The 72,089-nt window shown below is 43.5% G+C and overlaps 1 protein-coding gene across 4 annotated transcripts; it reads left to right on the top strand.

Moving 5' to 3' along the window:
- Positions 1–20,877: 20,877 nt before the first annotated feature.
- On the top strand, positions 20,878–67,848 carry LOC121538382 (beta-synuclein-like). 4 transcript variants are annotated; one of them, XM_041846340.2, is made up of 6 exons: positions 20,878–21,020; positions 22,568–22,709; positions 48,064–48,093; positions 50,793–50,878; positions 59,593–59,676; positions 66,934–67,848. In XM_041846340.2, exons 2-6 carry the CDS (start codon positions 22,589–22,591, stop codon positions 66,961–66,963), a joined length of 351 nt encoding a protein of 116 aa, XP_041702274.1. In that variant the 5' UTR covers positions 20,878–21,020; positions 22,568–22,588; the 3' UTR covers positions 66,964–67,848. The 4 variants fall into 4 exon arrangements, with proteins under 4 accessions (XP_041702274.1, XP_041702257.1, XP_041702283.1 ...); XM_041846323.2 differs by having other exon boundaries at positions 66,931–67,848; XM_041846349.2 differs by having other exon boundaries at positions 20,880–21,020; positions 66,937–67,848.
- The last annotated feature ends 4,241 nt before the right edge of the window (positions 67,849–72,089 follow it).

Raw genomic sequence — 72,089 nt, 5'->3', positions numbered from 1 at the left:
GTGGCTTCTGGTAGTACACCCCCAGCGCAGGACTATTAGTATGCCTGTAACGCCCTCCTCTCTCCTCCCCATCCTGCAGCAGGTCTGTCCTGGGCTGCTGTTTGAATAGCTTTAACACACATCCTCCCTTCCTGTCTCCCTTCCTCCCTGCCTGTGAGTCAGCACTGATCTAACACCAAAGGATAGGTGTGAGGAAAACGTTCTATCACCTTGCTTTCACCTATCCAGTCATGTCTGATAAATTGGGATCAGTGATCACTTAACGGAGAGAGGAAGGATTCATATTAGAAGCTTGTCTCTTCCAAGATAGGTAGGCTGCTGTCTCGGCATACTAAGTAGTGTGAAAGGAAGGCTTCTCTCTCTCTATCCCTCCCCCCTCCTTCTCCCTCTCTGACTGTCTCTCTCTCTCTCTGTCTCTCTCTCTCTCTGTCTCTCTCTCTCTCTGTCTCTCTCTCTCTCTCTGTCTCTCTCTCTCTCTGTCTCTCCTCTTCTCTCCATACAGCCCTTTTACAGCCCATAGGGAGGGATGTGTCACAGGGAAATTACTTGTGGCCCAAACGGCTGTAAATCCTCCTGCAGTGAGCAGCCTCAGCCCGTGTCAAGACATCCTCAGCCCGTGTCAAGACAACCTCAGCCCGTGTCAAGACATCCTCAGCCCGTGTCAAGACATCCTCAGCCCGTGTCAAGACATCCTCAGCCCGTGTCAAGACAGCCTCAGCCCGTGTCAAGACATCCTCAGCCCGTGTCAAGACATGTGGTCCTCTGTAGCTCAGCTGGTAGAGCACGGCGCTTGTAACGCCAAGGTAGTGGGTTCGATCCCCGGGACCACCCATACACAAAAAAAATGTATGCACGCATGACTGTAAGTCGCTTTGGATAAAAGCGTCTGCTAAATGGCATATTATTATTATTATTATTATTAAGACATCCTCAGCCCATGTCAAGACATCCTCAGCCCGTGTCAAGACATCCTCAGCCCGTGTCAAGACATTTACATTTACGTCATTTAGCAGACGCTCTTATCCAGAGCGACTTACAAATTGGTGCATTCACCCTATAAACAGTGGGATAACCACTTTACTATTTTGTATTTTATTTTATTTTTTAGGGGGGGTAGAAGGATTACTTTATCCTATCCCAGGTATTCCTTAAAGAGGTGGGGTTTCAAATGTCTCCGGAAGGTGGTGAGTGACTCCGCTGTCCTGGCGTCGTGAGGGAGCTTGTTCCACCATTGGGGTGCCAGAGCAGCGAACAGTTTTGACTGGGCTGAGCGGGAACTATGCTTCCGCAGAGGATGGGGAGCCAGCAGGCCAGAGGTGGATGAACGCAATGCCCTCGTTTGGGTGTAGGGACTGATCAGAGCCTGAAGGTACGGAGGTGCCGTTCCCCTCACAGCTCCATAGGCAAGCACCATGGTCTTGTAACAGATGCGAGCTTCAACTGGAAGCCAGTGGAGTGTGCGGAGGAGCGGGGTGACGTGAGAGAACTTGGGAAGGTTGAACACCAGACGGGCTGCTGCATTCTGGATGAGTTGTAGGGGTTTAATGGCACAGGCAGGGAGCCCAGCCAACAGCGAGTTGCAGTAATCCAGACGGGAGATGACAAGTGCCTGGATTAGGACCTGTGCCGCTTCCTGTATAAGGCAGGGTCGTACTCTCCGAATGTTGTAGAGCATGAACCTGCAGGATCGGGTCACCGCCTTGATGTTAGCGGAGAACGACAGGGTATTGTCCAGGGTCACGCCAAGGCTCTTCGCACTCTGGGAGGAGGACACAACGGAGTTGTCAACCGTGATGGCGAGATCATGGAACGGGCAGTCCTTCCCCGGGAGGAAGAGCAGCTCCGTCTTGCCAAGGTTCAGCTTGAGGTGGTGATCCGTCATCCATACTGATATGTCTGCCAGACATGCAGAGATGCGATTCGCCACCTGGTTATCAGAAGGGGGAAAGGAGAAGATTAGTTGTGTATCGTCAGCGTAGCAATGATAGGAGAGGACATGTGAGGATATGACAGAGCCAAGTGACTTGGTGTATAGCGAGAATAGGAGAGGGCCTAGAACTGAGCCCTGGGGGACACCAGTGGTGAGAGCACGTGGTGCGGAGACAGCTTCTCGCCACACCACTTGGTAGGAGCGACCGGTCAGGTAGGACGCAATCCAAGAGTGAGCCGCGCCGGAGATGCCCAGCTCGGAGAGGGTGGAGAGGAGGATCTGATGGTTCACAGTATCAAAGGCAGCAGACAGGTCTAGAAGGACAAGAGCAGAGGAGAGAGAGTTAGCTTTAGCTGTGCGGAGAGCCTCCGTGACACAGAGAAGAGCAGTCTCAGTTGAATGACCAGTCCTGAAACCTGACTGGTTAGGATCAAGAAGGTCATTCTGAGAGAGATAGCAAGAGAGTTGGCTAAAGACGGCACGCTCAATAGTTTTGGAAAGAAAAGAAAGAAGGGATACTGGTCTGTAGTTGTTGACATCAGAGGGATCGAGTGTTGGTTTTTTGAGAAGGGGTGCAACTCTCGCTCTCTTGAAGACAGAAGGGACATAGCCAGCGGTCAAGGATGAGTTGATCAGCGAGGTGAGGTAGGGGAGAAGGTCACCGGAGATGGTCTGGAGAAGAGAGGAGGGGATGGGGTCAAGCGGGCAGGTTGTTGGGCGGCCTGCAGTCACAAGTCGCAAGATTTTATCTGGAGAGAGAGGGAGAAAGAAGTCAAAGCATAGGGTAGGGCAGTGTGAGCAGGACCAGCAGTGTCATTAGACTTAACAAACGAGGATCGAATGTCGTCAACCTTCTTTTCAAAGTGGTTGACGAAGTCATCCACAGAGAGGGAGGAGGGGGGGAGGAGGATTCAGCAGGGAGGAGAATGTGGCAAAGAGCTTCCTAGGGTTAGAGGCAGATGCTTGGAATTTAGAGTGGTAGAAAGTGGCCTTAGCAGCAGAAACAGATGAAGAAAATGTAGAGAGGAGGGAGTGAAAAGATGCCAGGTCCGCAGGGAGTCTAGTTTTCTTCCATTTCCGCTCAGCTGCCCGGAGCTCTGTTCTGTGAGCTCGCAATGAGTCATCAAGCCACGGAGCTGGAGGGGAGGACTGAGCCGGCCGGGAGGATAGGGGACACAGAGAGTCAAAGGATGCAGAAAGGGAGGAGAGGAGGGTTGAGGAGGCAGAATCAGGAGATTGGAGGGAGAAGGATTGAGCAGAGGGAAGAGATGATAGGATGGAAGAGGAGAGAGTAGTGGGAGAGAGAGAGCGAAGGTTGCGGCGGCGCATTACCATCTGTGTAGGGGCAGAGTGAGTAGTGTAGGAGGAGAGCGAGAGAGAAAAGGATACAAAGTAGTGGTCGGAGACATGGAGGGGAGTTGCAGTGAGATTAGTAGAAGAGCAGCATCTAGTAAAGATGAGGTCAAGCGTATTGCCTGCATTGTGAGTAGGGGGGGACGGTGAGAGGGTGAGGTCAAAAGAGGAGAGGAGTGGAAAGAAGGAGGCAGAGAGAAATGAGTCAAATGTAGATGTAGGGAGGTTGAAATCCCCCAAAACTGTGAGGGGTGAGCCATCGTCAGGAAAGGAACTTATCAAGGCGTCAAGCTCATTGATGAACTCTCCAAGGGAACCTGGAGGGCGATAGATGACAAGGATATTAAGCTTAAATGGGCTAGTGACTGTGACAGCATGGAATTCAAATGAGGAGATAGACAGATGGGTTAGGGGAAAAATTGAGAATGTCCACTTGGGAGAGATGAGGATTCCTGTGCCACCACCCCTCTGACCAGATGCTCTCGGGGTATGCGAGAACACATGGTCAGACGAGGAGAGAGCAGTAGGAGTAGCAGTGTTTTCAGTGGTAATCCATGTTTCCGTCAGTGCCAGGAAGTCGAGGGACTGGAGGGTAGCATAGGCTGGGATGAAGTCAGCCTTGTTGGCAGCAGAACGGCAGTTCCAGAGGCTGCCTGAGACCTGGAACTCCAGGTGTGTGGTGCGTGCAGGGACCACCAGGTTAGAGAGGCAGCAGCCACGCGGTGTGAGGCGTTTGTGTAGCCTGTGCGGAGAGGAGAGAACAGGGATAGGCAGAGGCATAGTTGACAGGCTGTAGCAGATGGCTACAATAATGCAGAGGAGATCGGAATGAAATGAACTAAACATCTGGGAAAGGAGAGCGCAGGGCCTCCCTCACCAAAACCCCCAAATATAACTCTCCCAACTTCCACCTCAGAAACTATAATTGTTTCACTGAACCACCCGAATAAAACTCTCCCAACTTCCACTTTAGAAATTAGAATTGTTGTAAACTACAGCGGTTCAATGTTTCAAGGAATAGACTCAACTTACATTATTCAGCTAGCTAACTATGACGCCATAGCTAACTAGCATGCTAGCATCCAATAACACACAGTTTAGCACCAATACTTGGTTACAACAAACTACCAATAGTGTGTTAACACACTAAACAGATAATTCGTGTCCGTGTCTAGTTCCTTTCATAACGCAGCAATAATTAAACGTTGGCTAGCTAGCACAAATATATTGTATTTAGCTGCTACAGTACAGCTAGCTGGTAGTGTTGGCTAGCTAGCAATGGCTGCTGTGTTGACTTTGTTTGAAAAACGGCGTCGCTGCGAACGAATGTAGCTGGCTAAAAGGATATTGTATTTAGTTGCTACCATTGCTAATAGCTACTCGCCAGCTAGTCCAGGAGGTGAGTTAGCTAGCTAGCTAGCTAGCTAGCTAGCTTCGTGCTACACCCGGCACCGCCGAATACAATACTAACCTACAGTAATTACATACAATAACTACCCACAACAACCCACGATGCCTACCTACAATACCTAACTACAATCTAAATACATAGTTTAAGCCTTACTCGACAAAGCCCAAGCTATGTATAAAGCCAAACTTACCCGACGCCAGCTGTCTGGGTGGCAGACAAGAAGACATTGGTCTTCTGCAATCAGTAGCTGTAATTAAGTACAGTAGCTACTAACTACCTAACGTTAATGCTTCAGATAATGAGGTTAGAAAAACAGCTGAATGGTAGGTAGCTAGCTGGCATAATTACAGGTACTCTTAAGCGTGAAATAACATTGGAAACAACTATCCACAGTTGCTAAAAGTTACCAGTAGCTACCCGCTAGCTAGCTAGCTTTATTGGTCCAGGTAGTGGGTTAGCTAGCCTCGTGCTTCACCGGGCTCACTCGAATACAATACTTACCTACAATAATTACATACAATAACTACCTAAATAAACTACCTACAATACCTAACTACAATACCTACCTAACATTGGAAACAACTATCCACAGTTGCTAAAAGTTGCCAGTAGCTACCCGCTAGCTAGCTAGCTTTATTGGTCCAGGTAGTGGGTTAGCTAGCCTCGTGCTTCACCGGGCTCACTCGAATACAATACTTACCTACAATAATTACATACAATAACTACCTAAATAAACTACCTACAATACCTAACTACAATACCTACCTAACATTGGAAACAACTATCCACAGTTGCTAAAAGTTGCCAGTAGCTACCCGCTAGCTAGCTAGCTTTATTGGTCCAGGTAGTGGGTTAGCTAGCCTCGTGCTTCACCGGGCTCACTCGAATACAATACTTACCTACAATAATTACCTACAATAACTACCTAAATAAACTACCTACAATACCTAACTACAATACCTACCTACAATCTAAATACATGGTTTAAGCTTTACTCAACACCATATAAGAAGCCAAGCTTACCTCCTGCTAGAGGTAAGACATCCTCAGCCCGTGTCAAGACATCCTCAGCCCGTGTCAAGACACCCTCAGCCCGTGTCAAGACATCCTCAGCCCGTGTCAAGACACCCTCAGCCCGTGTCAAGACACCCTCAGCCCGTGTCAAGACATCCTCAGCTCGTGTCAAGACAGCCTCAGGGAGAGGTGGGCAGTAAATACCCCATCACAGGATTGGGGTAGTGCTAGGTGGGTTAGGTGTTGGGGCAGAGGAAGAGGTAAGTTGTGAAGATCTCAGTGATAAGGGAAGGCCTCATTGGTTTGGTGGTGGGAGAAGAAGACCGTGTGGTGATATTTTCATCAAAATCTATGAAAAACGAACAAAGTATAATTTAACCATACTAGAAAGCATCATAACAAGCATTGTTCAATATTGCAGATACATGTGCAAAACTCTAAATACAGTTAGCAAAACAACATGCAACTTGGCAATGCACATCCTACATGTCTCAAAAGCAAATCCTTCTACCAAATGAAAGCTAACAGTCTCTCACGACGTGCACACTTAGTCATCCATAGTATCACGACCTACAAAACTCCAAAAACACCTACCACTTGAAAATGTCTCAATTTGTCTTTAATATCATATTTTTCTAGATGAACCAACGGTAATTTTTACAAAAGAAGAGTGGCAAACCTGTACTGTATAGAATGTCCTGCAAGATATGTAAAGAAATCAAGCAGAAAGGCTGCAATATGCTTCAATACAATTTACTGTATTTTTTTGCAAATTACTGTATTTTGCTTTTTGCAGAGTAATTCCAAAATACACAAAAATAAATAATTCCAGTACTGTTAAACAAACAAAAAGTGTATACACACACTATGACTATACATAGCATATTGTCCAAATGAAACAGATACATAACAATGCTAGTCAACCCTGTCTGCTGCATTGGGACACAAGTTCTCGTCCACATCACACCGTGTGGCCTCTCGCGCAACACACCTGGGAAAGAATCTCTTTGCACGCCTGATCCATCCCTGGCAATCTTCTGCAGCGATATCCCAGGCATCCTGCATTCATTGCATCCAAGAGTGACATTTGATCATGTGGATGGTGGTCATAAACTTTCCACCTCCATGTGGAAAATAATTATTCTATGGGGGTTGAGGAAGGGAGAGTAAGGGGGGGGAGTGACACCATCCTGGGATGGGCTGCAAACCACTCTGTGACTGAATGGGAGTGGTGAAATGCCACGTTGTCCCATAAAATCACCCAGGTTTCCATATTTCTTCTGACTTGCCCTCTTTCTAAACACATGGAAAAAGCCTTCCATAGAGGTCATCCATTAATGAAATGAGGCGCTCTGTGTTCTATGGCCCAATTAGTGGTTCATGTAACAGCAGATCCTTCAGAGGACATTGCGTCACACATTGTGATGTTGGGACCCCTCCGGCCCGGGACATTCACTGTTGCTCTTTTCCCAGTCACATTCCTTCCACGTCGGCGTGTTTTGGCCATGTTAAAACCATTCCTCATCCACAAAAACGAAAATGTGGGGTGTTGGCCTGGCTTCAAGCTCCATGACACTCTAAAGTATTGTAAATCCACAGGGCAACATAACAGTTATTCTACAACAGTAGTTGACATTACGGTATACTGTAACTGAAATCACTGCTGAGTGTGCAGTGCTCTGGTGGGTTTTGGTTACAGTAAAAACAGTCCTGTATTACAGGATATAGTCATCTTACCTGGACATATTGGTACCGGAGTTCCTTGACACGATCAGAGTTCCTCTCAAAGGGAACAGTGTACACCTGCTTCATGCTGATATTATGCTTTGCCAAGACTCTAGCGATGGTTGTCGTGCTTACACTTTCCAACATTTTGAAATGTATTATTGTCTGCCAATACTCTCTCTTGAATTTCAGTACAGTTAGATGCCCATGCAGAATGCATATCTTACCTGTTAGTTTCCTGGAAGGTTCTCATAATAGATGACACAGTTGAGCGTTGCAAATTTGGCTGCACTCTGAGACCAGCATCTCTCTCATTGATAGACCTTGATTGACAACATGATCAATGATTGTAGCCCTAATCTCTCATCTGACACAACACCTCTGGGTCTTCCCCTCAGTCGTCTTCCACCACGGATTCGTAATCCCCTGCCTCTCCCGGCAACTCTTCCACCTCTGTAAGCCCACTACACGATCTCTGGCTGGGTCCATGTTTATGTAAAATATATTCCAAAGATGTCCCCTTTTGTAGAGATGGTAATGACATAAAAATGGAAAACACCTGGGTAGGTCTTCAGTTCGGTAATGCAGAATGAAAATCAGCGGTGAATAATTACGAGTGATTATTCTATTTTGTTTTTACTGTAGTAATGTAAAGAATTACAGTCTAATTCAATTTTCAGTAGCTTTTTTTAACTTGAGTTTAACGGTTTTGGTAAGGGTATCTTAACATTTTGCAAAATGGTCTGTAGATACATAGAGTTTTGTTGGTAAATGTGTTTTTTGTGAGACAAGTATTTATGTAATTTGAAAGATGTTGTCACAGAATGCATTTTGTGTCAAAGCAATGACAAATGATCCACAGGTTGCCACATAGAGTGTTGTTGTGATAACTGTATTTATTTTTATTTAACTAGGCAAGTCAGTTAAGTGCGTTTGTGTGTGTGCGTGTGTGTGTGTGTGTGTGCGTGTGTGTGTGTGTGTTTATGTGTGTGTGTGTGGCGTGTGTGTGTGTGTGTGCGTGTGTGCGTGTGTGTGTGTGCATGTGTGTGTGTGCGTGTGTGTTTGTGTGCGTGTGTGTGCGTGTGCGTGCGTTTGTGTGTGTGCGTGCGTGCTTATGTTTGTGTGTGTGTGAGTGAGTGTGGAATACCTTCAGATATCTACTGAGCTCAGTATTCCAGTCCCTCAGGGATATGGACATATCCTCATAGGATGCCTGGGCCTGAAGGAGCATTACCTGTCTGAAGGATGCCTGGGGCCTCAGAAGGGTCAGCAGAGCAGGGGTGCCTTATGGGTCCTGGCCAGAAGTAGTGCATTACGTAGGGAATAGAGTGGCATTTGGAACACTCCATTTCAAATCCAGTCAATTCAGGAAGTACACTGAAATTCCAATTATTTTCGTTGTTTTTTAATGGGGAACATTTGGAATTGGAATTGGAGTTTGAGTAGATTGTAACAGAGAGAATCACACGACTATGCTCTTGGTTTTCTCACAGTTATTATTTTTGATATTTTGGTGAACGCCAGGGTTGGGGTCAATTCCATGTCAATTCAGGAAATCAACCAGTCTGGAGTAAACATTACAATGTCATGTTCCTGTATAGTTCACATGTGCTATTTGCCCTTCATGGGAAACGTGTCACAATTTCCCTCCTTTCATTTCATGGTTTGTTTGCTTTGTGGGGGGGTAGCAACTTTATGTGTAATGTTGAAGTTGTACCACCAGAGGGCAGCTGTGACTAAGGAAGTAATTTGCCCATCATCGCTACATTTACTAACTACCAATGTTCCGTCTAATTTTTTTCCGGCACTGAGCAAATTTCAGGTCTGCCGAGCACAAACTTGAATGTTGTGAAAATTCTGTGCAACTTCCAGCGCGCGTTTACTGTGAACACTGAGGCTGTACCCGCTTTAAGTTACAGTTTTAACAGCGGTCAAGAAGGCTACTGTGGCTATTTGATCATAATGTAGGACTACTAGAGTGACCTACTATCAACAACAATGGAGGAAATGCATCCCATAACATTTTAACATGGAAACAGCTGTTCTATCATTCAGCCTACAGTAGCAGCCAATGTGTGGTGTTCAATGTAGGCCTACATTCCATGAGACTTTAGAAAAAAACATGCAGGGCTTGACATTAACCTGTTTATCCACTTGTCCTTCAGACAAGGAGGTGACTGAAAATGTTGTTGTGGTGTTTGATGCAAGAAACCACTTTACAAAATAAAATGCATTATTATTCCCATACCATTATTATGAGAATCAGACCAATTATGCTACCCTCTGCCTATTGGCTACTTAGCTCATTCAAGCATGCCTCAAAATATAACACTGCCCCTTTAAGACAAAAAAATAGCTCTTTACCTGATTCACTTTTCAAAGATGTCTAGAAATGTACACGTTTTGTGCTCTTGTAGGAAGCAATCCCTCCCCTATTGCTGACTACAAATGATCTTTAACTGGGCTAATAACTCACTAACTAGCAAAGGACATGAACTAAATGTGCACACATGGCTACATGCAGCTCTCCTCTGATCTCAAAACAAGCGCATCTACTCAAGATCACAGCTGGAAACACAGTCCAGTTCAAAGTAAATGGCACAGATCCATATATGGTAATAGTCTATTTGCATAAAGGCCTACTGCAGCTCTGATTGGTTATGCCGCACCGGTCTGTGTAGAGAATGGGCTGAGTCGGTGCGCAATTGAATCCTGAAAATGTATGCACTCACTAACTGCAAGTCGCTCTGGATAAGAGTGTCTGCTAAAATAAAATAAAATATTCCTTCTGCCTGCAGCAACATCTCTTGCATAGTTAGTTCTGTATGTTGCATTGAAAGTGGCTAATATTGCATTGATTCCATCACAATTACCACAGTAAAGGGAAACGTTGACAGTGTTGACTAACAGGGAAATTTCTAGAAAGTTGAGTGAAGTGCAATCTCATGCTTCTCTCTGTGGGCTGATATTTCTTCTGCGCTCGGCACCGCAGTCCCGGGCTACTGCATGCTTAGAGGGGAACATTGCTAACTACTGCACATAAAACACTTGTAATGAGGGTAGTTTAATTATCTTGTGTTACACACTGACTCCCACAACTTCAGCCTGTTTAGCTGCAGTTCACATTACGTCTCCCTGCCCAATAGTAATCGCTATACAGGAGACTGCCCAAATAATGGAAACACAGGTGTGGTTCCTGAATTAATTAAGCAATTAATATCCCATCATACCTAGGGTTTAAAAAAAAATGCTGGGCAGGTCATTATTTTGGCTACCGTGGCTATGCCCCCCGTAGGATGACAATGCCCCCATCCACAGGGCACGAGTGGTCACTGAATGGTTTGATGAGCCTGATAACGATGTAAGTCATATGCCGTGGCCGTCTCAGTCACCAGATCCCAACCCAATTCAACACTTATGGGAGATTCTGGAGCGGCGCCTGAGACAGTCTTTTCCACCACCATCAACAAAACACCAAACGAAGAAATGTATAGTTGGGAGAACGGTGTCGCATCCCTCCAACAGAGTTCCAGACACGTGTAGAATCTACGCCAAGGTGCATTGAAGCTGTTCTGGCTCGTGGTGGCCCAACTCCCTATTAAGATGCTTTATGTTGGTGTTTCCTTTATTTTTGGCAGTTACCTTTACGAACGTCATTGTATATACGCTCACCACCCAGCAGCAGTCCCATGGACAGCGCCTGACCTCACTGTCCGTTCAGAACCACCTAGGAGTCTATTATATAACGTTCAGAACCACCTAGGAGTCTATTATATAACGTTCAGAACCACCTAGGAGTCTATTATATAATACGTTCAGAACCACCTAGGAGTCTATTATATAATACGTTCAGAACCACCTAGGAGTCTATTATATAATACGTTCAGAACCACCTAGGAGTCTATTATATAATACGTTCAGAACTACCTAGGAGTCTATTATATAACGTTCAGAACCACCTAGGAGTCTATTATATAATACGTTCAGAACCACCTAGGAGTCTATTATATAACGTTCAGAACCACCTAGGAGTCTATTATATAATACGTTCAGAACCACCTAGGAGTCTATTATATAATACATTCAGAACCACCTAGGAGTCTATTATATAATACGTTCAGAACCACCTAGGAGTCTATTATATAATACGTTCAGAACCACCTAGGAGTCTATTATATAATGTTCAGAACCACCTGGGAGTCTATTATATAATACGTTCAGAACCACCTGGGAGTCTATTAAATAATACGTTCAGAACCACCTAGGAGTCTATTATATAATACGTTCAGAACCACCTAGGAGTCTATTATATAATACGTTCCAGAACCACCTAGGAGTCTATTATATAACGTTCAGAACCACCTAGGAGTCTATTATATAATACGTTCAGAACCACCTAGGAGTCTATTATATAATACGTTCAGAACCACCTAGGAGTCTATTATATAATACGTTCAGAACCACCTAGGAGTCTATTATATAATACGTTCAGAACCACCTAGGAGTCTATTATATAATACGTTCAGAACCACCTGGGAGTCTATTATATAATACGTTCAGAACCACCTAGGAGTCTATTATATAATACGTTCAGAACCACCTAGGAGTCTATTATATAATACGTTCAGAACCACCTAGGAGTCTATTATATAACGTTCAGAACCACCTAGGAGTCTATTATATAATACGTTCAGAACCACCTAGGAGTCTATTATATAATGTTCAGAACCACCTGGGAGTCTATTATATAATACGTTCAGAACCACCTAGGAGTCTATTATATAATGTTCAGAACCACCTAGGAGTCTATTATATAATACGTTCAGAACCACCTAGGAGTCTATTATATAATCGTTCAGAACCACCTAGGAGTCTATTATATAATACGTTCAGAACCACCTGGGAGTCTATTATATAATACGTTCAGAACCACCTAGGAGTCTATTATATAATACGTTCAGAACCACCTAGGAGTCTATTATATAACGTTCAGAACCACCTAGGAGTCTATTATATAATACGTTCAGAACCACCTAGGAGTCTATTATATAATACGTTCAGAACCACCTGGGAGTCTATTATATAATACGTTCAGAACCACCTAGGAGTCTATTATATAACGTTCAGAACCACCTAGGAGTCTATTATATAATACGTTCAGAACTACCTAGGAGTCTATTATATAATACGTTCAGAACCACCTAGGAGTCTATTATATAATACGTTCAGAACCACCTAGGAGTCTATTATATAATACGTTCAGAACTACCTAGGAGTCTATTATATAATACGTTCAGAACCACCTAGGAGTCTATTATATAATACGTTCAGAACCACCTAGGAGTCTATTATATAATACGTTCAGAACTACCTAGGAGTCTATTATATAATACGTTCAGAACCACCTAGGAGTCTATTATATAATGTTCAGAACCACCTGGGAGTCTATTATATAATACGTTCAGAACCACCTGGGAGTCTATTATATAATACGTTCAGAACCACCTAGGAGTCTATTATATAATACGTTCAGAACCACCTAGGAGTCTATTATATAATACGTTCAGAACCACCTAGGAGTCTATTATATAACGTTCAGAACCACCTAGGAGTCTATTATATAATACGTTCAGAACCACCTAGGAGTCTATTATATAATACGTTCAGAACCACCTAGGAGTCTATTATATAATACGTTCAGAACCACCTAGGAGTCTATTATATAATACGTTCAGAACCACCTAGGAGTCTATTATATAATACGTTCAGAACCACCTGGGAGTCTATTATATAATACGTTCAGAACCACCTAGGAGTCTATTATATAACGTTCAGAACCACCTAGGAGTCTATTATATAATACGTTCAGAACTACCTAGGAGTCTATTATATAATACGTTCAGAACCACCTAGGAGTCTATTATATAATACGTTCAGAACCACCTAGGAGTCTATTATATAATACGTTCAGAACCACCTAGGAGTCTATTATATAACGTTCAGAACCACCTAGGAGTCTATTATATAATACGTTCAGAACCACCTAGGAGTCTATTATATAATGTTCAGAACCACCTGGGAGTCTATTATATAATACGTTCAGAACCACCTAGGAGTCTATTATATAATACGTTCAGAACCACCTAGGAGTCTATTATATAACGTTCAGAACCACCTAGGAGTCTATTATATAATACGTTCAGAACCACCTAGGAGTCTATTATATAATACGTTCAGAACCACCTGGGAGTCTATTATATAATACGTTCAGAACCACCTAGGAGTCTATTATATAACGTTCAGAACCACCTAGGAGTCTATTATATAATACGTTCAGAACTACCTAGGAGTCTATTATATAATACGTTCAGAACCACCTAGGAGTCTATTATATAATACGTTCAGAACCACCTAGGAGTCTATTATATAATACGTTCAGAACCACCTAGGAGTCTATTATATAATCGTTCAGAACCACCTAGGAGTCTATTATATAACACGTTCAGAACCACCTAGGAGTCTATTATATAACGTTCAGAACCACCTAGGAGTCTATTATATAATACGTTCAGAACCACCTAGGAGTCTATTATATAATACGTTCAGAACCACCTAGGAGTCTATTATATAATACGTTCAGAACCACCTAGGAGTCTATTATATAACGTTCAGAACCACCTAGGAGTCTATTATATAATACGTTCAGAACCACCTAGGAGTCTATTATATAATGTTCAGAACCACCTGGGAGTCTATTATATAATACGTTCAGAACCACCTAGGAGTCTATTATATAATACGTTCAGAACCACCTAGGAGTCTATTATATAACGTTCAGAACCACCTGGGAGTCTATTATATAATACGTTCAGAACCACCTAGGAGTCTATTATATAATACGTTCAGAACCACCTAGGAGTCTATTATATAATACGTTCAGAACCACCTAGGAGTCTATTATATAATACGTTCAGAACCACCTAGGAGTCTATTATATAATACGTTCAGAACCACCTAGGAGTCTATTATATAATGTTCAGAACCACCTGGGAGTCTATTATATAATACGTTCAGAACCACCTAGGAGTCTATTATATAATACGTTCAGAACCACCTAGGAGTCTATTATATAATACGTTCAGAACCACCTAGGAGTCTATTATATATCGTTCAGAACCACCTGGGAGTCTATTATATAATACGTTCAGAACCACCTAGGAGTCTATTATATAATACGTTCAGAACCACCTGGGAGTCTATTATATAATACGTTCAGAACCACCTAGGAGTCTATTATATAATACGTTCAGAACCACCTAGGAGTCTATTATATAACGTTCAGAACCAACTAGGAGTCTATTATATAATACGTTCAGAACTACCTAGGAGTCTATTATATAATACGTTCAGAACCACCTAGGAGTCTATTATATAATACGTTCAGAACCACCTAGGAGTCTATTATATAATACATTCAGAACCACCTAGGAGTCTATTATATAACGTTCAGAACCACCTAGGAGTCTATTATATAATACGTTCAGAACCACCTAGGAGTCTATTATATAATACGTTCAGAACCACCTAGGAGTCTATTATATAATACGTTCAGAACCACCTAGGAGTCTTTTATATAATACGTTCAGAACCACCTAGGAGTCTATTATATAATACGTTCAGAACCACCTAGGAGTCTATTATATAATACGTTCAGAACCACCTAGGAGTCTATTATATAATACGTTCAGAACCACCTAGGAGTCTATTATATAATACGTTCAGAACCACCTGGGAGTCTATTATATAATACGTTCAGAACCACCTAGGAGTCTATTATATAACGTTCAGAACCACCTGGGAGTCTATTATATAATACGTTCAGAACCACCTAGGAGTCCATTATATAATACGTTCAGAACCACCTAGGAGTCTATTATATAATACGTTCAGAACCACCTGGGAGTCTATTATATAATACGTTCAGAACCACCTAGGAGTCTATTATATAATACGTTCAGAACCACCTAGGAGTCTATTATATAATACGTTCAGAACCACCTAGGAGTCTATTATATAATGTTCAGAACCACCTGGGAGTCTATTATATAATACGTTCAGAACCACCTAGGAGTCTATTATATAATACGTTCAGAACCACCTAGGAGTCTATTATATAACGTTCAGAACCACCTAGGAGTCTATTATATAATACGTTCAGAACCACCTGAGAGTCTATTATATAACGTTCAGAACCACCTAGGAGTCTATTATATAACGTTCAGAACCACCTAGGAGTCTATTATATAACGTTCAGAACCACCTAGGAGTCTATTATATAACGTTCAGAACCACCTAGGAATCTATTATATAATACGTTCAGAACCACCTAGGAGTCTATTATATAACGTTCAGAACCACCTAGGAGTCTATTATATAATACGTTCAGAACCACCTAGGAGTCTATTATATAATACGTTCAGAACCACCTGGGAGTCTATTATATAATACGTTCAGAACCACCTGGGAGTCTATTATATAATACGTTCAGAACCACCTAGGAGTCTATTATATAATACGTTCAGAACCACCTAGGAGTCTATTATATAACGTTCAGAACCACCTAGGAGTCTATTATATAACGTTCAGAACCACCTGGGAGTCTATTATATAATCGTTCAGAACCACCTAGGAGTCTATTATATAATACGTTCAGAACCACCTAGGAGTCTATTATATAACGTTCAGAACCACCTGGGAGTCTATTATATAATACGTTCAGAACCACCTAGGAGTCCATTATATAATACGTTCAGAACCACCTGGGAGTCTATTATATAATACGTTCAGAACCACCTAGGAGTCTATTATATAACGTTCAGAACCACCTGGGAGTCTATTATATAATACGTTCAGAACCACCTAGGAGTCTATTATATAACGTTCAGAACCACCTAGGAGTCGGCAGGTAGCTTATTGGTTAAGAGCGTTGTGCCAGTAACCGAAAGGTCGCTGGTCCAATCCCCGAGCCGAGCCGACTAGGTGAAAAATCTGTCGATGTGCCCTTGAGCAAGGCACTTAACCCTAATTGCTCCTGTAAGTCGCTCTGGATAAGAGCGTCTGCTAAATGACTAATTATTAATTATTATATAATACGTTCAGAACCACCTAGGAGTCTATTATATAATGTTCAGAACCACCTAGGAGTCCATTATATAATGTTCAGAACCACCTAGGAGTCCATTATATAATGTTCAGAACCACCTAGGAGTCTATTATATAATACGTTCAGAACCACCTAGGAGTCTATTATATAATACGTTCAGAACCACCTAGGAGTCTATTATATAACGTTCAGAACCACCTGGGAGTCTATTATATAATACGTTCAGAACCACCTAGGAGTCCATTATATAATGTTCAGAACCACCTAGGAGTCTATTATATAACGTTCAGAACCACCTAGGAGTCTATTATATAATACGTTCAGAACCACCTAGGAGTCTATTATATATCACGTTCAGAACCACCTAGGAGTCTATTATATAATCGTTCAGAACCACCTAGGAGTCTATTATATAATGTTCAGAACCACCTGGGAGTCTATTATATAATACGTTCAGAACCACCTAGGAGTCTATTATATAATACGTTCAGAACCACCTAGGAGTCTATTATATAATACGTTCAGAACCACCTAGGAGTCTATTATATAATACGTTCAGAACCACCTAGGAGTCTATTATATAACGTTCAGAACCACCTAGGAGTCTATTATATAATACGTTCAGAACCACCTGGGAGTCTATTATATAATACGTTCAGAACCACCTAGGAGTCTATTATATAATACGTTCAGAACCACCTAGGAGTCCATTATATAATGTTCAGAACCACCTAGGAGTCCATTATATAATGTTCAGAACCACCTAGGAGTCTATTATATAATACGCTCAGAACCACCTAGGAGTCTATTATATAATACGTTCAGAACCACCTAGGAGTCTATTATATAACGTTCAGAACCACCTGGGAGTCTATTATATAATACGTTCAGAACCACCTAGGAGTCCATTATATAATGTTCAGAACCACCTAGGAGTCTATTATATAATACGTTCAGAACCACCTAGGAGTCTATTATATAATACGTTCAGAACCACCTAGGAGTCTATTATATAATGTTCAGAACCACCTGGGAGTCTATTATATAATACGTTCAGAACCACCTAGGAGTCTATTATATAATACGTTCAGAACCACCTAGGAGTCTATTATATAATACGTTCAGAACCACCTAGGAGTCTATTATATAATCGTTCCAGAACCACCTAGGAGTCTATTATATAATACGTTCAGAACCACCTAGGAGTCTATTATATAATACGTTCAGAACCACCTAGGAGTCTATTATATAATACGTTCAGAACCACCTAGGAGTCTATTATATAATACGTTCAGAACCACCTGGGAGTCTATTATATAATACGTTCAGAACCACCTAGGAGTCTATTATATAACGTTCAGAACCACCTAGGAGTCTATTATATAACGTTCAGAACCACCTAGGAGTCTATTATATAACGTTCAGAACCACCTAGGAGTCTATTATATAATACGTTCAGAACCACCTAGGAGTCTATTATATAATACGTTCAGAACCACCTAGGAGTCTATTATATAATACGTTCAGAACCACCTAGGAGTCTATTATATAATACGTTCAGAACCACCTGGGAGTCTATTATATAACGTTCAGAACCACCTAGGAGTCTATTATATAACGTTCAGAACCACCTAGGAGTCTATTATATAACGTTCAGAACCACCTAGGAGTCTATTATATAATACGTTCAGAACCACCTAGGAGTCTATTATATATCGTTCAGAACCACCTAGGAGTCTATTATATATCGTGCAGGACCACCTAGGAGTCTATTATATATCGTTCAGGACCCTTGACAGCCCCACCTAGACTTGTTGTCTGTTCAACACCACCTGACACCATAGGGCCTACAGTCTACTTTACATTTCATATACAGTTGAAGTCGGAAGTTTACATTCACCTTAGCCGAATACATTTAAACTCAGTTTTTCACAATTCCTGACATTTAATCTTAGTAAAAATTCCCTGTCGTAGGTCAGTTAGGATCACCACTTTATTTTAAGAATGTGAAATGTCAGAATAATAGTAGAGAGAATTATTTATTTAAGCTTTTATGTCTTTCATCACATTCCCAGTGGGTCAGAAGTTTACATACACTCAATTAGTATTTGGTAGCATTGCCTTTAAATTGTTTAACTTGGGTCAAACTTTTCGGGTAGCCTTCCACAAACTTCCCACAATAAATTGGGTGAATTTTGGCCCATTCCTCCTGACAGAGCGGGTGTAACTGAGTCAGGTTTGTAGGCTTCCTTGCTCGCACACGCTTTTTCAGTTCTGCCCACACATTTTCTATAGGATTGAGGTCAGGGCTTTGTGATGGCCACTCCAATACCTTGACTTTGTTGTCCTTAAGCCATTTTTCCACAACTTTGGAAGTATGCTTGGGGTCATTGTCCATTTGGAAGACCCATTTGCAACCAAGCTTTAACTTCTTTACTGATGTCTTGAGATGTTGCTTCAATATATCCACATAATTTTCCTTCCTCATGATGCCATCTATTTTGTGAAGTGCACCAGTCCCTCCTGCAGCAAAGCACCCCCACAGCATGATGCTGCCACCCCCGTGCTTCACGGTTGGGATGGTGTTCTTCGGCTTGCAAGCGACCCCCTTTTTCCTCCAAACATAACGATGGTCATTATGGCCAAACAGTTCTATTTTTGTTTCATCAGACCAGAGGACATTTCTCCAAAAAGTACGATCTTTGTCCCCATGTGCAGTTGCAAACCGTAGTCTGGCTTTTTTATGGCGGTTTTGGAGCGGTGGCTTCTTCCTTGCTGAGCGACCTTTCAGATTATGTCGATATAGGACTCGTTTTACTGTGGATATAGATACTTTTGTACCTGTTTCCTCCAGCATCTTCACAAGGTCCTTTGCTGTTGTTCTGGGATTGATTTGCACTTTTCGCACCAAAGTACGTTCATCTCTAGGAGACAGAATGCGTCTCCTTCCTGAGTGGTATGACGGCTGCGTGGTCCCATGGTGTTTATACTTGCGTACTATTGTTTGTACAGATGAACATGGTACCTTCAGGCGTTTGGAAATTGCTCCCAAGGATGAACCAGACTTGTGGAGGTCTACAATTTTTCTTCTGAGGTCTTGGCTGATATCTTTTGATTTTCCCATGATGTCAAGCAAAGAGGCACTGAGTCTGAAGGTAGGCCTTGAAATACATCCACAGGTACACCTCCAATTGACTCAAATGATGTCAATTAGCCTATCAGAAGCTTCTAAAGCCATGACATCATTTTCCTGAATATTCCAAGCTGTTTAAAGGCACAGTCAACTTAGTGTATGTAAACTTCTGACCCACTGGAATTGTGATACAGTGAATTATAAGTGAAATAATCTATCTGTAAACAACTGTTGGAAAAATTACTTGTGTCATGCACAAAGTAGATGTCCTAACCGACTTGCCAAAACTATAGTTTGTTAACAAGAAATGTGTGAAGTGGTTGAAAAACTAGTTTTAATGACTCCAACCTACGTGTATGTAAACTTCCGACTTCAACTGTACCTTTTAAGAACCAACCTGCGAGCCTAGAATAAGTAGCCTTTATCTTGCAGAACCAAGGACAGCGCAGTTCTGGCTGCGGTAGTTACGCTAGCAGATATAAAAAAAAAACAAATGGAAGGCCACATTACAATACTTCACTGGTCCAACAGTTTGACAGTCCCACCTGGGGAACTGTGAGAATCCGGGAGATTTCGCTCTCTCTCTCTCGCGCTCGTTCTCTCCGTCTTTCTCTCTATCGGCTCTCTGTTTCACGTGGTCACAGAACAGAACTGCCCATCCTTGCAGAACAAATGAAACAAACTATAGAATAGTATCATCCGTTAGTCCCCCCATATTCAGTCACAGCACATTTTCAGAACATTAATAATCATCTTGTAATAGGCAGGCCTGCTGATGCTACTACTACTAAGTGTCTGTAGGACACGTGCTCTGCGCATGACAATAAGAACAAACGACGTCAAGGGCGGCAGGTAGCTTAGTGGGTAAGAGCGTTGTGCCAGTAACCGAAAGGTCGCTGGTTCTAATCCCCTAGCCGACTAGGTGAAAAATCTGTCGATGTGCCCTTAAGCAAGGCACTTCACCCTAATTGCTCCTGTAAGTCGCTCTGGATAAGAGCGTCTGCTAAATGACGTAAATGTAATGTTTATTCTATTTTAAAGGGGTAAAGACTATGTTGTTGATGGTCACGATGATGATGATGATAGTGATGTTGATGTCGTGCTGTTGGAATGATCAATGAAAAGGGGGCTACGTGGTCGGCCGCTCCCTATTGGTCGACAGACAGAGCATCCCGAGGAAGGCCCACCTACCTAGCGATCCGTCTCTGATAGCAGCTCCAATTCAGGCGATATTTCAATCAACTAGGAAATACAACCTTAAGGAAACAAGTCATATTTGTTTAAAAAAAAGGTAAGAGGGTTTTGTATAAGTAGATTTCATGATGTTTGTTGTGATATTTGTGTCTGGCGTCGAGAGAAAGAAGAAACGGGTTGGAGGTTGAATGGAAAAAATATCGACATTATAACGATACGTTGTTATAGGGATAGGGGGAAAAATCATTGAAGGCTACAAATATTTTCGTTTATTATGTAACTGATCCGTGTAAATTATAGATAACCAACACGTTGAGTTCAATCAGTGTCAAATGGAAACCTGATGAAAGGCCGAAAGAGCAATTGTTGCATTTGATGAGAAAATTGATGAGACACATAATTTCCAGAATGGGCGTTCTCTATAAGGTATAGTAACCTAATAATTATTATAATATTAACACATCGAAATGATTGAGTAAATCGTGTACTTGATAAAAAAAGTATACATATATTTGTTGATGTCGTATTCTACCCTGTAGACATTTATTGACAAAATACATATTCTCCTTGGTGACTGTGATGAGCGTCACGTTTTTTTCCCTCTCCCCTTCCCCCACAAATAATAGTAGGGCTCGGCTACATGACAGGTAATGCGCTTGGTTAAATAGGCTTTACATACATCAGATCGGCTCTGTTTCAAATGCAACTTCCTGACTTGTCCTCGGCTTGAGAGTAATATTACAAGTGAGTAATAATGAATGAGCGCGTGCACGTTTAACCATTTCATTGAAATGTTGTTTTCCTCTCTCGCTCTCTCTTGAATATTTCATGCCATTGTAGAAAGGGAAGAGGTTACTATAATGGCTGGTCTATGGCAGAGGATCGGCTATCGCAGCCTACCGTGAAAGGCGAGGGGAGGCGTTGCTTCTATCCATTTCCGTCGTCGCTTTAAATGACAGCCTAGACACAAAGTGACAGCTATGGTATTAGAAGGAAACGACGAAAGAGAAAAGGGGAAACAGTGAAAGCTAGTTACATGCGTTACGCTATTAACATCTCCCTCATCTGTCAATCAATCAACTACAGTCCCTAACCGAGAAATACCGAATAAAACTCATTCAGAATACAGAATTAAAACGCGCTCTTCCAGCACCATGGACAGTTCTTCTTTTATTCGGTATGGCTATCCATCACCATGTCGTTTTTATAACTACGGCAGGGTTGGCTAGCCATCATCATGTAGGCTTTATAACTACGGCAGGGTATATAATAATACATAGTAGTGATCATTCGTGGTTCATCTCTCTCCAGAGCAATCAATCCGTCAAACAATCATGCATTACCATGTAACTAGTACCACATGACTGTATATAATAATACATGGTAAACTACTGACAATCAGTGCTGTAATGGATCGCATTCCCTTCTCTCCAGATCTCCAGGACCATACCGAATAAAAATTATGAATCATACATAATTAAAACGCTCTGTTTCAGGACTATGGACAGTTTATTTTTTTACACTATTTGTTTTTTTATTTTGATTGAGCTATTCGTTAGCATGTAACTAGTACTAGGCCTACCACATTACTACGGACAATAGACTAACATGGCAGGTGATTCTTGGTCCTTTGCATGTCACTAGAGCTCCAGGACCAGGGTCGAGATGGATGTGTTCATGAAGGGGTTGTCCAAAGCCAAAGACGGTATGGCTATGGCCGCGGAGAAGACTAAGGAGGGAGCCGCGCTGGCAGCGGAAAAGACTAAGGAAGGCGCCATGTTTATCGGTAAGACCGACCTTTAGAACGTTAGACCAAACTCAAACTGAATTGGATTATCCGGTCCCTGTGACGTCCATGGCTACAATGTAACGCATGCACATCACGAGCGCCTGCAGCGAGCGCGTCGTGTACAGCAGAGCCGCAGCGACCAATGAGCGTTGAGAACGCTGACACATAGAATGTCTCGTAAAGCGACGCTATAGGTCCAGAGACAATTTACTTTTCCTTGATTGGTTGGAATAGGGGTGGGTCTTTTTTTGTCATCTTTTTAATAGGATGTTATGGCTTCTCTGTGAAGCATCACCGATCCCTCACTGCCTACACAGCATTTCTCTGGGCTGTGGGTTCATTCTGTAGGCTACTATGGGTTCATTCTGTAGGTTACTATGGGTTCATTCTGTAGGTTACTATGGGTTCATTCTTTAGGCTACTATGGATTCATTCTGTAGGTTACTATGGGTTCATTCTGTAGGTTACTATGGGTTCATTCTGTAGGTTACTATGGGTTCATTCTGTAGGTTACTATGGGTTCATTCTGTAGGTTACTATGGGTTCATTCTGTAGGTTACTATGGGTTCATTCTGTAGGTTACTATGGGTTCATTCTGTAGGTTACTATGGGTTCATTCTGTAGGTTACTATGGGTTCATTCTGTAGGTTACTATGGATTCATTATGTAGGTTACTATGGATTCATTATGTAGGTTACTATGGATTCATTATGTAGGTTACTATGGATTCATTATGTAGGTTACTATGGATTCATTATGTTGGTTACTATGGGTTCTGCACTATACATGTATGGAAGGAGAAGGTTGTCAGTGGCAGTCTACATTATATGCAGGGCATTATGATATGGACATCATGTACAGGGAAAATATGCATATTGGCAAATGAACAAGATGTGCTCACAGATATATTCAATAATGAAGGTTACTGACATTATATTTGACAAGGGGATTCAGATATTATAAATGCAGATGAATGGTTTGCTGAGGTGTGTGCCTGATAACATGACTCAGTTTGTTCTCTTCTGGACACAACGCCTGATTGTAGAAGGAACATCAATTAATCAATGTATTAATCAATTGATCAATATTGTCCCAGGTGAGGAAGTCATTGTGACTATGGCCATATACAACCTTAGAAAAAATGGTGCTAAGTAGAACCATACAGGGTTCTATGGTTCTTCGGTTTGTCCCCATAGGCCAACCCTTTTTGGTGCTGGGTAGAACTCTTTGCACAGGGTTCTATCTAAAACCCTCTATGTAGGGTTCTTCAAAGAACCCTCTGTATATGGTTCTGCCTAGATCATCTATGAAGGGTTCTGCCTAGAACCATTTTATCTTTGGAGGGTTCTTCCTAGAACCCTCTATGAATGGTTCCACCAGCCTTATTAGCGTTGAAAATGTAATTATTTATGACAATACATGACATATATCATAAGGCCTTTCTCTGAGGGCCTAGTTATACCATAACACAGTGGTGTTAGGAAACTCCTGGATTACAGGCCACATCAGGCCTGCAAGTCACATTATGCTGGCTTGCAAAGTGATGTGTAATTCCTATTGTAATCCAGCCAGAGTTAGGATAACCAACATGTGGAATTGTTAATCACCCGCAACCTGCATTCAGAATTACTGCCAGGGTAGGGAAGATTGAATACTGAGACTACCTCAATTATCTAAACTGGAACAGTAACAATAAATCAAATTACTAACATATTAGTTTAGAAAACTGTATGTTATTTATCTATGTATAGCATAAAATTAATCAAACCAATCAATGTACATGCAAAAACACAGATATTACAGTAAGACAAACAATTCTGAAAATATACCTGCAATAGAGCATGCTGGGAAATATTATATACAGTGAGGGAAAAAAGTATTTGATCCCCTGCTGATTTTGTACGTTTGCCCACTGACAAAGACATGATCAGTCTATAATTTTAATGGTAGGTTTATTTGAACAGTGAGAGACAGAATAACAACAAAAAAATCCAGAAAAACACATGTCAAAAATGTTATAAAGTGATTTGCATTTTAATGAGGGAAATAAGTATTTGACCCCTCTGCAAAACATGACTTAGTACTTGGTGGCAAAACCCTTGTTGGCAATCACAGAGGTCAGATGTTTCTTGTAGTTGGCCACCAGGTTTGCACACATCTCAGGAGGGATTTTGTCCCACTCCTCTTTGCAGATCTTCTCCAAGTCATTAAGGTTTCGAGGCAACTCGAACCTTCAGCTCCCTCCACAGATTTTCTATGGGATTAAGGTCTGGAGACTGGCTAGGCCACTCCAGGACCTTAATGTGCTTGTTCTTGAGCCACTCCTTTGTTGCCTTGGCCGTGTGTTTTGGGTCATTGACATGCTGGAATACCCATCCACGACCCATTTTCAATGCCCTGGCTGAGGGAAGGTGTAACGATCCCGGCAGTCTGAGTCGGGTCCTGTCTGTGGACTAGTTTTTCTGTTCGTGATCTCCAGTTTCCCGAGGGTTCGGGAACGCTCCGGGGAGCTCTCTTGATTTCCGCACCTGCATCCCATCAGCAATCTGCACACCTGGTCCTGATCATCACCCTTCTTAGGCTCTGGCCTAACATCCATTCCCTGCCGGATCGTTAGCCATGAACAGTAGGTTTACCAGAGTATCAGTCTTAGAGCCTAGCGTTAGTTTTGTTGTTTTTGCACCTTGTTGGTTTGTTGCTTACTTACCCCCCGTTTTGTTCCATCTGCAGTCACCCGTCCGGAACCTTCATCCAACCTCTGCCTGGTGGTCGGCGGCTGCCGACCCAGGATGGGATCAACCACTGCACCCCCAACAACTAATCAACGCCGCCCTCTCTGTTCCCTGGATTATTCAGCATCACTCTTGAATTTGTAAATAAACACTCACCTTCGTTTCAACTTACCTTGTCCTGGTCTGCTTCTGGGTTCTGGCTTAGCAACTCGTGACAGAAGGAGGTTCTCACCCACGATTTGACGGTACATGGCCCCGTCCATCGTCCCTTTGATGTGGTGAAGTTGTCCTGTCCCCTTAGCAGAAAAACACCCCCAAAGCATAATGTTTCCACCTCCATGTTTGACGGTGGGGATGGTGTTCTTGGGGTCATAGGCAGCATTCCTCCTCCTCCAAACACGGCGAGTTGAGTTGATGCCAAAGAGCTCGATTTTGGTCTCATCTGACCACAACACTTTCACCCAGTTCTCCTCTGAATCATTCAGATGTTCATTGGCAAACTTCAGACGGGCCTGTATATGTGCTTTCTTGAGCAGGGGGGTCTTTGCGGGCACTGCAGGATTTCAGTTTCACGGCGTAGTGTGTTACCAATTGTTTTCTTGGTGACTATGGTCCCAGCTGCCTTGAGATCATTGACAAGATCCTCCCGTGTAGTTCTGGGCTGATTCCTCACCATTCTCATGATCATTGCTACTCCTCGAGGTGAGATCTTGCATGGAGCCCCAGGCCGAGGGAGATTGACAGTTCTTTTGTGTTTCTTCAATTTGCGAATAATCGCACCAACTGTTGTCACCTTCTCACCAAGCTGCTTGGCGATGGTCTTGTAGCCCATTCCAGCCTTGTGTAGGTCTACAATCTTGTCCCTGACATCCTTGGAGCGCTCTTTGGTTTCGGCCATGGTGGAGAGTTTGGAATCTGATTGATTGATTGCTTCTGTGGACAGGTGTCTTCTATACAGGTAACAAGATGAGATTAGCAGCACTCCCTTTAAGAGTGTGCTCCTAATCTCAGCTCGTTACCTGTATAAGACACCTGGGAGCCAGAAATCTTTCTGATTGAGAGGGGGGTCAAATACTTATTTCCCTCATTAAAATGCAAATCAATTTATAAAATTTTTGACATGCATTTGTCTGGATTTTTTTGTTGTTATTCTGTCTCTCACTGTTCAAATAAACCTACCATAAAAATTATAGACTGATCATTTCTTTGTAAGTGGGCAAACGAACAAAATCAGCAGGGGATCAAATACTTTTTTCTCTCACTTTCCAAATCTTGTCCAATCAATTGAATTTACCCCAGATGGACTCCAATAAAGTTGTAGAAACATCTCAAGGATGATCAATGGAAACAAGATGCACCTGAGCTCAATTTCGATTCTTATAGCAAAGGGTCTGAATACTTATGTAAATAAGGTATTTCTGTTTTTTATTTTTAATACATTTGCAAAAAATTCTAAAAACCTGTTTGCGCTTTGTCATTATGGGGTATTGTGTTTAGATTGCTGAGATTTTGTATTTTATTTATTTATTTAATCCATTTTAGCATAACAAAATGTGTAAAAAGTCAAGGGGTCTGAATACTTCCCAAATGCACTGTAATTCATCATCCACAGCCTAATTATTAACTTGACCACGCTTAAAGATATATTCAATGTCTGATGTGTTATTGTTACCCATCTACCAATCACTGCCCTTCTTTATGAAGCTTTTGAAAAGCTCCCTGGTCTTTGTAGTTGAATCGGTGCTTGAAATTCAATACTTGAATGAGGGCCCTTACAAATGTTGTATGTACGGGGGATAGAACAAGGGGTAATTAAAAAATCATGTCAACCCCTATTATTTCACACAGAGTGAGTCCATATAACTTATTATGTGATTTGTTAAGCCAAATTTGACTTCTGAATTAATTGAGGCTATATTTCAGTTATTTAACTTGTATTAATTTGTAAAAATGTGTAGAATTTTCTTTTCACTTTGACACTATAGAGTATTGTAGATCAATGACCAAAAATTACAATTAAATCTATTTCAATCCCACTTTGTAACGCAACAAAATGTGAAAAGAAGTTCAAGGGAGTATAGACTTCCTACAGGCCCTCTGTCTTCCTGTCTTTCTTTAGAAAATCAGGGTCGCGTTCAGTAGGGAACATTGTAGCAAACGTTTTGCAACGGAAAGTAATCATCTGTGTTTGTTTTTACTCTATTTCAAAACGTGTTCCACCTACTGAACAGGACCCTGGGCTGTAGTGGTCCGGAGGTCCTCCAATCAGACCTGCATGGGGCAGGGGAGAGGGGGGAGGAGGGAGGGAGGATGAAGAAGGAGGGGTGAGGACATGAGGGAGGAGGGGTGAGGAACTGGAGGAGAGGGGTAGAGGTAGAGGGGAGGTATTGGAGATAGGGGTTAGGGAGGAGGGGTGAGGAACTGGAGGAGAGGGGTAGAGGTAGAGGGGAGGCATTGGAGATAGGGGTTAGGGAGGAGGGGGTGAGGAACTGGAACAAGAGGTGAGGAGAGGGGGGAGGTAGAGGGGAGGGGGGAGAATGGGTGAGGACAGCAGGCCATCATGCCTTATGTCAGTGTATTGGGTGTATTGTATTGGTGACAGCTTGTGAGTCAGGGACACAGTGAGAGGCTGTCTCCAGGGGACCAGAGGGACAGTTACAGGCCTTTATGTTGCCTTCTATAGAGCTGACTAATTAGCTACTGACAGAGATGTGCATAGGTTGGTGGTGGTGGGGGTTGGGGGGGGTGGTGGGGGGTGGTGGGGGTGGTGGGGGCGGGGGGGTGGGGGGTGGTGGGGGCGGTGGGGGGGTGGTGGTGGGGGGTGGTGGGGCGGTGGTGGTGGGGGGTTGGGGGGGTGGTGCCCTAGAAAGCAGCATTTGATTTGCTTGAAGGAGGAGACCCTACTAGAGATACCCACCTCTAAAAGTACGGATCTCTCTGTACTTTGCTCCGTTCATCTTTGCTTCGATCTTGACTAGTCACCCAGTCCCTGCCGCTGAAAAATATCCCCACAGCATGATGCTGCCACCACCATGCTTCACAGTAGGGATGGTGCCAGGTTTCCTCCAGACTGGAAGCTTGGCATTCATGCCAAAGAGTTCAATCTTGGTTTCATCAGACCAGAGAATCTTGTTTCTCATGGTCTGAGAGTCTTTAGGTGCCTTTTGGCAAACTCCAAGCGGGCTGTCATGTGCCTTTTACTGAGAAGTGGCTTCTGTCTGGCCAATCTACCATAAAGGCCTGATTGGTGGAGTGCTGCAGAGATTGTTGTCCTTCTGGAAGGTTCTCCAATCTTCACAGAGGAACTCTAGAGCTCTGTCAGAGTGACCATTGGGTTCTTGGTCACCTCCCTGACCAAGGCCCTTCTCCCCCGATTGCTCAGTTTGGCTGGGCAACCAGCTCTAGGAAGAGTCTTGGTGGTTCCAAACTTCTTCCATTTAAGAATGATGGAGGCCACTGTGTTCTTCGGGACCTTCTATGCTGCAGACATGTTTTGGTACCCTTCCCCAGATCTGTGCCTCAACACAGTCCTGTCTCGGAGCTCTACAGACAATTCTTTCGACCTCATGGCTTGGTTTTTGCTCTGACATGCACTGTCAACTGTGGGACCTTAAATAGACAGGTGTGTGCCTTTCCAAATCTTGTCCAATCAATTGAATTTACCCCAGATGGACTCCAATCAAGTTGTAGAAACATCTCAAGGATGATCAATGGAAACAAGATGCAACTGAGCTCAATTTCGATTCTCATAGCAAAGGGTCTGAATACTTATGTAAACAAGGTATTTCTGTTTTTTATTTTTAATACATTTGCAAAAAATTCTAAAAACCTGTTTGCGCTTTGTCATTATGGGGCATTGTGTTTAGATTGCTGAGATTTTGTAGTTTATTTATTTATTTAATCCATTTTAGAATATGGCTGTAATGTAACAAAATGTGTAAAAAGTCAAGGGGTCTGAATACTTTCCGAATGCACTGTAATTCATCATCCACAGCCTAGTTATTAACTTGACCACGCTTAAAGATATATTCAATGTCTGATTTGTTATTGTTACCCATCTACCAATCACTGCCCTTCTTTATGAAGCTTTTGAAAAGCTCCCTGGTCTTTGTAGTTGAATCGGTGCTTGAAATTCAATACTTGAATGAGGGACCTTACAGATGTTGTATGTACGGGGGACAGAGCAACGGGTAATTAAAAAATCATGTCAACCCCTATTATTTCACACAGAGTGAGTCCATATAACTTATTATGTGATTTGTTGAGCCAAATTTGACTTCTGAATTAATTGAGGCTATATTTCAGTTATTTAACTTGTATTAATTTGTAAAAATGTGTAGAATTTTCTTTGCACTTTGACACTATAGAGTATTGTAGATCAATGACCAAAAATTACAATTAAATCTATTTCAATCCCACTTTGTAACGCAACATAATGTGAAAAGAAGTTCAAGGGAGTGTAGACTTCCTACAGGCCCTGTGTCTTCCTGTCTTTCTTTAGAAAATCAGGGTCGCGTTCAGTAGGGAACATTGTAGCAAACGTTTTGCAACGGAAAGTAATCATCTGTGTTTGTTTTTACTCTATTTCAAAACGTGTTCCACCTACTGAACAGGACCCTGGGCTGTAGTGGTCCGGAGGTCCTCCAATCAGACCTGCATGGGGCAGGGGAGAGGGGGGAGGAGGGAGGGAGGATGAAGAAGGAGGGGTGAGGACATGAGGGAGGAGGGGTGAGGAACTGGAGGAGAGGGGTAGAGGTAGAGGGGAGGTATTGGAGATAGGGGTTAGGGAGGAGGGGTGAGGAACTGGAGGAGAGGGGTAGAGGTAGAGGGGAGGTATTGGAGATAGGGGTTAGGGAGGAGGGGTGAGGAACTGGAACAAGAGGTGAGGAGAGGGGGGAGGTAGAGGGGAGGGGGGAGAATGGGTGAGGACAGCAGGCCATCATGCCTTATGTCAGTGTATTGGGTGTATTGTATTGGTGACAGCTTGTGAGTCAGGGACACAGTGAGAGGCTGTCTCCAGGGGACCAGAGGAACAGTTGCAGGCCTTTATGTTGCCTTCTATAGAGCTGAGTGATTAGCTACTGACAGAGATGTGCATAGGTTGGTGGGGGGTGGGGGTTGGGGGGGGTGGTGGTGGGGGGTGGTGGGGGGTGGTGGGGGCGGTGGGGGGTGGTGGTGGGGGTGGTGGGGGTGGTGGGGGGTGGTGGGGGGTGGTGGGGGTGGTGGGGGCGGTGGGGGGGGTGGTGGTGGGGGGTGGTGGGGGTGGTGGGGGTGGTGGGGGTGGTGGGGGCGGTGGGGGGGGTGGTGGTGGGGGGTGGTGGGGCGGTGGGGGGGTGGTGGTGGGGGGTGGTGGGGGTTGGGGGGGGTGGTAGCCCTAGAAAGCAGCATTTGATTTGCTTGAAGGAGGAGACCCTACTAGAGATACCCACCTCTAAAAGTACGGATCTCTCTGTACTTTGCTCCGTTCATCTTTGCTTCGATCTTGACTAGTCACCCAGTCCCTGCCGCTGAAAAATATCCCCACAGCATGATGCTGCCACCACCATGCTTCACAGTAGGGATGGTGCCAGGTTTCCTCCAGACTTGAAGCTTGGCATTCATGCCAAAGAGTTCAATCTTGGTTTCATCAGACCAGAGAATCTTGTTTCTCATGGTCTGAGAGTCTTTAGGTGCCTTTTGGCAAACTCCAAGCGGGCTGTCATGTGCCTTTTACTGAGAAGTGGCTTCTGTCTGGCCAATCTACCATAAAGGCCTGATTGGTGGAGTGCTGCAGAGATTGTTGTCCTTCTGGAAGGTTCTCCCATCTCCACAGAGGAACTCTGGAGCTCTATCAGAGTGACCATCGGGTTCTTGGTAACCTCCCTGACCAAGGCCCTTCTCCCCCGATTGCTCAGTTTGGCTGGGCGACCAGCTCTAGGAAGACTCTTGGTGGTTCCAAACTTCTTCCATTTAAGAATGATGGAGGCCAATGTGTTCTTCGGGACCTTCAATGCTGCAGACATGTTTTGGTACCCTTCCCCATATCTGTGGGCTGGTGCCCTAGAAAGCAGCATTTGATTTGCTTGAAGGAGGAGACCCAACTGGAGATACCCACCTCTAAAAACACAGACATTTGAACATGCTGTTCCTAGTTGCAGAAATATATAAAATGAACATGCTATTCAATGCTACTCAGTTTCATACCTTTCATGATAACTGGGCATTATTGTTTTCCCTTCCCAGCAGAAAGACAAGAGTAGAATGAGAAAACCATACACCTCATTATATCTGTCTGCTTCCAGTACTTCACTGTAGAGTACACTGACTGTTCATACAGCATAGGCTTCAATGAAAGCATCTCTCTCTCCCTCTCTCTCTCTCTCTCTCTCCCTCTCTCTCTCTCTCTCTCTCTCTCTCTCTCTCTCTCTCTCTCTCTCTCTCTCTCTCTCTCTCTCTCTCTCTCTCTCTCTCTCTCTCTCTCTCTCGCCCCTCTTCTCCTCTCTCTCTCTCTCTCTCTCTCTCTCTCTCTCTCTCTCTCTCTCTCTCTCTCTCTCTCTCTTCTCTCTCTCTCTCTCTCTCTCTCTCTCTCTCTCTCTCTCTCTCTCTCTCTCTCTCTCTCTCTCTCTCTCTCTCTCTCTCTCTCTCTCTCTCTCTCTCTCTCTCTCTCTCTCTCTCTCTCTCTCGCTCTCTCTCTCTCTCTCCCACCCACCCACCCTCTCTCTCTCTCTCTCTCTCTCTCTCTCTCTCTCTCTCTCTTTCTCCCCCCTTTCTCCCTCTCACAGGGCAGCAGATAGATAGGGGACAGTAAGGGATGTTATCACAGGGCAGCAGATAGACAGGGGACAGTAAGGGATGTTATCACAGGGCAGCAGATAGACAGGGGACAGTAAGGGATGTTATCACAGGGCAGCAGATAGACAGGGGACAGTAAGGGATGTTATCACAGGGCAGCAGATAGACAGGGGACAGTAAGGGATGTTATCACAGGGCAGCAGATAGACAGGGGACAGTAAGGGGATGTTATCACAGGGCAGCAGATAGACAGGGGACAGTAAGGGATGTTATCACAGGGCAGCAGATAGACAGGGGACCAGTGGCGGCTCCTGAAAAAATTCTCAGGAGGGGCAATTTTTCTGATGATTTAGGTGACCTACACACATTTTTAAAAAGATATGTCCAGCAACAACATGAAGACAGGGGCAGCATATAAGTCAATACCAGAATCATTTATTGACTGATCTCAGGGAGTGCTCCTAATCTCAGCTTGTTACCTGTATAAAAGACACCTGTCCACAGAAGCAATCAATCAATCAGATTCCAAACTCTCCACCATGGCCAAGACCAAAGAGCTCTCCAAGGATGTCAGGGACAAAATTGGAGACCTACACAAGGCTGGAATAATAATAATAATAATAATAATGCCATTTAGCAGACGCTTTTATCCAAAGCGACTTACAGTCATGCGTGCATAAATTTTTGTGTATGGGTGGTCCCGGGGATCGAACCCACTACCTTGGCGTTACAAGCGCCGTGCTCTACCAGCTGAGCTACAGAAAGTGGATACTCATGGATGCGCATCGCAATTGTAAAATGTCAACACAATTGGAGACACCACGTCATTTTTGGAGACATGTTATTGACAGTAAACTATTGTAGATGCGACTGCTAACTAAATAAAACATTTTAGCTGGCTAGCTAATCATCTTAGCTAAATGTGGGGCAAACAATTCAGTTATTTACCGTTAATTTGAGGGATTGGGGTGAAAGAAATCGAGTTACATAGTGATACTTTACGATATACTGTATTGACAATATCGCAATATAACCATATCCACCCTGTCCAAAGTCTCTACTTGGTCTCAGTTCTCCAGTAAACTTGTGATTATCAACACTAACCTCATCGTTGTGGCGGCGGACAGCTAGCCTGTATCCCTCATCCAGTTGAGTGGCAATGTTATTTTTTCGTTCGTACCATTTTTTGGAAAATCCTCGGGTGTAGGACTTCCCCCCTTTAGTAGAAACCTGTTGAATTATTACATTTGGTCTGGGAGGTCCTAATTGTTTCGTTGCCAATTTATCTTCATTTGTTCGCCGACAAAAAGGAAATTCTTTCAAAGACACAATCGAGTTGCACTGAAGCCTAGCCATGTTGATAGTAGTAGTGAATTGATTGACGCTGCTACCCTCTCTTTTCTTAGTTACGTTCATGTGACGAAAGCGCGTAAGTGCAAGCCCACAGACACCCATTGAGATTGTATTGAAGGCTCTGAAATTTGAAAAAAATAGATTTTACATGGGAGTCTATGACAGAAGTTCTGGGCGATTTTCAATCTGACTGAAATCGCCCCAAAAGGGGGTGGAGCCATTTGAAGCACGACTTTAGCCTGATTCGACATTTAGTGGCAGTGTGGCACTGTGGCAGATCAGACGTATAGATTACAACACTGATAACTACTGTTGCCGTGATATAATTGATTAGAAAAAAAATCCCTTCCTTTTCCCGTTTGGCAGTGCGTCGCCCATATCGCCCTATTGAACAGGCCGTCCCTGCAGGGGACAGTAAGAGATGTTATCACAGTGCAGCAGATAGACAGGGGACAGTAAGGGATGTTATCACAGGGCAGCAGATAGACAGGGGACAGTAAGGGATTTTATCACAGGGCAGCAGATAGACAGGGGACAGTAAGGGATGTTATCACAGGGCAGCAGTTAGACAGGGGACAGTAAGGGATGTTATCACAGGGCAGCAGATAGACAGGGGACAGTAAGGGATGTTATCACAGGGCAGCAGATAGACAGGGGACAGTAAGGGATGTTATCACAGGGCAGCAGAAAGACAGGGGACAGTAAGGGATGTTATCACAGGGCAGCAGATAGACAGGGGACAGTAAGGGATGTTATCACAGGGCAGCAGATAGACAGGGGACAGTAAGGGATGTTATCACAGGGCAGCAGATAGACAGGGGACAGTAAGGGATGTTATCACAGGGCAGCAGATAGACAGGGGACAGTAAGGGATGTTATCACAGGGCAGCAGATAGACAGGGGACAGTAAGGGATGTTATCACAGGGCAGCAGATAGACAGGGGACAGTAAGGGATGTTATCACAGGGCAGCAGATAGACAGGGGACAGTAAGGGATGTTATCACAGGGCAGCAGATAGACAGGGGACAGTAAGGGATGTTATCACAGGGCAGTAGATAGACAGGGTACAGTAAGGGATGTTATCACAGGGCAGCAGAAAGACAGGGGACAGTAAGGGATTTTATCACAGGGCAGCAGATAGACAGGGGACAGTAAGGGATGTTATCACAGGGCAGCAGATAGACAGGGGACAGTAAGGGATGTTATCACAGGGCAGCAGATAGACAGGGGACAGTAAGGGATGTTATCACAGGGCAGCAGATAGACAGGGGACAGTAAGGGATGTTATCACAGGGCAGCAGATAGACAGGGGACAGTAAGGGATGTTATCACAGGGCAGCAGTTAGACAGGGGACAGTAAGGGATGTTATCACAGGGCAGCAGATAGACAGGGGACAGTAAGGGATGTTATCACAGGGAGCAGATAGACAGGGGACAGTAAGGGATGTTATCACAGGGCAGCAGATAGACAGGGGGCAGTAAGGGATGTTATCACAGGGCAGCAGATAGACAGGGGACAGTAAGGGATGTTATCACAGGGCAGCAGATAGACAGGGGACAGTAAGGGATGTTATCACAGGGCAGCAGATAGACAGGGGACAGTAAGGGATGTTATCACAGGGCAGCAGAAAGACAGGGGACAGTAAGGGTGGTTATCACAGGGCAGCAGTTAGACAGGGGACAGTAAGGGATGTTATCACAGGGCAGCAGATAGACGGGACAGTAAGGGAATTTATGACAGGGCAGCAGGTACACAGGGTTTTACAGGCTTTGGTTTTTCTATGTATATTTTGAGGTTGGACGTTAGCACGTTAGCACGCTGGACGCACCAACTGGTGTCACCTCGTTAGTCGGTATGTGTTACACCTGTGCTGGCCTGTCGTCTTGTTAGCCAGGTGTTTCACCTGTGCTGGTCCAGGTGATATCTAAGAGCGGATGGCCCAGTGCTCCAGTTGTCTTGAGCGACGTGGAGAGTCAACACCTTTAGTTGTCTCTCCCTATTTGATTTTTTTTTTAAACGATCCTTTATCTGATCTTCCCTGCCTTCATTTTGCTCTGCTTTTTGGTTTGCTTCCTGTCTTTAAGTTTGATGTGATTTTTTATTTTTGTTTGCCTCTTCTTGGGCAAATTGAGTGGGCGCTCATGGTGGGTGTCTTTTAGGTGCCAGTTGTTGTTGCTAGTCAACTTTCAGTGGACACCCCCATGAGTGGACACCCCCATGAGTGGACACCCCCATGAGTGTCTTTCAGAACCCCTCCTAGAACCCCGCCTGTTTAGTTTTGGTTGTTGTTAGTGACTCTTTGTTAGTTTTCCCTTGTGTTTGAGCAACAATTTTTAAAAGTTTGTTGTTGGAGAACATAACAAAATGGGGACTCGTCCGGGATATTGTTTTCCCTGATAGTTGCTCTAATCACCTACTCTCAAGCTCTGCTGTGCCCAGACATTTGAGTGTCCAAAAGACACTTTCGTGGTAGTTTCTGTCACTGACATCCACCCAGAGGGGTAATAAGATTGGTGGAATCATTTTGAAAGCTGCATAAACACACAGGCTAAGGAAATAAAAACCATGGACTTTCAATCGGAAGCATTTGTGGAAAACCCTACATGGGAGATGCTAGATACATATGCAAAGACGAATCTGCTCGTCATTGCAAAGCATTATGACATCAAAGCTGCACAGGCAGTAGTCAGAGAGTTAGTCTATACTGTTTTGGTGGAGGAGGAAATCCTTCCGGAGAGGGAGAATTATGAAAAGGTTCCTACGGGTGGTAGAGAACACCCCATATAGATAGATATGGTACAGTACACCCCATAGATATAGATATGGTAGAGGACACCCCATAGAGATAGATATGGTAGAGGACACCCCATAGAGATAGATATGGTAGAGGACACCCCATAGAGATAGATATGGTAGAGGACACCCCATATAGATAGATATGGTAGAGGACATCCCATATAGATAGATATGGTAGAGGACACCCCATAGAGATAGATATGGTAGAGGACACCCCATAGAGATAGATATGGTAGAGGACACCCCATAGAGATAGATATGGTAGAGGACACCCCATAGAGATAGATATGGTAGAGGACACCCCATATAGATAGATATGGTAGAGGACACCCCATAGAGATAGATATGGTAAAGGACACACCATAGAGATAGATATGGTAGAGGACACCCCATGGAGATAGATATGGTAGAGGACACCCCATAGAGATAGATATGGTAGAGGACACCCCATATAGATAGATATGGTAGAGGACACCCCATAGAGATAGATATGGTAGAGGACACTCCTATAGAGATAGATATGGTAGAGGACACCCCATATAGATAGATATGGTAGAGGACACCCCATAGAGATAGATATGGTAGAGGACACCCCATATAGATAGATATGGTAGAGGACACCCATAGAGATAGATATGGTAGAGGACACCCCTATAGAGATAGATATGGTAGAGGACACCATAGAGATAGATATGGTAGAGGACACCCCATAGAGATAGATATGGTAGAGGACACACCATAGAGATAGATATGGTAGAGGACACCCCATAGAGATAGATATGGTAGAGGACACACCATAGAGATTGATATGGTAGAGGACACCCCATATAGATAGATATGGTAGAGGACACCCCATAGAGATAGATATGGTAGAGGACACACCATAGAGATAGATATGGTAGAGGACATCCCATAGAGATAGATATGGTAGAGGACACACCATAGAGATATATATGGTAGAGGACACCCCATATAGATAGATATGGTAGAGGACACCCCATATAGATAGATATGGTACAGTACACCCCATATAGATAGATATGGTAGAGGACACCCCATATAGATAGATATGGTAGAGGACACCCCATAGAGATAGATATGGTAGAGGACACCCCATATAGATAGATATGGTAGAGGACACCCCATAGAGATAGATATGGTAGAGGACACCCCATAGAGATAGATATGGTAGAGGACACACCATAGAGATAGATATGGTAGAGGACATCCCATAGAGATAGATATGGTAGAGGACACCCCATAGAGATAGATATGGTAGAGGACACCCCATATAGATAGATATGGTAGAGGACACCCCATAGAGATAGATATGGTAGAGGACACACCATAGAGATAGATATGGTAGAGGACACCCCATAGAGATAGATATGGTAGAGGACACCCCATATAGATAGATATGGTACAGTACACCCCATATAGATAGATATGGTAGAGGACACCCCATATAGATAGATATGGTAGAGGACACCCCATATAGATAGATATGGTAGAGGACACCCCATAGAGATAGATATGGTAGAGGACACACCATAGAGATAGATATGGTAGAGGACACCCCATAGAGATAGATATGGTAGAGGACACCCCATAGAGATAGATATGGTAGAGGACACCCCATATAGATAGATATGGTAGAGGACACCCCATATAGATAGATATGGTAGAGGACACCCCATAGAGATAGATATGGTAGAGGACACACCATAGAGATAGATATGGTAGAGGACACACCATAGAGATAGATATGGTAGAGGACACCCCATAGAGATAGATATGGTAGAGGACACCCCATATAGATAGATATGGTACAGTACACCCCATATAGATAGATATGGTAGAGGACACCCCATATAGATAGATATGGTAGAGGACACCCCATAGAGATAGATATGGTAGAGGACACCCCATATAGATAGATATGGTAGAGGACACCCCATATAGATAGATATGGTAGAGGACACCCCATAGAGATAGATATGGTAGAGGACACACCATAGAGATAGATATGGTAGAGGACATCCCATAGAGATATATATGGTAGAGGACACCCCATAGAGATAGATATGGTAGAGGACACCCCATATAGATAGATATGGTAGAGGACACCCCATAGAGATAGATATGGTAGAGGACACCCCATGTAGATACATATGGTAGAGGACACCCCATATAGATAGATATGGTAGAGGACACCCCATAGAGATAGATATGGTAGAGGACACACCATAGAGATAGATATGGTAGAGGACACCCCATAGAGATAGATATGGTAGAGGACACACCATAGAGATAGATATGGTAGAGGACACCCCATAGAGATAGATATGGTAGAGGACACCCCATATAGATAGATATGGTAGAGGACACCCCATAGAGATAGATATGGTAGAGGACACCCCATAGAGATAGATATGGTAGAGGACACCCCATAGAGATAGATATGGTAGAGGACATCCCATATAGATAGATATGGTAGACGACACCCCATAGAAATAGATATGGTAGAGGACACACCATAGAGATAGATATGGTAGAGGACACCCCATAGAGATAGATATGGTAGAGGACACCAAATAGAGATATATATGGTAGAGGACACCCCATAGAGATAGATATGATAGAGGACACCCCATAGAGATAGATATGGTAGAGGACACCCCATAGAGATAGATATGGTAGAGGACAGCCCATATAGATATATATGGTAGAGGACATCCCATAGAGATAGATATGGTAGAGGACACCCCATAGAGATATATATGATAGAGGACACCCCATAGAGATAGATATGGTAGAGGACACCCCATAGAGATATATATGGTAGAGGACACCCCCATAGAGATAGATATGGTAGAGGACACCCATAGAGATAGATATGGTAGAGGACATCCCATAGAGATAGATATGGTAGAGGACACCCCATAGAGATAGATATGGTAGAGGACACCCCACAGAGATAGATATGGTAGAGGACACCCCATAGAGATAGATATGGTAGAGGACACCCCATAGAGATAGATATGGTAGAGGACACCCATATCGATAGATATGGTAGAGGACACCCCATAGAGATAGATATGGTAGAGGACACCCCATAGAGATAGATATGGTAGAGGACACCCCACAGAGATAGATATGGTAGAGGACACCCCATAGAGATAGATATGGTAGAGGACACCCCATAGAGATAGATATGGTATAGGACACCCCATAGAGATAGATATGGTAGAGGACACCCTATATAGATAGATATGGTAGAGGACACCCCATAGAGATAGATATGGTAGAGGACACCCCATAGAGATAGATATGGTAGAGGACACCCCATAGAGATAGATATGGTAGAGGACACCCCATAGAGATAGATATGGTAGAGGACACCCCATATAGATAGATATGGTAGAGGACACCCCTATAGAGATAGATATGGTAGAGGACACACCATAGAGATAGATATGGTAGAGGACACCCCATAGAGATAGATATGGTAGAGGACACCCCATAGAGATAGATATGGTAGAGGACACCTATAGAGATAGATATGGTAGAGGACACCCCATAGAGATAGATATGGTAGAGGACACCCCATAGAGATAGATATGGTAGAGGACACCCCATAGAGATAGATATGGTAGAGGACACACCATAGAGATAGATATGGTAGAGGACACCCCTATAGAGATAGATATGGTAGAGGACACCCCATAGAGATAGATATGGTAGAGGACACCCCATAGAGATAGATATGGTAGAGGACACCCCATATAGATAGATATGGTAGAGGACACCCCATAGAGATAGATATGGTAGAGGACACCCCATATAGATAGATATGGTAGAGGACACCCCATATAGATAGATATGGTAGAGGACACCCATAGAGATAGATATGGTAGAGGACACACCATAGAGATAGATATGGTAGAGGACACCCCATAGAGATAGATATGGTAGAGGACACCCCATAGAGATAGATATGGTAGAGGACACCCCATAGAGATAGATATGGTAGAGGACACCCCATAGAGATAGATATGGTAGAGGACACCCATAGAGATACATATGGTAGAGGACACCCCATATAGATAGATATGGTAGAGGACACCCCATAGAGATAGATATGGTAGAGGACACCCCATAGAGATAGATATGGTAGAGGACACCCCATAGAGATAGATATGGTAGAGGACACACCATAGAGATAGATATGGTAGAGGACACCCCATAGAGATAGATATGGTAGAGGACACCCATAGAGATAGATATGGTAGAGGACACCCCATAGAGATAGATATGGTAGAGGACACCCCATAGAGATAGATATGGTAGAGGACACCCCATAGAGATAGATATGGTAGAGGACATCCCATATAGATAGATATGGTAGACGACACCCCATAGAAATAGATATGGTAGAGGACACACCATAGAGATAGATATGGTAGAGGACACCCCATAGAGATAGATATGGTAGAGGACACCAAATAGAGATATATATGGTAGAGGACACCCCATAGAGATAGATATGATAGAGGACACCCCATAGAGATAGATATGGTAGAGGACACCCCATAGAGATAGATATGGTAGAGGACAGCCCATATAGATAGATATGGTAGAGGACATCCCATAGAGATAGATATGGTAGAGGACACCCCATAGAGATATATATGATAGAGGACACCCCATAGAGATAGATATGGTAGAGGACACCCCATAGAGATATATATGGTAGAGGACACCCCATAGAGATAGATATGGTAGAGGACACCCATAGAGATAGATATGGTAGAGGACATCCCATAGAGATATATATGGTAGAGGATACCCCATAGAGATAGATATGGTAGAGGACACCCCATAGAGATAGATATGGTAGAGGACACCCCATAGAGATAGATATGGTAGAGGACACCCCATAGAGATAGATATGGTAGAGGACACCATATCGATAGATATGGTAGAGGACACCCCATAGAGATAGATATGGTAGAGGACACCCCATAGAGATAGATATGGTAGAGGACACCCCACAGAGATAGATATGGTAGAGGACACCCCATAGAGATAGATATGGTAGAGGACACCCCCATAGAGATAGATATGGAAGAGGACACCCCTATAGAGATAGATATGGTAGAGGACACCCCATATAGATAGATATGGTAGAGGACACCCCATAGAGATAGATATGGTAGAGGACACCCCATAGAGATATATATGGTAGAGGACACCCCATAGAGATAGATATGGTAGAGGACATCCCATATAGATAGATATGGTAGAGGACACCCCTATAGAGTAGATATGGTAGAGGACACCCATAGAGATAGATATGGTAGAGGACACACCATAGAGATAGATATGGTAGAGGACACCCCATAGAGATAGATATGGTAGAGGACACCCCATATAGATAGATATGGTAGAGGACACCCCATAGAGATAGATATGGTAGAGGACATCCCATATAGATAGATATGGTAGAGGACACCCCATAGAGATAGATATGGTAGAGGACACCCCATAGAGATAGATATGGTACAGTACACCCCATATAGATAGATATGGTAGAGGACACCCCATAGAGATAGATATGATAGAGGACACCCCATAGAGATAGATATGGTACAGTATACCCCATATAGATAGATATGGTAGAGGACACCCCATAGAGATAGATATGGTAGAGGACACCCCATATAGATAGATATGGTAGAGGACACCCCATAGAGATAGATATGGTAGAGGACACACCATAGAGATAGATATGGTGGAGGACACCCCATAGAGATAGATATGGTAGAGGACACCCCATAGAGATAGATATGGTAGAGGACACCCCATAGAGATAGATATGGTACAGTACATCCCATATAGATAGATATGGTACAGTACACCCCATAGAGATAGATATGGTAGAGGACACCCCATAGAGATAGATATGGTAGAGGACACCCCCATAGAGATAGATATGATAGAGGACACCCCATAGAGATAGATATGGTAGAGGACACCCCATAGAGATAGATATGGTAGAGGACACCCCCATAGAGATAGGTATGATAGAGGACACCCCATAGAGATAGATATGGTAGAGGACACCCCATATAGATAGATATGGTAGAGGACACCCCATAGAGATAGATATGGTACAGTACACCCCATATAGATAGATATGGTAGAGGACACCCCATATAGATAGATATGGTAGAGGACATCCCATAGAGATGGATATGGTAGAGGACATCCCATAGAGATAGATATGGTACAGTACACCCCATATAGATAGATATGGTAGAGGACACCCCATATAGATAGATATGGTAGAGGACACCCCATAGAGATAGATATGGTAGAGGACACCCCATAGAGATATATATGGTACAGTACACCCCATATAGATAGATATGGTAGAGGACACCCCATAGAGATAGATATGGTAGAGGACATCCCATAGAGATAGATATGGTAGAGGACATCCCATAGAGATAGATATGGTACAGTACACCCCATATAGATAGATATGGTAGAGGACACCCCATAGAGATAGATATGGTAGAGGACACCCCATAGAGATAGATATGGTAGAGGACACCCCATATAGATAGATATGGTAGAGGACACCCTATAGAGATAGATATGGTAGAGGACATCCCATATAGATAGATATGGTAGAGGACACCCCATAGAGATAGATATGGTAGAGGACACCCCATAGAGATAGATATGGTACAGTACACCCCATATAGATAGATATGGTAGAGGACACCCCATAGAGATAGATATGATAGAGGACACCCCATAGTGATAGATATGGTACAGTATACCCCATATAGATAGATATGGTAGAGGACACCCCATAGAGATAGATATGGTAGAGGACACCCCATATAGATAGATATGGTAGAGGACACCCCATAGAGATAGATATGGTAGAGGACACACCATAGAGATAGATATGGTGGAGGACACCCCATAGAGATAGATATGGTAGAGGACACCCCATAGAGATAGATATGGTAGAGGACACCCCTATAGAGATAGATATGGTACAGTACATCCAATATAGATAGATATGGTACAGTACACCCCATAGAGATAGATATGGTAGAGGACACCCCATAGAGATAGATATGGTAGAGGACACCCCTATAGAGATAGATATGATAGAGGACACCCCATAGAGATAGATATGGTAGAGGACACCCCATAGAGATAGATATGGTAGAGGACACCCCATAGAGATAGGTATGATAGAGGACACCCCATAGAGATAGATATGGTAGAGGACACCCCCATATAGATAGATATGGTAGAGGACACCCCATAGAGATAGATATGGTACAGTACACCCCATATAGATAGATATGGTAGAGGACACCCCATATAGATAGATATGGTAGAGGACATCCCATAGAGATGGATATGGTAGAGGACATCCCATAGAGATAGATATGGTACAGTACACCCCATATAGATAGATATGGTAGAGGACACCCCCATATAGATAGATATGGTAGAGGACACCCCATAGAGATAGATATGGTAGAGGACACCCCATAGAGATATATATGGTACAGTACACCCCATATAGATAGATATGGTAGAGGACACCCATAGAGATAGATATGGTAGAGGACACCCCATAGAGATAGATATGGTAGAGGACACCCCATAGAGATATATATGGTACAGTACACCCCATATAGATAGATATGGTAGAGGACACCCCATAGAGATAGATATGGTAGAGGACATCCCATAGAGATAGATATGGTAGAGGACATCCCATAGAGATAGATATGGTACAGTACACCCCATATAGATAGATATGGTAGAGGACACCCCATAGAGATAGATATGGTAGAGGACACCCCATAGAGATAGATATGGTAGAGGACACCCCATATAGATAGATATGGTAGAGGACACCCCATAGAGATAGATATGGTAGAGGACATCCCATATAGATAGATATGGTAGAGGACACCCCATAGAGATAGATATGGTAGAGGACACCCCATAGAGATAGATATGGTACAGTACACCCCATATAGATAGATATGGTAGAGGACACCCCATAGAGATAGATATGATAGAGGACACCCCATAGTGATAGATATGGTACAGTATACCCCATATAGATAGATATGGTAGAGGACACCCCATAGAGATAGATATGGTAGAGGACACCCCATATAGATAGATATGGTAGAGGACACCCCATAGAGATAGATATGGTAGAGGACACACCATAGAGATAGATATGGTGGAGGACACCCCATAGAGATAGATATGGTAGAGGACACCCCATAGAGATAGATATGGTAGAGGACACCCCATAGAGATAGATATGGTACAGTACATCCAATATAGATAGATATGGTACAGTACACCCCATAGAGATAGATATGGTAGAGGACACCCCATAGAGATAGATATGGTAGAGGACACCCCATAGAGATAGATATGATAGAGGACACCCCATAGAGATAGATATGGTAGAGGACACCCCATAGAGATAGATATGGTAGAGGACACCCCATAGAGATAGGTATGATAGAGGACACCCCATAGAGATAGATATGGTAGAGGACACCCCATATAGATAGATATGGTAGAGGACACCCCATAGAGATAGATATGGTACAGTACACCCCATATAGATAGATATGGTAGAGGACACCCCATATAGATAGATATGGTAGAGGACATCCCATAGAGATGGATATGGTAGAGGACATCCCATAGAGATAGATATGGTACAGTACACCCCATATAGATAGATATGGTAGAGGACACCCCCATATAGATAGATATGGTAGAGGACACCCCATAGAGATAGATATGGTAGAGGACACCCCATAGAGATATATATGGTACAGTACACCCCATATAGATAGATATGGTAGAGGACACCCCATAGAGATAGATATGGTAGAGGACATCCCATAGAGATAGATATGGTAGAGGACATCCCATAGAGATAGATATGGTACAGTACACCCCATATAGATAGATATGGTAGAGGACACCCCATAGAGATAGATATGGTAGAGGACATCCCATAGAGATAGATATGGTACAGTACACCCCATATAGATAGATATGGTAGAGGACACCCCATATAGATAGATATGGTAGAGGACACCCCATATAGATAGATATGGTACAGTACACCCCATATAGATAGATATGGTAGAGGACACCCCATAGAGATAGATATGGTACAGTACACCCCATATAGATAGATATGGTAGAGGACACCCCACAGACCTGCAGCTGAGAGAGGTAGAACTAAAGGCAAAATGGGAACAACATAAATTAGAGCTGGAGCGCAATGAAAGGGAACAGGAATGTCAGCAAGACATTTTGATTAAGAGCGATCGATCTAGAAGCACTCCAAATCCTGCCAGGACATCCTGCACCCTCAACAGAGTTTGATCGTGGTCGGAACAGCCGACTTGTACCGCCTTTCAACGTATATTTTACTCTGTTTGAGAGGACTGCCGCATCCCTAAACATGGTTGCGAGATATTTGGTCACTGCCCCTCAAAAGTGTTCTTGTGGGAAAGGGAGGTTTATGTGTTTTTGGACGATGTGGTGGTATTTAGTACCACCTGGCCAGAACACCTCCAGAATATTAGGAGTCTGTCCGAGCATTTCGCAGCTGCCGACTTGACAGTTAACCTGTCAAAGAGCAAAATTGCACAAGCAACAGTGAAATATCTCGGGAAGGTGGTGGGGCAAGGGAAAGTCCGACCGGTCCTGGCAAAAGTGGAGGCCATCAATAACCTTCCAGTACCGGCTTCTGCCAGGAACTGCGCCAATTCTTGGGAATCTATCTATCTATCTATCTATCTATCTATCTATCTATCTATCTATCTATCTATCTATCTATCTATCTATCTATCTATCTATCTATCTATCTATCTATCTATCTATCTATCTATCTATCTATCTATCTATCTATCTATCTATCTATCTATCTATCTATTGTGATGTCACGAGAGGCTGTGTCCTGGAGGGACGTTACATCCCCCTGAGGTGGCTGCAAACCCAGACAGCTATGGCTCCATCTGCTGGTATGGTCGGGAACTCCACCCCTCTATGGCCAATCTTCCCACGCAGCTGAAACAAATCAGGAGCTGATGAGCTGAATGTTTGGGAAGGGAAGAGACACCCTGAGGGAGTGTGTGGGGGGTGAAGAGACACAGTCTCCAACCTGGGCTCTCTGGAGGACAAGAGTGCTGCACGTCCACTTCCATGAGGAGTATACGGATTTGGAGATACTTACCTTTGGGAAATACTCACCTTTGGATATATGCACCTGTGGAAATACGTGAGAGACATTTGGAAGGACTTTTTGCTGGGTTGGCCACTAGCTGCAACGTGGACTACAGTAAGGCTGGGGAAAAGTTATCTGAGCGAGTGAGAATTATGACTTTGGATGTGGAAGAGACATCCCTGAACTGTTAACCCTTAAAGAGCCACAAGAGAACAGAATTTTGTTATATTTTCGTTAATTTCCCAAGACCTATAATAAAATCCTTGTTTTGTTTGAACCTTGTCTCCTTGCACTACTTGAGCAACCCCGCTGAAAGCTGTGTAGCCTCTCGTGACGTCACACTATCTATCTATCTATCTATCTATCTATCTATCTATCTATCTATCTATCTATCTATCTATCTATCTGTCTATCTGTCTGGTCTCTGTCTGTCCTGTCTGTCTGTCTGTCTGTCTGTCTGTCTGTCTGTCTGTCTGTCTGTCTGTCTGTCTGTCTGTCTGTCTGTCTGTCTGTCTGTCTGGTCTCTGACTGTCTGTCTGTCTGTCTGTCTGTCTGTCTGTCTGGTCTCTGTCTGTCTGTCTGTCTGTCTATCTGTCTGTCTGTCTGTCTGTCTGTCTGTCTGTCTGTCTGTCTGTCTGGTCTCTGTCTGTCTGTCTGTCTGTCTGGTCTCTGACTGGTATTAAAATGAGAAGTAATGCAAGGCAGAGTGTGTGTGTGTGTGTGTGTGTGTGTGTGTGTGTGTGTGTGTGTGTGTGTGTGTGTGTGTGTGTGTGTGTGTGTGTGTGTGTGTGTGTAGACAGACTTCAGTAAATCTCCAGAGGATGATAAAGAGGGTGCAGCCCCCAAGGTTTAGGATGAATAGGGCAGTACATCAAACCTGCTGTTTGCTGTGGCTATACACTCGCATGGGACTTATTTCACCTGTAAATGGTCTGGTTGAAGTTGAACGTTTTTTGTCCTCTAGAAATGGTCAGAAACTGCTAATATAGTACGGGAAGATGTTTGTTTATGTGAAGGCGTTAGAGGTTTGTTTATGTTTGTTTATGTGAAGGCGTTAGAGGTTTGTTTATGTTTGTTTATCTGAAGGCGTTAGAGGTTTGTTTATACGGTAATGCATCATTTACTGCATGTGTAGTAAACCGGAATATGCCGGTAACTTTATTGAGAGTTGTAATTATCATTTTGTATGACAATGTAGGATTGGAATGTAGTAACACGTGATGTATGATAATGGAGGGAAAATGTAGCATTTGAGTATAGTAACACATGATGTACTATAATGGAGGGATAATGTAGCATTTTTATGTAGTAACACATGATGTACTATAATGGAGGGATAATGTAGCATTTTAATGTAGAACACATGTATTTTTCTCTCTTTTCAGGCACCAAGGCCAAAGATGGTGTTGGTTCAGGTAAGTTTATTGTGAAGTCTTTAGTTCAGACGTTGACATCAGTGCTAAAGTAGCACAACAGTAAGATACTTTGTCTCTTCCAAGTTTCAGTCAAGTTAAGCCTGGTCAGAAAACAAGGGTGACCTGCTTCTGGTGCACAAACCAAACAGGATTAGACTGGTAAAGATATAGAATGCCTTAGAGTCACACTAGGACATCACACCAAACAGGATTAGACTGGTAAAGATATATAATGCCTTAGAGTCACACTAGGACATCACACCAAACAGGATTAGACTGGTAAAGATATATAATGCCTTAGAGTCACACTAGGACATCACACCAAACAGGATTAGACTGGTAAAGATATATAATGCCTTAGAGTCACACTAGGACATCACACCAAACAGGATTAGACTGGTAAAGATATATAATGCCTTAGAGTCACACTAGGACATCACACCAAACAGGATTAGACTGGTAAATATATATAATGCCTTAGAGTCACACTAGGACATCACACCAAACAGGAATAGACTGGTAAAGATATATAAGGCCTTAGAGTCACACTAGGACATCACACCAAACAGGATTAGACTGGTAAAGATATATAAGGCCTTAGAGTCACACTAGGACATCACACCAAACAGGATTAGACTGGTAAAGATATATAATGCCTTAGAGTCACACTAGGACATCACACCAAACATGATTAGACTGGTAAAGATATATAATGCCTTAGAGTCACACTAGGACATCACACCAAACAGGATTAGACTGGTAAAGATATATAATGCCTTAGAGTCACACTAGGACATCACACCAAACAGGATTCGACTGGTAAAGATATATAATGCCTTAGAGTCACACTAGGACATCACACCAAACAGGATTAGACTGGTAAAGATATATAATGCCTTAGAGTCACACTAGGACATCACACCAAACAGGATTAGACTGGTAAAGATATATAATGCCTTAGAGTCACACTAGGACATCACACCAAACAGGATTAGACTGGTAAATATATATAATGCCTTAGAGTCACACTAGGACATCACACCAAACAGGATTAGACTGGTAAATATATATAAGGCCTTAGAGTCACACTAGGACATCACACCAAACAGGATTAGACTGGTAAAGATATATAAGGCCTTAGAGTCACACTAGGACATCACACCAAACAGGATTAGACTGGTAAAGATATATAATGCCTTAGAGTCACACTAGGACATCACACCAAACAGGATTAGACTGGTAAAGATATATAAGGCCTTAGAGTCACACTAGGACATCACACCAAACAGGATTAGACTGGTAAAGATATAGAATGCCTTAGAGTCACACTAGGACATCACACCAAACAGGATTAGACTGGTAAAGATATAGAATGCCTTAGAGTCACACTAGGACATCACACCAAACAGGATTAGACTGGTAAAGATATATAATGCCTTAGAGTCACACTAGGACATCACACCAAACAGGATTAGACTGGTAAATATATATAATGCCTTAGAGTCACACTAGGACATCACACCAAACAGGATTAGACTGGTAAAGATATATAATGCCTTAGAGTCACACTAGGACATCACACCAAACAGGATTAGACTGGTAAAGATATATAATGCCTTAGAGTCACACTAGGACATCACACCAAACAGGATTAGACTGGTAAAGATATATAATGCCTTAGAGTCACACTAGGACATCACACCAAACAGGATTAGACTGGTAAAGATATATAATGCCTTAGAGTCACACTAGGACATCACACCAAACAGGATTAGACTGGTAAAGATATATAATGCCTTAGAGTCACACTAGGACATCACACCAAACAGGATTAGACTGGTAAATATATATAATGCCTTAGAGTCACACTAGGACATCACACCAAACAGGATTAGACTGGTAAAGATATATAAGGCCTTAGAGTCACACTAGGACATCACACCAAACAGGATTAGACTGGTAAAGATATATAATGCCTTAGAGTCACACTAGGACATCACACCAAACAGGATTAGACTGGTAAAGATATATAAGGCCTTAGAGTCACACTAGGACATCACACCAAACAGGATTAGACTGGTAAAGATATAGAATGCCTTAGAGTCACACTAGGACATCACACCAAACAGGATTAGACTGGTAAAGATATAGAATGCCTTAGAGTCACACTAGGACATCACACCAAACAGGATTAGACTGGTAAAGATATAGAATGCCTTAGAGTCACACTAAGACATCACACCAAACAGGATTAGACTGGTAAAGATATAGAATGCCTTAGAGTCACACTAGGACATCACACCAAACAGGATTAGACTGGTAAAGATATAGAATGCCTTAGAGTCACACTAGGACATCACACCAAACAGGATTAGACTGGTAAAGATATATAATGCCTTAGAGTCACACTAGGACATCACACCAAACAGGATTAGACTGGTAAAGATATATAATGCCTTAGAGTCACACTAGGACATCACACCAAACAGGATTAGACTGGTAAAGATATATAATGCCTTAGAGTCACACTAGGACATCACACCAAACAGGATTAGACTGGTAAAGATATATAAGGCCTTAGAGACAAGGGTACTAGAGAACTAGGACATCAGGGGATGTGCTGTGTGTGTCTTAATAATGTGTGTGTGCATGTGTGTTAATGTGTGTGTTAATAATGTGTGTGTGTGTGTGTGTTGCAGCGAAGGACCTTGCTGGTGGAGCCATGGGGAATATCGCTGCTGCCACCGGCCTGGGGAAGAAGGACGAGTTCCCATCTGACATGAACGTACGACTAACACACACACACACACACACACACACACACACACACACACACACACACACACACACACACACACACACACACACACACACACACACACACACACACACACTGCAAACAAACACACACCTCAAACACACACACACTGCAAACAAACACACACCTCAAACACACACACACTGCAAACAAACACACATCTCAAACACACACACACTGCAAACACACACACACCTCAAACACACACACACATTGCAAACAAACACACACCTCAAACACACACACACTGCAAACAAACACACACCTCAAACACACACACACACTGCAAACAAACACACACCTCAAACACACACACACTGCAAACAAACACACATCTCAAACACACACACACTGCAAACAAACACACACCTCAAACACACACACACTGCAAACACACACACACCTCAAACACACACACACCTCAAACACACACACACCTCAAACAAACACACACCTCAAACACACACACACTGCAAACACACACACACCTCAAACACACACACACCTCAAACACACACACACTGCAAACAAACACACACCTCAAACACACACACACTGCAAACAAACACACACCTCAAACACACACACACTGCAAACAAACACACACCTCAAACACACACACACACTGCAAACACACACACACCTCAAACACACACACACCTCAAACACACACACACCCTCAAACAAACACACACCTCAAACACACACACACTGCAAACACACACACACCTCAAACACACACACACCTCAAACACACACACACTGCAAACAAACACACACCTCAAACACACACACACTGCAAACACACACACACCTCAAACAAACACACACCTCAAACACACACACACACTGCAAACAAACACACACCTCAAACACACACACACTGCAAACAAACACACACCTCAAACACACACACACTGCAAACAAACACACACCTCAAACACACACACACTGCAAACAAACACACACACACTGCAAACAAACACACACCTCAAACACACACACACTGCAAACAAACACACACCTCAAACACACACACACTGCAAACAAACACACACCTCAAACACACACACACTGCAAACACACCCACACCTCAAACACACACACAACTCAAACACACACACACCTCAAACACACACACACCTCAAACACACACACACCTCAAACACACACACACCTCAAATACACACACACACACCTCAAACACACACACACACCTCAAACACACACACACACACACACACACATCACCAGCCCCTATATCACTAGTATATAGACTATCACCAGCCCCTAGATCCCTATAGACTATCACCAGCCCCTATATCACTATTATATAGACTATCACCAGCCCCTATATCACTAGTATATAGACTATCACCAGCCCCTATATCACTAGTATATAGACTATCACCAGCCCCTAGATCCCTATAGACTATCACCAGCCCCTATATCACTAGTATATAGACTATCACCAGCCCCTAGATCCCTATAGACTATCACCAGCCCCTATATCACTAGTATATAGACTATCACCAGCCCCTAGATCCCTATAGACTATCACCAGCCCCTAGATCCCTATAGACTATCACCAGCCCCTAGATCCCTATAGACTATCACCAGCCCCTATATCACTAGTATATAGACTATCACCAGCCCTTATATCACTAGTATATAGACTATCACCAGCCCCTATATCACTAGTATATAGACTATCACCAGCCCCTAGATCCCTATAGACTATCACCAGCCCCTATATCACTAGTATATAGACTATCACCAGCCCCTAGATCCCTATAGACTATCACCAGCCCCTAGATCCCTATAGACTATCACCAGCCCCTAGATCCCTATAGACTATCACCAGCCCCTAGATCCCTATAGACTATCACCAGCCCCTAGATCCCTATAGACTATCGGCAGCCCCTAGATCCCTATAGACTATCACCCGCCCCTATATCACTATAGACTATCACCAGCCCCTAGATCCCTATAGACTATCACCAGCCCCTATATCACTATAGACTATCACCAGCCCCTAGATCCCTATAGACTATCACCAGCCCCTATATCACTATAGACTATCACCAGCCCCTATATCACTATAGACTATCACCAGTCCCTAGATCCCTATAGACTATCACCAGCCCCTAGATCCCTATAGACTATCACCAGCCCCTATATCACTATAGACTATCACCAGCCCCTATATCACTATAGACTATCACCAGCCCCTAGATCCCTATAGACTATCACCAGCCCCTATATCCCTATAGACTATCACCAGCCCCTATATCACTATAGACTATCACCAGCCCCTAGATCCCCTATAGACTATCACCAGCCCCTAGATCCCTATAGACTATCACCAGCCCCTAGATCCCTATAGACTATCACCAGCCCCCTAGATCCCTATAGACTATCACCAGCCCCTAGATCCCTATAGACTATCACCAGCCCCTATATCACTATAGACTATCACCAGCCCCTGGATCCCTATAGACTATCACCAGCCCCTAGATCCCTATAGACTATCACCAGCCCCTATATCACTATAGACTATCACCAGCCCCTAGATCCCTATAGACTATCACCAGCCCCTAGATCCCTATAGACTATCACCAGCCCCTAGATCCCTATAGACTATCACCAGCCCCTAGATCCCTATAGACTATCACCAGCCCCTATATCACTATAGACTATCACCAGCCCCTGGATCCCTATAGACTATCACCAGCCCCTAGATCCCTATAGACTATCACCAGCCCCTATATCACTATAGACTATCACCAGCCCCTAGATCCCTATAGACTATCACCAGCCCCTAGATCCCTATAGACTATCACCAGCCCCTAGATCCCTATAGACTATCACCAGCCCCTAGATCCCTATAGACTATCACCAGCCCCTATATCACTATAGACTATCACCAGCCCCTAGATCACTATAGACTATCACCAGCCCCTAGATCACTAGTATATAGACTATCACCAGCCCCTAGATCCCTATAGACTATCACCAGCCCCTATATCCCTATAGACTATCACCAGCCCCTAGATCACTATAGACTATCACCAGCCCCTATATCACTATAGACTATCACCAGCCCCTAGATCCCTATAGACTATCACCAGCCCCTAGATCCCTATAGACTATCACCAGCCCCTATATCACTATAGACTATCACCAGCCCCTAGATCCCTATAGACTATCACCAGCCCCTATATCACTATTAAGTCAAATGGATTTGGCCACTACAGTTCAGGCAGAGACTGAATATGCATCCCAAATGCACCCTATTTTATATACAGTGCACTATTTTTGACCAGAGCCCCACAGGAATAGGATACCATTTGGGACAGTGCCAGATCACAATCAATACCCTGAGCGTTGTTTCAGATAATGGACTCTCTGGTTTAGTGTGTCTTCACTGTCCTCCACTACTGTCTACCGTACGTCTCAAATGACATTATATTCCCTATTTAGTGGACTACCTTTGAATAGATCCATGAAATTCTATTCCCACATCCCTGCCGGCCAAACCCTCCCCTACCCTGGACGACGCTGGACCAATTGTGCGCCGCCCCATGGGTCTCCCGGTCGCGGCCGACTACGACAGAGCCTGGACTCGAACCAGGATCTCTAGTGGCACAGCTAGCACTGCGATGCAGTGCCTTAGACCACTGGCGCTACCTTTGAATAGATCCATGACATTCTATTCCCCATATGGTGCACTAACCTGAGGCTATTGTCAAAAGTAGTACACTACATAGGGAATGGAGTGCCATTCTCTGGTCTAAAGTAGTACACTACATAGGGAATGGAGTGCCATTCTCTGGTCTAAAGTAGTACACTACATAGGGAATGGAGTGCCATTCTCTGGTCTAAAGTAGTACACTACATAGGGAATGGAGTGCCATTCTCTGGTCTAAAGTAGTACACTACATAGGGAATGGAGTGCCATTCTCTGGTCTAAAGTAGTACACTACATAGGGAATGGAGTGCCATTCTCTGGTCTAAAGTAGTACACTACATAGGGAATGGAGTGCCATTCTCTGGTCTAAAGTAGTACACTACATAGGGAATGGAGTGCCATTCTCTGGTCTAAAGTAGTACACTACATAGGGAATGGAGTGCCATTCTCTGGTCTAAAGTAGTACACTACATAGGGAATGGAGTGCCATTCTCTGGTCTAAAGTAGTACACTACATAGGGAATGGAGTGCCATTTGGGAAGTAATATCTGTGATACAGCACACTGTAGGATTATAGTCAATCAATCAAATGTATTTACAGAGCCCTTTTTACATCAGCAGATGTCACAAAGTGCTTATACAGAAACCCAGCCTAAAACCCCAAACAGCAAGCAATGCAGATGTAGTCTTCTCTCTTCTCTGTCACCTGATTATCTTGATTAGCATAGCAGTTAGGAGGGTTTGAAAATACATGGCTCTGACCCACTGGCTTTATTCTCAGGACCCAGAATGCCAGGAGTGTGCAAAGATGTCATCAAGGCAAAGGGTGGCTATTTGAAGAATCTCAAATATAAAATATATTTTGATTTGTTTAACACTCTTTTGGTTACTACATGATACCATATGTGTTATTTAATAGTTTTGATCTCTTCACTATTATTCTACAATGTAGACAATAGTAAAAATAAAGAATTACTATGGCTGAGGACATGAACATGTACAAGAAGTCCTGCTATAACCTCCGCAGAGCCATCAAACGAGCAAAAGGACAATACAGGAATAAGGTGGAATCATATTACACAGGCTCCGACGCCCGCGGCATGTGGCAGGGGCTACAGTCCATTACGGATTACAAAGGAAGACCCAGCCGTGATCTGCCCAACGATGCCTCTCTACCAGACGAACTCAATGCGTTTTATGCACGCTCCGACACAAACAACACTTAGCCATGCACGAGGCCCCCCGCTGACACAGGGGACTGGGTCTCCGAGGCCGACGTGAGTAAGGATTTTAATCAGGTCAACTCTCGTAAACCGCAGGGGCCGGGACAGTATTCCAGGGCGCGTTCTCAGAGCATACGCAGAACTGTTAGCAGGCATATTCACGGTCATTTTCAACCTCTCCTTGTCCCAGTCTGAAATCCCCACATCTCAAGATGACCACCATCATTCCTGTTCCTAAGAACTCTAAGGCTGCCTGACAGAATGACTACCGCCCTCTAGCACTCACATCTGACATCAGGAAGTGCTTTGAAAGGCTGGTTATGGCAAACATGAACTCCATTATCTCAGACACCCTAGACTCACTCCAATTTGCATACCGCCCCAACAGATCGATAGACGATACAATCTCAATTGCACTCCACACTGCCCTCACCTACCTAGATAAGAGGAATACCTATGTGAGAATGCTGTTCATTGACTACAGTTCAGCGTTCAACACCATAGTGTCCTCAAAGCTCATCACTAAGCTAAGGACCCTGGGACTAAACACCTCCCTCTGCAACTGGATCCTGGACTTCCTAATGGGCCGCCCCCAGGTGGTAAGGGTAGGTAACAACACATCCGCCATGCTGATCCTCAACACAGGGGCCCCTCAGGGGTGTGTGCTTAGTCCCCTCCTGTAGTCCCTGTTCACCCACGACTGCGTGGCCAAGCACGACTCCAACACCATCAAGTTTGCTGACGACACGACAGTGGTAGGCCTGATCACCAGCGACGATGAGAGGAGGTCAGTGACCTGGCGGTGTGTTGCCAGGACAACAGCCACTCCCTCAACGTCAGTAAGACCAAGGAGCTGATTGTGGACTCCATCTCAATCGACGGGGCTGCAGTGGAGCAGGTCGAGAGATTAAAGTTCCTTGGTGTCCAAATCACTAAGGACTTTAAATGGTTCACACAAACAAACAGTATTAAAGGTGTGACAGTTCCTCTTCCCCCTCAGAAGGTTGAAAAGATTTGCCATGGGCCCTCAAATCCTACAAAAGTTATACAGCTGCACCATTGAGAGCATCTTGACTGGCTGCATCACTGCTTGGTATGGAAACAGCACCGCCCTCGATCACATGGCGCTACTGAGGGGGGTGTGGACAGCCCAGTACATCACTGGGGCCGAGCTCCCTGCCATCCAGGACCTCTATATCAGGCTGTGTGAAAGGAAAGCCCGGAAAATTATTAAAGACTCCAGCCACCCAAGCCATAAGACTGTTCTCTCTGCTCCCGCACGGGAAGCGGTACCGGAGCATCAAGTCTGACACCAACAGGCACCTGAACAGCTTCTATCCCCAAGCCATAAGACTGCTGAATAGCTAACAAAACGGCTACACGGATTATCTGAGCTGACCCTTCTCTTTTATTTGTATGCACACTCACACACTCCCTCTATGCACACTCACACACTCCCTCTATGCACACTCTACACACTCACACACACATACACACACACACACACTTCATTTGCTCACACACATAACACGCACACAAATTCATACTGACTCTATACACACTCACAGACTCACATAAAATCATCATATACGCTGCTGCTACTCTGTTTCTCATCTATCCTGATGCCTAGTCATCTTACCCCTATACATATCTACCCCTACCACTCCAGTATCCCTGCACATTGTTAATATGGTATTGGCACTGACCCTGGAACTGTCCCTGTATATAGCTACTGACCCTGGAACTGTATATAGCTACTGACCCTGGAACTGTCCCTGTATATAGCTACTGACCCTGGAACTGACCCTGTATATAGCTACTGACCCTGGAACTGTCCCTGTATATAGCTACTGACCCTGGAACTGACCCTGTATATAGCTACTGACCCTGGAACTGTATATAGCTACTGACCCTGGAACTGACCCTGTATATAGCTACTGACCCTGGAACTCACCCTGTATATAGCTACTGACCCTGGAACTGACCCTGTATATAGCTACTGACCCTGGAACTGTCCCTGTATATAGCTACTGACCCTGGAACTGACCCTGTATATAGCTACTGACCCTGGAACTGACCCTGTATATAGCTACTGACCCTGGAACTGACCCTGTATATAGCTACTGACCCTGGAACTGTCCCTGTATATAGCTACTGACCCTGGAACTGTCCCTGTATATAGCTACTGACCCTGGAACTGACCCTGTATATAGCTACTGACCCTGGAACTGACCCTGTATATAGCTACTGACCCTGGAACTGTCCCTGTACACAGCTACTGACCCTGGAACTGACCCTGTATATAGCTACTGACCCTGGAACTGACCCTGTATATAGCTACTGACCCTGGAACTGTATATAGCTACTGACCCTGGAACTGTCCCTGTATATAGCTACTGACCCTGGAACTGACCCTGTATATAGCTACTGACCCTGGAACTGTCCCTGTACATAGCTACTGACCCTGGAACTGACCCTGTATATAGCTACTGACCCTGGAACTGTCCCTGTATATAGCTACTGACCCTGGAACTGTCCCTGTATATAGCTACTGACCCTGGAACTGACCCTGTATATAGCTACTGACCCTGGAACTGACCCTGTATATAGCTACTGACCCTGGAACTGTCCCTGTATATAGCTACTGACCCTGGAACTGACCCTGTATATAGCTACTGACCCTGGAACTGTTCCTGTATATAGCTACTGACCCTGGAACTGTCCCTGTATATAGCTACTGACCCTGGAACTGACCCTGTATATAGCTACTGACCCTGGAACTGTCCCTGTATATAGCTACTGACCCTGGAACTGACCCTGTATATAGCTACTGACCCTGGAACTGTATATAGCTACTGACCCTGGAACTGTCCCTGTATATAGCTACTGACCCTGGAACTGACCCTGGAACTGACCCTGTATATAGCTACTGACCCTGGAACTGACCCTGTATATAGCTACTGACCCTGGAACTGACCCTGTATATAGCTACTGACCCTGGAACTGTCCCTGTACATAGCTACTGACCCTGGAACTGACCCTGGAACTGTCCCTGTATATAGCTACTGACCCTGGAACTGACCCTGTATATAGCTACTGACCCTGGAACTGTCCCTGTATATAGCTACTGACCCTGGAACTGTATATAGCTACTGACCCTGGAACTGACCCTGTATATAGCTACTGACCCTGGAACTGACCCTGTATATAGCTACTGACCCTGGAACTGTAAATAGCTACGATAAATGTCAATAGATTGCGATAGATTTTCTGTTAATTACCAAAATTACTGAAGATTACGGTAGCTTTGGTAAACTACCGGTAGTTTTCCAACCCTAAGCGGGAGTCATTGCTTTCCTCTTGGGTACACCTCTTAGTGTAGGATACTTGGGGTCAGCTGCTATGCTACAATAGGTGTTTACACCAGACCTGCACTGTCTGTGCCAGGGGTCAATTCCGTTTAAATTCCAGTCAATTCAGAAATTGAACCAAATTCCAATTCCAAATTTTCTTCATTGAAAAGCATGAAAGACAATTGGAATCGGAATTTCAGTGTACATCCTGAATTGACCGGAATTGAAATGGAATTGGACCCCAACCCATTATCATCAAGTGGACACAGTACTTACGCTGTGTTTCTGTATCTCTCCCTAACGGTTCACCAACACTTTATTTATTTTCTTTTGTAAAATGAAAAGTAGGCATTGTGGTGAAACAGGACGTGTGTTAGTGTTGTTTTACGATGGTGAATGTGTGTGTGTCCACAGCCTGAGGAGTATGGACAGGACGCCATGGAAGGAGAGCCACAGGGAGGTCATCTGGAGGGAGAGACATATGATGAGAACCAGCAGGTAGGGGGGATAACACACACAGACACACAGAGAAACACACACACACACACACACACACAGAAACACACACACACACACACACACACACACAGAGAAACACACACACACACACACACACACACACACACACACAGAGAAACACACACACACACACACACACAGAAACACACACACACACACACACACACACAGAGAAACACACACACACACACACACACACACACACACACACAGAGAAACACACACACACACACACACACACACACACACACACACACACACACACACACACACACACACACACACACACACACACACACACACACACACACACACACACACACACACACACACACACACACACACACACACACACACAGAGAAACACACACACACACACACACACACACACACACACAGAGAAACACACACACACACACAGAGAAACACACACACACACACACACAGAGAAACACACACACACACACACAGAGAGAAAACACACACACACACAGAGAAACACACACACAGAGAAACACACACACAGAGAAACACACACACACACACACACAGAGAAACACACACACACACACACAGAGAAACACACACACACACACAGAGAAACACACACACACACACACGAGAAACACACACACACACACACAGAGAAACACACACACACACACACAGAGAAACGCACACACACACACACACACACAGAGAAACGCACACACATGCACACTAGAGACATTAATTTTAAGCCTGAGTCCTACCCAGGCGCGATTACTCCTTCCAAATTTAAAGGCCCCATCCCTGCCCAAAACCCCAAATCAGAAATAACTTCCTCTGTTAGTGAAACCATTAGCTGCTCCTCTCTGTCTGTCACTCGGTCCCTGCGCACGGCTCGCTCTGCATGCGCTCTGCTCATGACGCTCTAAGTCTGTGAGTATCCATAGCAACGGCTCCACTTAGGCTGCTCCGAAGAAGAGACATGAGAGAGCAGTGAGCTGTTAGCTCCTTTTCATCACTCTAAAATCAAGGAATATTATTATTTTCTGTGAAATAATCTCTCCTGTCCTGTATTTGTCGAGGTTGAAGCGCTTCTGACACCATGTTATGATCTTAGTCAGGTATGTCTGTACTGAGTAGCGGAGCACGAGCAAATGACTCAACTTCTAAATGTTAGTGATGGATTTAGTGATGCCCGAGCCCTAACCCGATGTATAATATCTGGGCCCTGTCGGGCTTGGGTCGGGTATCAGAGCTCTAATGTACACTCTCACACACATGCACGCATATACACACATACACAGTGTCAGGGGTAAAGCGTTACACAATAATATTACTTTTATGCGTAATGGAGTTATATAACTGTGTTTCTGTCTTCAAATATTAACTACTTTTTCTAGTAACGTGCCCGCTACTTTCAGAAAACATTTCCTTTCCGGGCGCAGTGTTTCCATGATCCAATCTCGACTTGTTTCCTCATTTAGTTATCAAGCCAGCGGAGAAAAGCTGTTCGGAGAATGTCATGACAGCTGCCGTAAAAATGGAGAGAGGGCGCACCTCTGATCTTTGCCGTTGATCACTTCTGTCATAGCAAAGGCCGTTAGTGCTTCAGTGTCCAGTGGGAAGTGTGCTAGCTAGCTATCCATCTCTATGCCAGTGGTTTAAAAAGTTTCCCACCGCGAGGATAGCCAGCAGGACTGACCGGTCAGTGTGATAATGCCATTTTGGACAGTAGAGAATCTGCGTCAAATAGCCTTGTCTAATCATAATGTTATATGGCATTATCTATTCATACAGATTATACATTATCATAACACGTTGTTACTAGATAAACCTGATAGAGAAATAGAGCCCATATAGTGGGGGAAAAAAGTATTTAGTCAGCCACCAATTGTGCAAGTTCTCCCACTTAAAAAGATGAGAGAGGCCTGTCATTTTTATCATAGGTACACGTCAACTATGACAGACAAATTGAGAAAAAATTATCCAGAAAATGACATTGTAGGATTTTTAATGAATTAATTTGTAAATTATGGTGGAAAATAAGTATTTGGTCACCTACAAACAAGCAAGATTTCTGGCTCTCACAGACCTGTAACTTCTTCTTTAAGAGGCTCCTCTGTCCTCCACTCGTTACCTGTATTAATGGCACCTGTTTGAACTTGTTGATTAAAAGACACCTGTCCACAACCTCAAACAGTCACACTCCAAACTCCACTATGGCCAATACCAAAGAGCGGTCAAAGGACACCAGAAACAAAATTGTAGACCTGCACCAGGCTGGGAAGACTGAATCTGCAATAGGTAAGCAGCTTGGTTTGAAGAAATCAACTGTGGGAGCAATTATTAGGAAATGGAAGACATACAAGACCACTGATAATCTCCCTCGATCTGGGGCTCCACGCAAGATCTCACCCTGTGGGGTCAAAATGATCACAAGAACGGTGAGCAAAAATCCCAGAACCACACGGGGGGACCTAGTGAATGACCTGCAGAGAGCTGGGACCAAAGTAACAAAGCCTACCATCAGTAACACACTACGCCGCCAGCGACTCAAATCCTGCAGTGCCAGACGTGTCCCCCTGCTTAAGCCAGTACATGTCCAGGCCCGTCTGAAGTTTGCTAGAGTGCATTTGGATGATCCAGAAGAGGATTGGGAGAATGTCATATGGTCAGATGAAACCAAAATATAACTTTTTGGTAAAAACTCAACTCGTCGTGTTTGGAGGACAGAGAATGCTGAGTTGCATCCAAAGAACACCATACCTACTGTGAAGCATGGGGGTGGAAACATCATGCTTTGGGGCTGTTTTTCTGCAAAGGGACCAGGACGACTGATCCGTGTAAAGGAAAGAATGAATGGGGCCATGTATCGTGAGATTTTGAGTGAAAACCTCCTTCCATCAGAAAGGGCATTGAAGAAGAAACGTGGCTGGGTCTTTCAGCATGACAATGATCCCAAACACACCGCCCGGGCAACGAAGGAGTGGCTTCGTAAGAAGCATTTCAAGGTCCTGGAGTGGCCTAGCCAGTCTCCAGATCTCAACCCCATAGAAAATCTTTGGAGGGAGTTGAAAGTCTGTGTTGCCCAGCGACAGCCCCAAAACATCACTGCTCTAGAGGACATCTGCATGGAGGAATGGGCCAAAATACCAGCAACAGTGTGTGAAAACCTTGTGAAGACTTACAGAAAACGTTTGACCTGTCATTGCCAACAAAGGGTATATAACAAAGTATTGAGAAACTTTTGTTATTGACCAAATACTTATTTTCCACCATAATTTGCAAATAAATTCATAAAAAATCCTACAATGTGATTTTCTGGATATTTTTTTCTCATTTTGTCTGTCATAGTTGACGTGTACCTATGATGAAAATTACAGGCCTCTCTCATCTTTTTAAGTGGGAGAACTTGCACAATTGGTGGCTGACTAAATACTTTTTTTCCCCCACTGTATATGGCATTATCTATTCATACAGATTATACATTATCATAACACGTTGTATAGAGACAGGCTTTCAATTTCATTAATCATGAGTCAGTGCACAATGGCTGCAGTGTTGTGGATGATCAATTGGGACCACTTTTGTGCTATCAAGCCAAAGGAGCAGCCAGGGAATTGTTGATTTCGATGGGTGACATTACAGAAAGGTAGGCCGGTATTTTTCTTGTCTCGTAAGTAAGTGAATGAAAACCTACAGATAGCCTACATTTCATGAGTGCATATACAGTTCTCTTGAGTCGCGGAGGGGCCACTGGGCCAGGCTACGGGTGGACTCTCGCATAGGCTAATCTTTCCCGCAAATGTAGCCTACTCCAAAATTCTGACGTTTAAAACAGTACATCAGACTACACCATTAAAAGGTAATAAAAGTTGTGACCAAGATGTTTCTGATCGGGTCGAAGATTATTTTGAATGAATTTGGTGACATATAGTAGTAATATAATAATAATTTAATATTATAATTATAATTTAGTAGTCTATTTTTGGTAATAGTGCGTGGCTCGTCTCGCTCCCTCTGACAGTCAAACAAACGGTTTTGAGTTTTTTTTTTTGTTGCTTTTGTTCCATGTAATGAGGAATATGGAATAAACTAATTTTTTCAAGCAACGACTCCAAACTACACACACACACACACACACACACACACACACACACACACACACACACACACACACACACACACACACACACACACACACACACACACACACACACACACACACACACACACACACACACACTAGGACTAGGTCAAATATGTGTAAAATACTTTAAAATACTTGCACCTGGTTTATCTTAGGGTTTTGTGCACCTGGTTTATCTTAGGGTTTTGTGCACCTGGTTTATCTTAGGGTTTTGTGCACCTGGTTTATCTTAGGGTTTTGTGCACCTGGTTTATCTTAGGGTTTTGTGCACCTGGTTTATCTTAGGGTTTTGTGCACCTGGTTTATCTTAGGGTTTTGTGCTCCTGGTTTATCTTAGGGTTTTGCACTATTGGGACTAGTCCATTTGGTTCTACTGCACCGGGGAAACTCAACAGTAGAACTCTGTACTGTGTCAGTTGGTGCTTTGTCTCTCTCAATAGGTTTAGACGTGAGATACATTTTTGACAAGTAAAATGCCAGATAGACAGGTGGGCATAAAACCTCCAATATTTGGATGGTGTGTGTGTGTGTGTGTGTGTGTGTGTGTGTGTGTGTGTGTGTGTGTGTTGGTGGGTGGTGTTTTTTGTGTTGTGTGTGTGTGTGTGTGTGTGTGTGTGTGTGTGTGTGTGTGTGTGTGTGTGTGTGTGTGTGTGTGTGTGTGTGTGTGTGTGTGTGTGTGTGGTGTGTGTGTGTGTGTGTGTGTGTGTGTGTGTGTGTGTGTGTGTGTGTGTGTGTGTGTGTGTGTGTGTGTGTGAGTGTGTGGTGTGTGTGTGTGTGTGTGTCTCAGAGGCTGACACAGAGGGTTATTTTGGGAAGGCAGCTCTCAAGGGCAAAACAAACTGTACTGAATGGATTCATTTCTCAAGGGCAAAGCACAGAGTACCCAATCGATTCATCTGAAACCTGAGAATCAGCAGGGAACCAATGACGAATCAATGAATCTCAATGGAGTAATCTTCAATGAACGGTTCAGAACCAATTCAGTGGTTTATCAACAGTGATGTCCTTCTGCTCTACATAAATAATGTATCATACAAATCAATTATAGAAAAAAAGACTACAATTGAATCTCTCTTCTGTTTAACGCAAATGACTCCTGTAATATTAAATTGGATAACCTCATAGTATGAAGAGGCAACACATCCGTATCCCTCCCTATCCTTCCTCATCTCTCTCTCTCTCTCTCTCTCTCTCTCTCTCTCTCTCTCTCTCTCTCTCTCTCTCTCTCTCTCTCTCTCTCTCTCTCTCTCTCTCTCTCTCTCTCTCTCTCTCTCTCTCTCTCTCTCTCTCTCTCTCTCTGTCTCTCTCTCTCTCTCTCTCTCTCTCTCTGTCTCTCTCTCTCTCTCTCTCTCTCTGTCTCTCTCTCTCTCTCTCTCTCTCTCTCTCTCTCTCTCTCTCTCTCTCTCTCTCTCTCTCTTTCTCTCTTTTGCTCCTCCATCTCTCTCTCTCTCTATCTCTCCCTCCCTCCCTCTCTCTCTCTCTCTCTCTCTCTCTCTCTCTCTCTCTCTCTCTCTCTCTCTCTCTCTCTCTCTCTCTCTCTCTCTCTCTCTCTCTCTCTCTCTCTCTCTCTCTCTCTCTTTCCCTCCTCCATCTCTCTTTTCTCTCCCTCCCTCTCTCTCTCTCTCTCTCTCTCTCTCTCTCTCTCTCTCTCTCTCTCTCTCTCTCTCTCTCTCTTTCCCTCTTCCATTTCTCTCTCTCTCCCTCCATCTCTCTCTCTCTCTCTCCCTCCTCCATCTCTCTCTCTCCCTCCTCTCTCTCTCCCTCCTCCATCTCTCTCTCTCCCTCCTCTCTCTCTCTCCCTCCTCCATCTCTCTCTCTCTCTCCCTCCTCCATCTCTCTTTCTCTCTCACTCTCCACCATCCCCCCATTGCTCTCGCCTCCTCCCCCTTCTCCTCTGTCTCCTCCGTCTCCACATCTCTCTCTCTCTCTCTCTCTCTCTCTCTCTCCATCATCCACCATCTTAAAGCAGCGTGCTAGCTCTAGCTGAACGGGGTGTGGTGGTGGTGGTGGTGGTGACGTCATGAGTTGCAATGCATTGTGGGTAGTGTCAGAGGACATTGCTGTAAACACGTAGCCTTTCTGTACAGCTGCTCTGTCTGACCCTCTACATAGTCATAGTTACAATGTGGATGTAATATGTGTCCCATCAATAACCACACATTATTTTCCATACATTAATTTATTTAAGGCATCATTATATGAGTACAAGTGTCTGTTAACATGAAGATGTTAGAGTTGGTTAGTGTACTAACGAGAGGATGCTACTATGGTTTCCTCTACTGTGTCCTGGGTGCTGCTGTTATACTTTATGTTAGCCAGTGCTGCCCTCTGGTGGGTAGACTGAAGTATTGACACTGGAGTGAAGCTGATAATATTGGGGAGCCCCCGACCAGGACTCGAACCCCGCTCCAGTGCACTGTCAAGAGATCTGAAGATCTTGGCGAGGTCGCTAGGTGTTGTGTTAAGGTCGCTAACGCTGTAATCGTTATACTGTAGTGTAATGATCATTTTTCTTACCCTGTCAGGTGAAAAGAGAACATTGTGTCCTCATTGCCAGGTTGTCTTCATTTTAGACTTGATGTGATTTGTTAGGTTAGATCACGCTGGGTGAGAGCTTATCTGACGAGATCCAACAATTCCACTTATGTCTGTTTCTTCCATAATTCTGCTTATGTGAACTCTGTGTTCCAAATGGCACCCTATTGGCACCCTATTGGCACCCTATGAAGGGAATATGGTACCATTTGGAACACAGACTCTCTCTGAGCTCTGTCTCCCTCTCCTCTTTATTTAAATACTGTCTCCCTCTCCTCTCTATTTAAATACTGTCTCTCTCTATAAATACTGTCTCTCTCTATTGAAATACTGTCTCTCTCTATTTAAATACTGTCTCTCTCTATTTAAATACTGTCTCTCTCTATTTAAATACTGTCTCTCTCTATTTAAATACTGTCTCTCTCTATTTAAATACTGTCTCTCTCTATTTAAATACTGTCTCTCTCTATTTAAATACTGTCTCCCTCTCTGAGATCTGTCTCATTCTATTTAAATACTGTCTCCCTGTCTGAGCTCTGTCTCTCTCTCTTCTCTCCAAGGAGCAGGGCCAGGACTACGAACCAGAAGCATAAAATCATCATTCCAAATCTCCATCCAACCAGCAGCACAATTTATTACAACAAAAAGGACAAACGCTGAAATTACCACAATAATACAAATCTAATCCTGTTGCAAAAAAGTACAAAAACCACAAACAAGCATTCCAGTTGAGAAAAATGTTCTTCCTTCTTCTTCAAGACAAATCTTTTATGATAATCGATGCTATATTGTAAATGTCATGTTACTTCTGTAATGTGTTGGGTCTTGTAGTTGTTTCTTGAGGTGTAGAAGCCACCCGCAGTCTCAAGTCTTGTTTCCTTGATTCCCTCCCAATGGAACGAGACCCCGGACCAGGCCTGGCTTGTGACCATAGAAATACAATCCATAGAACAGGCCTCCCCATTCAAGATTGGACTGTATTTCTATGCGTGTGACTCTTTGTACTCTTTGTGTGTTTCTGTATTTATAAATGTGCGATAATAATATATGTGTTATTCTAATCTTTCAACAACGACGTTGGGAGCGGAAGAAAAGTATAAATCCATTTTCAAACAGATATTGACTACTACCAATAATATTCTATAAGTTGTGTACAATGCCTGTTTATGGGTTCTCGTTTTTATTTATTTAATGTTTTTCAAGTAAGAGTTTTATACATTGTATCTTTATAGTTGCTTGTGAAATCATTCCGGTGGAACTATCTGTTTAGAAATGGACAAACTACATGTTTGTGTGTGTGTGTTTGTATGTACTGAAGATTTTAACAAGTTAAAGTCAGTATATTACGTCTTGAAATCATAATGGTTGTCAGATCAATATGTGCTTTAAAATGCAGGACTTGTCAATAGAAAGGTTTATGTGTCAAAGCAGACAAACTAACACACCCTCTGTAAATAAAAAAAGTGAGAAAAAAGAAACCAAGTGTTGGTTGTTTATTAGAATGTCAATGTTCAAACCTGTCTGTCTGTCTGTCTGTCTGTCTGTCTGTCTGTCTGTCTGTCTGTCTGTCTGTCTGTCTGTCTGTCTGTCTGTCTGTCTGTCTGTCTGTCTGTCTGTCTGTCTGTCTGTCTGTCTGGGACAGAGGACCAGAGAGACAGGGGACAGAGGACCAGAGAGACAGATATAGAAACCACAGAGACGGGGGACAGAGGACCAGAGAGACAGATATAGAAACCACAGAGACAGGGACAGAGGACCAGAGAGACAGATATAGAAACCACAGAGACGGGGGACAGAGGACCAGAGAGACAGATATAGAAACCACAGAGACGGGGGACAGAGGACCAGAGAGACAGATATAGAAACCACAGAGACAGGGACAGAGGACCAGAGAGACAGATATAGAAACCACAGAGACAGGGACAGAGGACCAGAGAGACAGATATAGAAACCACAGAGACAGGGGACAGAGGACCAGAGAGACAGAGATACAGTGAGGGAAAAAAGTATTTGATCCCCTGCTGATTTTGTACGTTTGCCCACTGACAAAGACGTGATCAGTCTATAATTTTAATGGTAGGTTTATTTGAACAGTGAGAGACAGAAAAACAACAAAATCCAGAAAAACACATGTCAAAAATGTTATAAATTGATTTGCATTTTAATGAGGGAAATAAGTATTTGACCCCTCTGTAAAACATGACTTAGGACTTGGTGGCATAACCCTTGTTGGCAATCACAGAGGTCAGACGTTTCTTGTAGTTGGCCACCAGGTTTGCACACATCTCAGGAGGGATTTTGTCCCACTACTCTTTGCAGATCTTCTCCAAGTCATTAAGGTTTCGAGGCTGACGTTTGGTAACTCGAACCTTCAGCTCCCTCCACAGATTTTCTATGGGATTAAGGTCTGGAGACTGGATAGGCCACTCCAGGACCTTAATGTGCTTCTTCTTGAGCCACTCCTTTGTTGCCTTGGCCGTGTTTTTTGGGTCATTGTCAAGCTAGAATACCCATCCACGACCGATTTTCAATGCCCTGGCTGAGGGAAGGAGGTTCTCACCCAAGATTTGACGGTACATGGCCCCGTCCATCGTCCCTTTGATACGGTGAAGTTGTCCTGTCCCCTTAGCAGAAAAACACCCCTAAAGCATAATGTTTCCACCTCCATGTTTGACGGTGGGGATGGTGTTCTTGGGGTCATAGGCAGTATTCCTCCTCCTCCAAACACGGCGAGTTGAGTTGAAGCCAAAGAGCTCGATTTTGGTCTCATCTGACCACAACACTTTCACCCAGTTCTCCTCTGAATCATTCAGACGTTCATTGGCAAACTTCAGACAGCCCTGTATATGTGCTTTCTTGAGCAGGGGGACCTTGCAGGCGCTGCAGGATTTCAGTCCTTCACGGGGTAGTGCGTTAACAATTGTTTTCTTGGTGACTATGGTCCCAGCTGCCTTGAGATCATTGACAATATCCTCCCGTATAGTTCTGGGCTGATTCCTCACCATTCTCATGATCATTGCAACTCCACGAGGTGAGATCTTGCATGGAGCCCCAGGCCGAGGGAGATTGACAGTTATTTTGTGTTTCTTCCATTTGCGAATAATCGCACCAACTGTTGTCACCTTCTCACCAAGCTGCTTGGCGATGGTCTTGTAGCCCATTCCAGCCTTGTGTAGGTCTACAATCTTGTCCCTGACATTATTGGAGAGCTCTTTGGTCTTGGCCATGGTGGAGAGTTTGGAATCTGATTGATTGATTGCTTCTGTGGACAGGTGTCTTTTATACAGGTAACAAGCTGAGATTAGGAGCACTCCCTTTAAGAGTGTACTCCTAATCTCAGCTCGTTACCTGTATAAAAGACACCTGGGAGCCAGAAATCTTTCTGATTGAGAGGGGGTCAAATACTTATTTCCCTCATTAAAATGCAAATCAATTTATAACATTTTTGACATGCGTTTTTCTGGATTTTGTTGTTGTTATTCTGTCTCTCACTGTTCAAATAAACCTACCATTAAAATTATAGACTGATCATTTCTTTGTCAGTGGGCAAACGTACAAAATCAGCAGGGGATCAAATACTTATTTCCCTCACTGTAGAAACCACCATGGCCTCTTTTAAGAAATATTTTTCTTACTTCTAAAGGGCTCCACGCAATCAGCAGCCAAGGGAGTCACAGAGCATGCAGGTATGGTGTGGAACAAGAGCTGTTGGGTTCGTTAGACCTACTCTGACAATATACAGTGGGGGAAAAAAGTATTTAGTCAGCCACCAATTGTGCAAGTTCTCCCACTTAAAAAGATGAGAGAGGCCTGTAATTTTTATCATAGGTACACGTCAACTATGACAGACAAAATGAGAATTTTATTTTCAGAAAATCACATTGTAGGATTTTTTACAAATTTATTTGCAAATTATAGTGGAAAATAAGTATTTGGTCAATAACAAAAGTTTCTCAATACTTGGTTATATACCCTTTGTTGGCAATGACACAGGTCAAACGTTTTCTGTAAGTCTTCACAAGGTTTTCACACACTGTTGCTGGTATTTTGGCCCATTCCTCCATGCAGATGTCCTCTAGAGCAGTGATGTTTTGGGGCTGTCGCTGGGCAACACGGACTTTCAACTCCCTCCAAAGATTTTCTATGGGGTTGAGATCTGGAGACTGGCTAGGCCACTCCAGGACCTTGAAATGCTTCTTACGAAGCCACTCCTTCGTTGCCCGGGCGGTGTGTTTGGGATCATTGTCATGCTGAAAGACCCAGCCACGTTTCATCTTCAATGCCCTTGCTGATGGAAGGAGGTTTTCACTCAAAATCTCACGATACATGGCCCCATTCATTCTTTCCTTTACACGGATCAGTCGTCCTGGTCCCTTTGCAGAAAAACAGCCCCAAAGCATGATGTTTCCACCCCCATGCTTCACAGTAGGTATGGTGTTCTTTGGATGCAACTCAGCATTCTTTGTCCTCCAAACACAACAAGTTGAGTTTTTACCAAAAAGTTATATTTTGGTTTCATCTGACCATATGACATTCTCCCAATCCTCTTCTGGATCATCTAAATGCACTCTAGCAAACTTCAGATGGGCCTGGACATGTACTGGCTTAAGCAGGGGGACACATCTGGCACTGCAAGATTTGAGTCCTTGGCAGCGTAGTGTGTTACTGATGGAAGGCTTTGTTTCTTTGGTCCCAGCTCTCTGCAGGTCATTCACTAGGTCCCCCCGTGTGGTTCTGGGATTTTTTTTCACTATGTCTTCCATTTCCTAATAATTGCTCCCACAGTTGATTTCTTCTAACCAAGCTGCTTACCTATTGCAGATTCAGTCTTCCCAGCCTGGTGCAGGTCTACAATTTTGTTTCTGGTGTCCTTTGACAGCTCTTTGGTCTTGGCCATAGTGGAGTTTGGAGTGTGACTGTTTGAGGTTGTGGACAGGTGTCTTTTATACTGATAACAAGTTCAAACAGGTGCCATTAATACAGGTAACGAGTGGAGGACAGAGGAGCCTCTTAAAGAAAAGTTACAGGTCTGTGAGAGCCAGAAATCTTGCTTGTTTGTAGGTGACCAAATACTTATTTTCCACCATAATTTGCAAATAAATTCATAACAAATCCTACAATGTGATTTTCTGGAGAGAAAAAAATCTCAATTTGTCTGTCATAGTTGACGTGTACCTATGGTGAAAATTACAGGCCTCTCTCATCTTTTTAAGTGGGAGAACTTGCACAATTGGTGGCTGACAAAATACTTTTTTTCCCCACTGTAGTGTCAGAGAACTTAACTTTAGTAGTATCCAGGTAGAAGGGATGTCAACTATCTCCTTCTGTTGTGCATGCCATTAGATAATTACCATTGCACACCCACCTCGTTAACTTGATGTATTTGCTTAAAGTTTTTAGTTGATGTTTCAATCTGGAGGATAATTAAAAAACAAAAACACATGGTCCACACCCTGGATGTAGTGTTCAGACCATAACCTACCTCTACAGTTTAACAGGTTGGATAATATCCATAACCCTACCTCTAAAGTTCATTAACTGTGTCTCAAGTCAGTGAATACAAATGTTACGTTATAATTGCCTTATAAAGTGTTGAAATCAACAGTCTTTTAATCTGTGAAGTTGGAGTGGATTGCTTTTGTATATCATTCCTCCTCAGCCAGAAAATCCTAATTGATACAGCAGTCTATGAAAATCCTAATTTATACAGCAGTATGTG

The sequence above is a fragment of the Coregonus clupeaformis genome, unplaced genomic scaffold (assembly GCF_020615455.1).
Source record: "Coregonus clupeaformis isolate EN_2021a unplaced genomic scaffold, ASM2061545v1 scaf0004, whole genome shotgun sequence".
Classification (NCBI taxonomy): Eukaryota; Metazoa; Chordata; class Actinopteri; order Salmoniformes; family Salmonidae; genus Coregonus; species Coregonus clupeaformis.
This window is presented reverse-complemented; position numbering and strand designations above follow the sequence as displayed.

What these genes read in the sequence shown, in the direction of transcription:
- LOC121538382 (XM_041846323.2), top strand. Translation starts at nt 22,589, where the DNA reads ATGGATGTGTTCATGAAGGGGTTGTCCAAAGCCAAAGACGGTATGGCT. An exon ending in GGAAGGCGCCATGTTTATCG is followed by an intron (nt 22,710 to 48,063) that starts GTAAGACCGACC and finishes CTCTCTTTTCAG; the next exon opens with GCACCAAGGCCAAAGATGGT. An exon ending in AGTTCCCATCTGACATGAAC is followed by an intron (nt 50,879 to 59,592) that starts GTACGACTAACA and finishes GTGTGTCCACAG; the next exon opens with CCTGAGGAGTATGGACAGGA.